This window comes from Mytilus trossulus, chromosome 10 (assembly GCF_036588685.1).
Source record: "Mytilus trossulus isolate FHL-02 chromosome 10, PNRI_Mtr1.1.1.hap1, whole genome shotgun sequence".
Lineage (NCBI taxonomy): Eukaryota > Metazoa > Mollusca > Bivalvia > Mytilida > Mytilidae > Mytilus > Mytilus trossulus.
Window position 1 is genome coordinate 33544290 of NC_086382.1, and position 72089 is coordinate 33616378.

General features: G+C 31.2%; 1 protein-coding gene across 2 annotated transcripts; it reads left to right on the forward strand.

Annotated features, from left to right (window-relative positions):
* Window positions 1–1070: 1070 nt before the first annotated feature.
* LOC134686183 (uncharacterized) lies at window positions 1071–57125 on the forward strand. Of its 2 annotated transcripts, none has more exons than XM_063545856.1 (2): window positions 1071–1409; window positions 54915–57125. In XM_063545856.1, exon 2 carries the CDS (start codon window positions 54977–54979, stop codon window positions 56042–56044), a length of 1068 nt encoding a protein of 355 aa, XP_063401926.1. In that variant the 5' UTR covers window positions 1071–1409; window positions 54915–54976; the 3' UTR covers window positions 56045–57125. The 2 variants fall into 2 exon arrangements, with proteins under 2 accessions (XP_063401926.1, XP_063401927.1); XM_063545857.1 differs by lacking the exon at window positions 1071–1409 and adding an exon at window positions 54669–54761.
* Window positions 57126–72089: the final 14964 nt, after the last annotated feature.

The window sequence follows — 72089 nt, forward strand, 5'->3', positions numbered from 1 at the left end:
TGGTATCATTGCCAATGAGACAACTGTTCACAAATGACCAAAATGACACTGAAATTAACATTTATAGATCACCGTACGGCCTGCAACAATGAGCAAAACCCATACTGCATAGTCAGCTATAAAAGGCCCCGATAAGACAATGTAAAACATTCTGAAGATGATTTATACAACATGCAAAATTGATGAATCTGAATCTGATGAGTTGAAAGTGAAATGTCAACTTTGCTAATAGCCATTATGTTGAAATAATAACCTAGGTAAAAATTTCTTAATATATCTAGAGATTACTGAAATCTTACATCACTAGTTTTAACCTCGACCAAAATCAATATTATTGTGTGTATAATACATTTTATTTATATGCCTTTCGACTGACCACTAGGGTCTTTGCTACTCACTGTAACCATGTCTTTTCTCTAAGAATACAAATAGATAAAACCTATTTTTTAGATATAAGTATTTATCATGTCAATTATAGAGACATATATTTAAAGTTGTCAATGATTCAAATGTCATGCAGGCAAAAGAATATAACTATGTGCAAGAAATACCTCTATCAATGGAGTTGATTCAAACAAATATTGAGTTGTGCTTTCATTGTTTTTCAGAGCTTTATTTTTGTTATTATTCTTACGTAAATCTATGACATTGTATTGTTGGAAATACTAAGGATTTACTACAGGATGAATAAACTTTTCGGATGTTGCAGCATTTCATGCTCTCCAATTGTATATTGTATTTAACCGTATAACTGTTTAGATCGTAACGTCACTGACTTGTCTTTTCAAGATGAAATGCGCGTCTGACGAACCCTATTCCAAGCTTTGTATCTATGATCAGTTTTTTTATACTAAGTTATACATTTCTGACATTTATGGCGCGTTGTTTCTATCATACAAGGAAGTCTGACATCATTTTACACAATTGATCATAAATTATAAAAAAAAATAATAACATGGCTTTAAAAATTACGTAACTTAACAAACAGAAGCTAATTTACATGACGAACGTCCAGACAGGCGAATAAAACTCATTCAAAATATTCAAAGCTTTCAACAGGAAGTCGGCTAATGACATTTCAGTAATGTGCAATGTTAATAGGTGCTTATATTTCTTATTTGCAAACCTTTAATTTACATATAAACAAGACGAAATGAATTGATTTACATTCAATTGCTGTGCTGCGGTGAATAAATGAGAAAGGAACACTTATAAATTAGCAGGGAGTTTATTCGGCAAATTCTATCTTTTTTTATAATCGCAGTTTACTAACACTGTTGAACTGTACACTATTTAAAAAAAAAGTTCAGAGTAAATGTTAACTATGTCTTCTCACTTTTAAATTTCAAAATGAAGGTACATACTCAATACCGTTTATATGGAATAATTCGCTTAGTGAAAATCGCAAGGTAAGATTCATTATTAATTAATTAAATGCGACTACATGTATATAGTCTAATTGTAGTGTTCATTTGTGAAAATGAAACGGTGTGCATGAATCATTTGTGTTTGTTCTAATGACAATAAGGCTCATGTTCATGCAGTTGTTTTTTTTCAAGTTGACAACGCGTGCTATGTTTCTCAAATGCTACTTAATTGTTACAAAAGGATGACGTTAAACTCTAATTTCCTGACACTTCTTAATGTGATTTGACGGAACATTTCAATTGCATGATACAATGTTACCTTGTTATGTTCATTTTCCAATGTATATCTGTTATAATTTCCATTGTTTTGTTGCTATTATTGTTTTTAGAATTCTGTCATTTTTTTTTATAGATTTGCCAATATCAGCGTTTTAAAATTGTTTTTTCTTTCTATTTTGTAAACCTTTGCAATGATTTTATCTTCTTTCCAATTTGGTCTTTCTTGCAGAAATTCAATTTATCTAAGCTTTCAAGTTCAGCTGTGCTGATGTCTTCTTGACATTATATATATATATGTGTGTGTATATTGCATTGTTGGAGTTAAATCCATAAATGAAACATCTCTATAAAACTTATCCACATAATTTCATAAATTGAATAGAAACTCTTTAAAACCAATATTTGTGTTTTGAAAGGAGCCATTTCTACAGATGTCTAAAGATCATTCATAATTACGTTATAGTTTTCATTTGTTGTACATGGCGGACAAGATATGTAAAATTAAGGTAAATGAGACAAAAACTAAGTAAAAAACTAATAAAGCTACACCTCAGGCATGTAAGAGGCCGCATGAAGATTCAAATAGACCGATATTGCAATATACCAGGCCATAAATTGTCCGCAGTCAATAAAATTTGCGTATGCGAGTACTAATATAGGATATGTCACTGATGTATGTAGGCGGAAACCGAGTTGAAATAGAACAAAAGAATCGAAGCTCTTTGTTAGAGAAGGCGATATATGCTTACTGTAATGTTTTGTATTGTAACACTAATTTTAAAAATTAATAGAAACAAATAAAACGATAAGTTCTTCTCAATTACGAAATGTTGTATTTTAAAAACACCATTTGCATAAGTTTCCAATTTGTCTATTACAAAGTAATGCAGAACAATTAGATATCAAATCAACTACATCTGTATCTATCAAGTTGAATGTACAAAATTGGTTAACCCAAATATAAAAAAAATACCAAGGACGGAAAACATATCAATCTATTAGTTCAGTTATTTTCGTGTCTGACCTTCCATTATGTGACTTAAGAAAAAAATCCCAAAAAGGGTAAGAATTGTATCGAAAAGAGAAAATCGATTGCACATTTTTATATTAGGGCATATTTGAGGTTTATGTTTGGTCTTTATAACGTACAAAGCAAGAGTATTTGATATATCATCTCACTCTAGATTCTCCCATTTTTATATATCATAGATACAGGTTGAACATAAACAACTCACAGTACGAAAAGATAAAATATATGGGTCAAGTGAACTACCTAAATGTATCTAATGAATCACAAAAAAAGAGAAGGTGTTTTCGAATAGCTATTGATTTTACTAAAAGTACTTGACGTCAGTCTTTTAAGTTGAATGATCAAAATGCATATCTTTGAAAAAATATATTACTTTGTGTGTGATTACTAGACTTTATAATCGTCAAGCACTGAACATTTTCAGTTTGCCCTTCCACGAAATATTTAATTAGAATTTTGTTTTAAGGTTTAGGAATTTCCGAAAATTCCACCCGACAACCGATCAGACAATAGTTTTAAGTTGAATCAATGCAGACAAGATTATCAACTGATGCTCATTAGCTAGTAGATACATTTGTCTTTTAGACTACAACTGACATATAGGATCGTTATGGTGCTATGTGGATAAATATATTGGTTTCAAGAGCAAAATTGGCAGCGCTTCATCCCTACAATAGCTCCCATTTCTACGATTGTGAAAATGAACTGCCGTAATGAGGAGGTAATTTAGACGAGGTAGAATCCTGACTGTATGCATTTTGATTTTCAACGGTCATTTTTAATTCGGACAATTGAATGTTTTAATGTTTCCTTCAGGCAGGTCAATAACTAATAGCTACTGGATAATCAGAAAAAAAGACAGAACATGTCTAACTAATTGACTACAAACAAAGAGTTCGTCCCCTAGGGTATCACCAGCCCAGTAGTCAGCACTTCGGTGTTGGCATGAATATCAATTATGTGGTCATTTTTATAAATTTACTGTTTACTAAACTTTGATTTTTTCGAAAAACTAAGGATGTTCTTATCCCAGGAATAGATTACCTTAGCCGTATTTGGCACAACTTTTTGGAATTTTGGATCCTCAATGCTCTTCAACTTCGTACTTGTTTGGCTTTATAAATATTTTGATATGAGCGTCACTGATGAGTCTTATGTAGACGGAACGCGCGTCTGGCGTACTTAATTATAATCCTGGTACCCATGATAACTATGATCAGACAAGTTTCCTGACTTTGAAAGGCATATGGAAATGTGGTACAATTGAACTGTGTGTTTTAACCTCATACTTATATTATTTTATATTGATCAGAGTTTTATTAAGATATAGAAATAAAACAGGATAAAACAAAACAAAACAAAACAGAAAAATACTTCACACATATAATAAACTAATGGTTATATTGATACCAAAATTACACAATGTCCTCTGAACAAAATTCTGAATAACTACAAAACTAATGGCAATAGTACTTGTTTTCTCATGACGAAAAGTCAGCAATTTATTACTATGAAATATATATAGGTAAAAAAATTTTTTTTTTAAAAATAACGAAATCGCAGACCCTCGAAAAGTAACACGACCGTTTGCGTCAGCACAAGTGAAGCTGATTTATGCCATCGTACAATCAATGCTGTTGCTGAACGATTTTAAATAGTCACTTATTAATAATTGTCTTTTTTAAATAAATGTTTTGCATGTCCAGCATGCGTACAAATGTATTTTGAAGGTTTAAAACCTTAAACGGAATTCTATCTACTGCAAGAGATATTATTATAATAACTAGTTACACTGTTATAAGATTGAGTTATAGTGTAGTATCAAGGGAAGATAATCTTATTTGAGAACGGAGGCAAACAAAACGTCAATTACTTGTAGCTTAATTATGTCTTTAAAATACTGTGTTACGTTCCAGAAATAGTCAATACCGCTATTGAATTAGACCCGATTCCTGTTCCTAAATTAGAAATTTCTGCGTAGTGTGTTATGTACTTTATTGGGCTTTCTCTGTAAACAATGTCCATGTCTTGTCTGTGCTTCGACTAGTAGCATGGTATTGATTTTATATGCACATGATAAAGAGTTAATGGCGCCTATCACATGTTTGTAGGTCATAAAGCAACATCTACAGGTCATAGGTTATTTTCATATTTGACTTGTTAGTTTAAGTTAATATTTTTACTCCGCTATCAATCTCTTTGTCATTATTATCTGTGCTTTTTACAGAGCAGCATGTTCGAAAAATTAATTCTTATTTTCGTGTTTGGCTTTCCTTTTTTTTTTGTATGAAATCAATTTCTGAAATGCAATTTATAAGAAAAAGTTTCATTACCACATAAAAACATGACACTGTCTTTCCATGAAATAAAAACAAGTAAAACATATCATCAATACATAATTTATGGTTTTCTGTCTGGTGTTACGACAGAAAATTATTACTTTTATCTTTATCATGGCTTTTACTTTGAAATAGATGGAACGGAAGTATAAGGAAATCAATCATGAAATTGGAAACATTTTCAATAGGGTTTCTTGGTTAATATATTCACAGAGACAGCATTACCGGTATCAATTTTACTGCAGCATAACATAACATTCAGCAACTTATACCTTTAGTGTTGCTGCAGACGGAAATATTTGGAAATGAAAAAATTCTAGTTAAAACGTTGAAGGCATGAAAAATCTCAAAAATGATTGTTCCCAACCCTGGATAAGCTAAAATATATGATTTACAGCAACGTTTCGAAATTTTTGGTCCGCAATGCTGTTCAACTTCGTACTTTATTTGGCCTTTTAACATCTTTTTAATTCGAGCGTCACTGATGAGTCTTTTGTAGACAAAACGTGCGTCTGGCGTACATATAAAATTTCAAACCTGGTATCTATGATGAGTTAATTAATAAGGTAGATTCACTTTATACTGCAATTTTGAAATGTTCAATAGTAGTCACAACCGGTTAAGTTCTTTGCCTAAATTTGCAAAATATGAGACAGTTTGCAATTTATGTGAAAGATAAAAATGATAAACAAGCTATGCATTGCATATTCCAAAATATTTAATCATGTTAAATAACTATCCAATGTTTGTGTTTTTAGGAATCAATTTTTAACATGTTTAAGCTTAGCAACTTGTGTATTATTGTTTGTATGTTTGTCTTGTTTTCATTTTTTGCCATGGCGTTGTCAGTTTATTTTCGATTTATGAGATTGACTTTCCCTCTGGTATCTTTTGTCCCCCTTCCGTTAAGTTTGTAATTTTGATAGTTAAATTTGTATACTCGAATGAAAGTCGAAGCTTTTTTGTATGACTTGTAGCTCTGAAAATAGAACAATGTGCAATTTTTTTATGATATTTTTCCAAAAACATGGTAACATCCTTTTTTTCGGCACAGTATAAGAAGTCTATATCAGAAAAAAATATATACCGACGATTCACCGTTACATCAAGCTGTGAAATCAATTCAGCATTATTTGGTGTCGGCGTTATACATTTTGTTATAGTGGTACAAAGTAAACTGGAATTTATCTTTATCTTTTGAATCATTTGATACAATTTTACCTATTTACAACGTACAGACTCCCTCATATTTGTAATGATAATTGACCTTTAAAAACTTCGTTCTTTATGTGTGTTGTACATGTCTTATTCTAAACGGTTTTTGGTTTATTAATTAATGAAACAACTGATAAAATATTTCGTTTTAAATGAATCTCTCTATACTGCTGTATACTGTTGTTGCCTTTATTTAACGGCAATAAAGACTTACAATCAGACTAGCAATCATAAAAGGTCATGATGTATTCCACTCAAACCTGAATTATGTAACAACGTCAAATATCCTTGCATCAAAATGCACAACTGATTGTATTAAACAAAATTCTAGTCACACCAAGTATTATCTTTCCTCCTATAAATTTATAGAGATATGATTGGTTAAAGGACAACACGTGGTGTCTATGTATGGTGTCCTACAAAATATAGGGTTAGTTACCATACATGGTTAGTTACCATATGGGGATAGTAAAGAATTTCTTCCCTTTCTAAATAAAAAAAATGACACAACTCTTCATAAAAACAAGACAGTGTGAAGGAAAATTCTGAAAGGATTCAACAGACGAAGAAACTGATGATGAATGGTTGAAATAACTTCATAAAACCATTAAAGCTAACTCATTGTTTATTTTTGGCAAAACGGAGTTTCTTCCCTTTAAAAAAAATATCTGTCAGGATTCAACTGACAAAGCTATTGATACATGTAATGAACGATTGAAAAAAATTCATAAAACAAATTTAAACTAAAAAGTTGCTATTGTTGGCATTTTTTATCTGTATAAACAAATGAAAGAAGGATATCTTACAACTAAGTATTGAAGACTTGATCAATTAAATATGCCGCTAGTCAAAATACCACATGTGAAGATAAATTCGTTACACCGTGTGCTTCGCTCTCACCCTATATCGAATTGACTGACCCCATATATATCGTATTACGTCACTAACACACCATGTAATTAATAATATGGCATATTCAGGGAAAACCAATGTGTGTTTTGAAGAATTTAAAAGAAAATAAACTAAATAATAAATTAATCAGATAACTAGAAAAATAATACTAAAAACAAAACGTAAGAATAAAATTGATTTTTTGTTTGTTTAACTTTACAATTTTAGTATAGCTACATAGTTAACTATACTAACTTTATATGTCCCATCTTGTACATGTACGATGTGCTATAGTTATTTTCAGATGACACTTTGACAATCGTTCATACTCATATGCAGGTGATTGCTCTCGGTATGATTCCAATAACGCAAAGTATGCTTGGTTTTTAATATCATGTATTGGTATCAATTTCGTGATGATATTTTTAAATAATTAAAGTGGTATTCGTCTCAGCAGCTAAAAGATTAATTTAACTCGTTTGTTTTATTAAGTATAGTGTCAGCTGGGAGACGTTGATTTTAAATGAATTTATTTGGATACAAATAGTTTTTTCTTAAAGGTTGTTAACATTTGATTCTTAATTACAATTCTATGTTTAGAAACTTAAACATGGAAATTATTTTGTGAATAGCTGCTAATTTCACGACGCAATTGAGGAGAACAGTGAAGTACAAATGGATTTTTCAATTCCAATTGGTTTCGTTTCCAGACAACGATTTACCATAGTTTTGTCTGCAGCGCTCTATAACTCAACTCATTTTACAAACACATGAGCTCGAATTAAAAAAATATAATAGCCTAACGTCCAGATAATGTACATAATAAATAAAATAAATTCTTAACACTAATCAGACAAAAGGGTACCAACCAGACGGTGTTAATAAGTAAAAAATCAATGTTAAAAAATGCAAGGCAGAAACGACACAAACATAATAAAGTTATTATTAGGAGCAAATTAGTTCATATAAAAATGTCATATGAAAAAAACCCAGAAAACAACTAAATATAAATATACTTAAAGTGAGAAAATAAAATTCCTTGAAAGGTCACCAATTGTGCTCAAATTCCAAGAAATTATGAGAAAATCTCAACATCGTTAAAATAGTATTTGTTATTGCTATTATAATGAAATTTTAGTATTTCCACTGTAGGTGTAATCCCACCGCATCATAGTACGCCACATCCTGTTGCATACGAAAGAGGGTCGAAAAAAGATTGCCTTGAATTTTACAGCTGAAGATAATAAACATTGCATTTTATTGCATTAAAAAAAACCTGGGTGATAAACATATCAGTTGGGAGGTCTAACCCCGAATTATGTTTTTGAAGTCGTTTCTATATCGGAAATTAATGTTAAATGGTTTAAAAATGTTCATGCCAAAAATATACTGTACATTTATGATTCTTTAAAAGTAGAATAATTATGTATTTTTCATTCATCACATGTTTTTCAAAGTTTTGCAAAATGTTTTCTGCCGGCATCAAATATGAACCTTATTTATTTTAACTTTCATTGTTTTTCCTCTTTACGTGGTTTTACTAAGGCTTTTCTACCTCAGGCATAGGTTACCTTAGCTGTATTTGGCAAAACTTTTAGGAATTCTAGTCCTCAATGCTCTTTAATTTCGTAATTTATTTGGCCCTTTTAAACTTTTTTGGATTCGAATATCACTGATGAGTCTTTTGTAGACGAAACGCGCGTCTGGCGTATATACTAAATCTAGTCCTGGTATCTATGATGAGTTAATTTACACTTGTCAATTTAGGGGTCATTGATTGCTTGCTATTTGGTGTAAGCCAAGGTTCCATGTTGGGTACGTACCCATAATGGTTTACTGTTTACAAATTGTGACTTTTTGGTTGAGAGCTGTTTTATTGGCACTTATACTTCATCTTCTTATATCTTTGCAATTGACATTTTCGTCTCGTTACATGCATGATCAGATGTTTCCTTAAAAAATGACCCTTCGAACTTTACAATAAAAATCTGTAGGAAGAACTAAATTTTGTTCACATTTCGCATATCCTTATAATTTCATAATGGCAGCCGATTCTCATTTAGTCAGATTTTCGGTACAGAAAATGCTTTCATTACTTAAACGAAAATAACGATATCATTACGAAAGGAACAATGAAAAAAGATAAGCATTTCCACAAAACAGAAATAAAATACAAACTAAAACTGGATGTGCACTCAGATGGTTCGAAAAGTAAGCAGTTCCTGTTAAGTAACAACTACTATAACTTATATACACATGTAAAAAAGTATTGCAACATCTTGATTTTTTTATAAATTGAAAAGTCAGCCTACTATTTGGATGGAATATGATAAAATATTTATAACATAGTAATGAAAAGTAGTTTATGAGAACATGGGCATTTTAACGAAGAAAAAAAGTATGAAAACAAAGTTTTATCTAACCACAATTTTGATAACAAAATGAAGTGTTTTTTACACAAATTATTTTTTACATCTGTTACTGTAGTCGAACTTTACAATGTCAGACAGTTCAAAATTAATCTTAAGATGATTGTTAAAATCATGGTTGAACGTTAAACGCCAAAGAATAAGTACTTGGTGCGCAGCCTTCATTTAAACACAACATCCTCGTAACGTCTTCTGATACCTGCCATAAATCGACTACATTGTTGTTAGGGCAGCAGCAACCATTTATGATGAAGGCATTATTTATTTCATGTCGTGTTTGAACTGTGGTGTCTTTTTTGTGCACAGTCTGACCAACCTTCATTATGCTTGATTGTCCCAGGCAAATGGTATAGGGGGTCTTCTTGAACTCTGAAGGTCTTTAACATCGTTTGTTGCCAGATTTTTATTCTCAAAACAACATATAATGGTGATGACCAACAATACGTGCAAGTGTCATAGCGACATACCTGCTTTTTTCATGCTGATAATATGCCGTCTTACTGCAGTAAAGAGTTGTTGAGAACCATTACAAAGTTTCAATCACATAACTTTATAAAGTTGGTTTTTAAAGTGTTGAAAACAATGAGGATAAAAACGTCTGTTTTGTTGTTTATAGATCTGTTGTGCAGATAAGAAATTATCGAGTCGATATTTATTGATTAAAATCAGGTGATATATATATAAATATGTTTAACTAGTTCTATTTCATTAAATTATATCACAAAATTTTTTTAATTTCAATTTCAATTTGGTGTTGCGATACTTTTTTTCAGGTGTATATATGATCTTTAACTAACTATATATCTGCAATTTAATCAATCATTTAGTTTTACATCATATTAAGATTGCCTAATATTATTTGGTGTTATTTCGTTTTATTAAAGTGTTCGATTATTAGCATGATTAGTGATTGAGTGGGTCAAGTTTTGCTCAGCAGATTTGAACTTTAATCTTTTCTTAGAATTCTCTGGAAATTAAACTTCCTTGGTATACATGAGTGTATTCCCATACGTTTAGTATCTTATAAATCGTATCAATGCTAGAAATGAAAATCGTTATCCTTCTATTATATAATACTTGGCAATAATATCATCACAATGCATACACAGTAACAAAATCATCAATCACTTTCACACTGGGGTTTTTTAACATGAAAAGAACAGTTAGAAGATTTATACGCGAGACAATAACAGATCTGAACGTGACTTGACAATTTTTCAGACGGGGAAAACCCTCACACATTCTTAAAGTGCATAATATAAATATCCCTTTACCTAATCGAAGAGTTAGTTGCTAGTTTAACTGCCGATGGCATATGTCGTAAAACACAGGCAGATACTGATACTGATCAACATACTACAAACACAATATGTATAAACAGAATAATTTGTTAAAAATGTATGGCTTAATGTTCATACTAGTAGTTATATTAGCTAAAACGATAGAAAATAAAATGTAACTTTTTTTTTTCTATTAAAATTTGTATCTAACATACAACTGCAATTATTTGTGAACTGTTCACATGTACATTAGCATGTTATGGGTGAATTAATGGTACCTAGAATAACATGTCACATGTACAAGTACTTTTAAACATTCATAATTTAGAACGATAATAATCTTTTACTTGTAAACTAATGGAAAAGGTGGAAAATAAAGAGTATATAAAGGAAAGATGGTTGCAAGAGTGAATTTTTTTTTTTAATGGATTTTTTTTATTGAGAAAACATATAAATTATGGTAAATGTAGATGAATGTGTGTTTTTGTTTTACTGAAATAAATGCTACATTCGACAGTAGAATTAGAGTTAAGTCACATTTTTACATGGAAATCAATGTTAGACTCTAACATAAAAATATATAAATAATAAAGCCTGTAAAAGGTTGTCAAAACTTAATTCATAAAACGTAAAATCGCAAGAAACTGAACTCCGAAGAACATTCAGAACGGGAAGTCCCTAAGCAAAAAGCAAAAGCTCAAACACATCAAATGAACGGATAACAACTGTCATATTCTAGACTTGGTACACGTATTTTCTAATGTAGGAAATGGTGCATTAAACCTGTTTTTGTAGCTTGTTAGACATCTCACTCGTATGATAGTCCATAAAATTCCATTATATTGACAATGATTTGTGCACATCACAAACAAACAAAATTACTAAAAATGTTTTATTATCTCAATCATCATCAATGCAGACAGATTGAACGCACAGTTACCATGACACAATGACGGTACAAAGTACAGAGGCACGTTACCTGAAAGAAAGAAATACAAAAAGACACACGGACATAGGACATTTATAAGTTAAAACGATAAACAAGATCAAAGGAATTATCATAGAACTATTGCACAATGACGGGGTGAATAAGTACAGATCTTTGTCATAAGTAACACAAAAAGGCATACAGTCAAATGATACTAGCTAAAATGAAGGACAAGAATGCAAAAATTTCAATTGTACAATAACACAATGGCGGGATGTATAAGTACACAGCCATGACAAAAGAATACCACAAAGAAAGACAGTAAAAATATTATTCATATTGACAAATAAAAGAATAACATAACATGTTATCAAGATGATAAACACAGTCAGCACCTATAACCTATACGTCAAGACCATTGTGTATTATTGTAAGTCATCGTCGCGCTATTTTTGATCACGTATTGTGTTACTAAGAAATTGTTATTCTGAGATATCGGCTGTTACTTTATTGAAATTTGTTGTTATGTAATTAGGGAAATAATTCAAAATTACATAATGCATCTTCCTTATGCTAAGCATTAAATCCTAATTCGGTTTGAGTTATTCTTTTTATTTTTTTTTTATTTTAATTCCACAATGATTTTCTTTTCCTGTTTTTGTTTTCAAATAATGTGGTTCCGATCCCAAATTGAGAGCAAAAATACGCATCAGGTGTAGTTTTAGTGGTACCGATAAGACTCTAACTAGCCTGTTGCTTCTTATAATTTCAGAAGATATATAAATATTAACGAAATCTAATTTAACATAACCTGTTTAAGAAGTTTACATGTTTAATTTGTTATTAATAGTAAGGCTTTTCTACCTCAGGTATAGATTACCTAGCTGTATTTGGCAAAACTTTTAGGATTGGTTGGTCCTCAATGCTCTTCAACTTCGTACTTCAAGCGTCACTGATGAGTCTTTTGAAGACGAAACGTGCGTCTGGCATTAATATAAAATTGTAATCCTGGTATGCATGATGACTTTATTGTTTATATAACAAAGATAAATCGCTTATCGTCTTCGTATAACTAATGTTATTTCAACTGATCGGGCGGAGCTTGTGTTCTAATTTGCATAATGACAGTCTATTTAAAGCTGTATGTGATTAGAATGATTGCCGTTTTAATTATTATTGAATTCTAATCAGTGTCACCAAACGTATATACAAAAGAACTGATTGTATGATATGTGACTAATAGCTGGACACGTCGATGATGAGTTTATCCCAAAAGTCCTTACTAAAGATCGACTGGTCTTAAATAAGCAAACTTTCTAAACCCCGCCCATTCAAATGAAATGAATCTGGTATTAACAACAATAAAGACAAATTGTGTTCTATGTACAAAGTATGATCATGGGTCATCCTGTTGGATGTCATTATACTTTGTATGGACAAAACATTATGGTTCTACAAACTTTACGTTTTTTTTTTCACCAGTTCCAAACATCTGAAAAGTAAATTACATATACTGTAGAAATTTAATAAAAGATCACAGACGTGTTGCATCATTTTACATTTGAATCAGCAATTTAAATTGAAGATCCCTTGGCTGTATACAGCAACGAATGTTTGGGTATAACTAACGTTGAAAACTAAAGCAACTCAGTTCACATATGAACGTCTGTAATTGGCAAATTATGAAAAGTTCCATGCTTTACTACATGATTCTAACATGACGTCCTTCAAACGCTTTGAGTACACACCCGTGGTAAAATATGAATATATTGCATTGGCTGTTCCGATCGTACTCCCACGTCATATGTTTTTTTATGAATGAAGTACCCGACGTCATAGAATGATGACGTTATAGTTTAAGCATTTTACGGGAAAATACACGCTTTTGATACCGAAAAACATCACAACAAGGAAACGTTAACAAACGATGCTAGAATGTGGTATAAACCCTTTTTTTTTATATGCATAGAACAAATATATAAGTTATCATTAAAATTCATCCAAATGTATATAAATAAGTTTTGTGAATAGTTTGAGCATGTCACTTATTCTGTTTGCTCTGTTCTTTTACGCCAATCTAAAAGTGCGTTAATTTATGGGAACGGCAAAAAATGGCCTCCACCTAGAGCGCTTCGATTCAAAAAAATTGCCGTATTTGTCCTATTAGAATCGAAATAATTCATGGGGGCTTGAATATATCTAGATTTTACCACGGGTTGTCCCTTTATGCCGATATTTTACCCCTCGCTATCGCTCAGGGTAAAATATTTGTCATAAAGGGCCAACCCGTGGTAAAATAACGATATATTCAAGCCCCCATGAATTATTTCTTAAATATAAAGAAGTTATATTTTATACGTATTAATAAATATATTCAATAAATATTTCTATAATATCATAAAATGAAATTTGCACGTATGCACTATGAAAACAATCTTTCAAAGAAACAAGATACATCTTATCATCGTTAGTTTGTCTTTTAAAGAAGTCTCCCCTAAGAAAAAAAAAACAAAATAAGCGAGCAATACTAATTGCAATGTAGAATGAATGAAAAACACTAATTAAAGTCCTTGTTACATTTTGTAAGATGATGCTTATGATGCAAACTATGGACTGAAATGACTATTACTATGTACTTTCCGTTCAGTGTAAAAGAAAAGTTAATACATGTATACATGGTCTTATTTAAAGGTTGGCATTTGTTAGGCGGAAACATTACATGCACATCAAATGAGAATAGCTGGTACATGTCTAAATGGTCTCATTTAACTATGAATGATGTTAAACATTATCTAGTCGCTAATGGAATGTCAATTCAAATTAAAGATGAAATTACTTAACGTGATCATCCTTGTACTTTACATAGCAATTCAAAATGTTAAAATAGATGTACTTGACTTTTATTATATTTATAAGATAAATGTTAAATATGCCTAAGTAATCATTTTCAAATCACTTGAATGCTTATCGTTTATCTAAATACACGTATTTTATTGTTTTATAATGTATCATTTTTATATGTTTTGAATTTGAAGATAGGGCTATATATTGAATTCTAATTTAAAAGTCAGCTTACAGTGTAGTAAGTACGATATCATTTGTAAAGTAAATATTTTGCGGCTGACAAAAAAATGTCGAGGATTTAATTTGTGTTTAATAAAATTCCACTTTGCCTTATGAAAATAAATTAGAAACTGTTTTAAAAACTACTCAGAAGAAACTAAACAAATTGAATAACGAATCTCAACAGAATCCGCTGATTGAATTTCAATGTTCTAGAAGGTAAGTTGTTTGCATAGTTTCTAGTTTTTAGTTTTCGAACCATGGCGTTGTCAGTCTATTTGTATCTATTAGTTTGAATGCCCCTCTGGGATCTTTCGCCCCTCTTTTCTAGAAGGATAAGCAGTTCCTGCTCTAGTCTTGTTGATAATGACACGTAGGAGCACAACCACGCAATAGTTAGCGATGGCAGAAAAGAAAAGAAACAAATTCTCGCTACCACAATCGGAATGTATTCATGATACAAATATCTAATAATGTAATCTAAATTTTGATTTCTTCCGAAAATAACTGATTTGCGCCCAAACTCTTAAAACACGTAACGATCAAAACTTTACCAACAAAGTGTAAATTTGTACGTTATATAATTAATAATTATTTAGAAAAATATAATATCGAAGATACCGAACTCCAATGAAAATTCAAAACTAAAATTCCCTTATCAAATAGAAAAATCAAAAATAATCAATCACATCGTAAATGTATATTCCTTAATTGGTACATACATTTGTAGAAAAAAATATTGATTAAAACCTTTTATTGTATAACAGTCGAATTGACTATCATAATATCAACACTAAATTATAAATATGAAAACTAAATACAATTATCTTGACGCTGCTCTATAAGTTTTGTTAGATAGTCCTTACATTAAATGTTATCCTTCGACACTTGCATGACAATATGAACATTATTATTTTTGAAATGTGTGGCTTCTTTTTTTTTTTTTTTTTTTTTTTAGAGTTATAAGGAATTTTGCTCACTCGTTTATAGGTGTAATACCACCATTGATTTTCCCCAATTAGTCTTTGTTAAATTTGCACTTTTCAAAAAATTTTGCAGAATTTGTCTTTGTTTCAAATAAAGAAATACTTGGCATGAGTAAAGTTTTATCCTGTCCAGTCCTATAGAAAAATTTTCACATAAGATTTCATTGCATATAAGAAAATAACCATCATTGGAAGTTAACCAATCAAATTTCTCCCCTTATTCTATCTGTGCACAAGGTTTAGTCACCATGTAACTTCAAAATTACAAAATTTTCTAAAGAAATCACAAATAAAAAAATTCTGGTGTTTTGAAATACCCAAGACATATGTTTATGACACAGAAATAGTTTTACTGCAATAAAATGTAGGATTAATTACCTACAACGGTCAAATTCAAGGGAATATTTTTTTCGACCTACTTTCGTATACAACCGGATGTAACATACCATGATTTGGTGGTATTACACCTAAATTATACTTGTTAATACTTGCTCTGTATTTAACATTACTAAGGGGTCTTTCTTGTTTGATCCGCTTGTCCACGTTTGTACAGGTTTTGATTTGATGCAGTTTTTGAACCATTTTGACATGCTATTGTTTTTAAAATAGTGTTAGATGTAAGATGACCTAGACAGTAGAATCAAATTCAAAATGCGCACAAAGTATGAAATGAGATTGGATAACAAAGAAAACATATTGACTGTAAGTGTAAGTGCAACTGGGACGGAGCCCAAGTATTTTCTACAAGAATCTGGAGGTTGTGGATGCTTTATCCTCTTTGCATGACAAATATGTCGTTGTTCCGGCAGATAAAGCCTCCAATAATATTGTCTTCATATGTAAAAAACATTATTTGCAATGTCTCACTACAGAGCTTGGAATTGATAAAACTACTGGTAATCCTACATATTCTTTAACATCATTTACCAAGGATGAAATTTTACAAAATCATAAATCTGTCCTTCTTTCTTTTGGTATCAACATCAAAGAAAACGAAGAAAACTTGCCCTCATTATACTGGATACCTAAATTACACAAAACTCCATATAAAGAACGATACATAGCTGGGTCTTCAAAATGTTCGACTAAACATCTTTCTAAAGTATTGACTACTTTTCTTTCTACAGTTAAAGATGGGCCGCAAAAATATTGTGAGGAGATATATTCTACCAGTGGTGTTAACCAGATGTGGATTCTCAAAAATTCGAAAGATCTACTGCTTAACCTTCGATCACAATCTTTGCAATTTTGCAGCAACATAAAAACTTTTGATTTTTCAACGCTATACACTACTATTCCCCATGCTCAGTTGAAAGATCGACTTCACCATCTCATAAAACAGAGCTTTTTCTATAAAAATGGGAATCGTAGATACAAATTTCTTGTTTTGGGATACAATAATTAATATTTTGTAAAGAATCACACTGAATCTTCCAGAAAATATACTGAAGATGATATTATTAAAATGCTGGACTTTTTGATCGACAATATATTTGTTGAGTTTGGAGGATTTATATTTCAACAGACAGTCGGTATTCCAATGGGTACTAATTGTGCACCCCTGCTGGCTGATTTGTTTTTGTATTCGTATGAAGCAGAATTTATTCAGAACCTTCTAAAAGACAAAAAGAAAAAGCACCTTGCGAAATTCTTTAATTTTACTTTCCGATATATTGATGATGTTTTATCATTGAACAACCCATACTTCAGCCAATACTTACATCTCATATATCCTAGTGAACTTGAAATTAAGGATACTACTGATACTAGAAAGACTGCTTCATACCTTGATCTTTTCCTAAATATTGACGTAGATGGACGACTTCACACGAAAATCTATGATAAACGGGACGATTTCAACTTCCCAATTATCAATTTCCCATTTCTTAGCAGTAACATACCCTCTGCCCCTACGTATGGTGTTTACATATCACAATTGATACGTTATTCACGTGCTTGTTCACACTATACGGACTTCATATACAGGAGTGTGCTCCTTACGCAGAAACTGCTCCAACAAAGTTATGAGGAGGACAGATTAAAATTGACACTTCGTGAATTTTATGGACACCATCACGAATTGGTGGATCCATATGATGTCTCTTTAACCAAACTAGCTAAGGACATTTTTACCACATGGTAGATTGTGGTTGCATTATGTCGTCTTATCTTTTGATTACCAAACGTGACTTATTCCCGATTGTGACTGTTTTGCTGTATGTGAATTCCTATTACTATAAGACGTGTTTCTGTACTTGTTTATCCCAAATTCATGTATTTAGTTTATATGTTTAATGTTATATTTGTAATTCTCATCTTCTCATTTTGTCAAATGTGTTGACGTCTTTTTATTATATTTAGGTGTTACGGATAGAAAAATTAATCACCGCCTTTATTAATTATATTTAATTTTGTACGATTAATTACGTTTGAAGTTGGATTCATAACAAACTGGACATATATATATTACAGTTAATTGCTATTAATAAGTATTGCAATATGCATTTTGTTTTAATGAATTATCAGTATTTAGTTTTAATATAATCTTAAAGCAATCCTAATTCTAGCTCACTTTTAAATTATAGTTTTTCATAGTTATCAAAAGTACCAGGATTCATGTGTGACGTCATGCTGTTTCTAAATTTGATAAATTCAAATGTAGCATAACGTTTGCCTTTTCGCCATCGTATGTGACGTCATTTTTTTAATTGCGTTAACGCCTGGACTGATTTTGGTGTGTCTATGCTGTATTGAACTTGGCATCATGTATTCGGGTTTAGTTTTCTGTAATAAGTTAATACTTTAGTTTCATTATGAATATATCTTTCACATTCATTTGTTAAAATTTGCTGTTTGCAATAGCATGAATCGTTCTATATAATAGTGTTCTTATCCCGGGCATAATACAATGCCGTATTTAGCAAAACCTTTTCAACTTTTGATCTTCAGTGCTGTACAACTTTGTACTTTTTTCACTTTCGATCTTGTATATCTGGGCGTTATGTATTCGGGTTTAGTTTTCTGTAATTAGTTTTTACCTCAGTTTCATTATGTATATCTCTTTCATATTCATTTGTTAAAATTTACTGTTTGCAATAGTGTGAATTGTTTTATATAATATGAATGTTCTTATCCTGGGCATACAAACAATGCCGTATTTGGCAAAACTTTTTCAACTTTTGATCTTCAGTGCTGTACAATTTTGTATTTTTTTCGTCACTGGTGAGTCTCGTGTGGACTAGACGCGTTTTTGGCGTATTGAATTTTAAACCTGATGCTTTTTGTTATCTATTAATCATGCTTTTCTTTGTCTAATATGTTCTGCTTTTTATTTGTATTGTAGTCCTGTAATATTTTGTTTTCATTTCAATGTTATATTTAACTGTGCCATTAAAGTGCGAGGTTTGGCATGCCTTAAAACCAGGTTCAACCCACCACTTTTATTCCCCTTTAAAAGTGTCCTGTACCAAGTCAGGGAGATGGCCATTGTTATAATATTGTTCGTTTCTGTGTGTGTGTTGCATTTTAACGTTGAGTCGTTTCTGTTTTCTCTTATTTTTGAGATAAGACGTGGCACGGTACTTGTCTATCCCATATTCATGTATTTGGTTTTGATGTTATATTTGTTATTCTCGTGGTGTATTGTCTGTTGCTTGGTCCGTTTATGTGTGCTGTTGCGTTTCGGTGTTGTGTCGTTGTTCTCCTCTTATATTTAATGCGTTTCCCTCGGTTTTGGTTTGTTGCCCCGATTTTTTGTTATTTCTCCATGGATTTATGAGTTTTGAACAGCGGTATACTACTGTTGCCTTTATCTACAACAATTTCAATACAATTAGAAACCAATTATAATGCACAATGGTTCATTTTGATTTTAAACGATACCAATTATCACAATTCTCACAAAATATGAAAATGTTTGCGTAAGCGCCGACGATCTATTAAAAACTGTAAATTGTGATTTGACGTTGTTTTCTATCAGTTTCCTAAATATAGAGAAAACAATATTGTATATTAAGCACCGACGGCATCAATTGGTGATGTGAGGGTCGCAAATACCCGTTTACTGGCTCCGCTAACGCGTCGGCGGTCAACATAATTCTGTGACCATTAAATCACCAAATGATGCCATCGGATCTAAAATACAATACAGTTATATCCTACTTTGCGGACAGATGTTTTTATTTCTTATATTTAAATGATAGAACTATTGCTTTCTCAATTTTTTAAGCCCTTCGTGGTTTCAAGGGGATTCCAAGAAGGGTCTGACCGAAAAAAAGAAATGTTCAATAATCATTTTATATACAACTTGGTTTAAAACGCAAATGAATGGACCATTGATCCAGATCATCGCACTCCATATGTATCTCGAAACCACAAAAAAAGATAAAAAGGTTGAAAGTTTTCTTTTGGTTATTGAGCACTTCAATTGTTTCGGTTCTAATATAAGAAATCCGTAGTTTTCAAATACTTGACTTTTAGAGTTCATGATGAAGTTCACAAAAAATTTAAGTACGTGTTGTTTGTTTCCTTCTCTTCTAAAACATGATAATCAATATTTAAATATACTACAAAACAAAGCACCTATACATAACTTGGACAGTACAATCTTTCATATAAATGACGAGACGTTAATGATTGGCACTGGACTAGTATATTAAGCCAAAATTAATTCCATACATGCAATTGTTTGCACCTGTCCGAAGTCGGTAATCTGATGTTCAGTGGTTGTCGTTAGTTTATCAGGTTCATAAGTGTTTCTTTTTTCTATTTTTTTTTATATAGATTGGACCGTAGGTTTTCCCGTTCGAATGGTTTGACAGCTTATTGTTCGGTGTGAGCCGAGAATAGGCCCCGTGTTGAAGACCGTACCTTGACTTATAATGGTTTACTTTTATAAATTTTGTCTTGGATAGAGAGTTGTATCATTGCCACTTATACCACATCTTCCTTTATCCATGTAGTTATTATTAAACTATTAATTATAAAAACAGTTGCATCAGAGAGTTTGTTCTTTAAATATAATGATTTCCGTTAAGACTTCATTTCAAATACATAATTAAAAGACCTTAACTCCGTCGTGATGATTAAATGAAATCTTGTTCATCATTATCTTTAATAATTCTATATCAAAATTACTATTAAATTGGTTGAAGATAGTTCTTAAAGAAGATAGTTATCAATTCAATGAGAGAAAAAATCTGATTTTCAGGATAATTTTATCAATACCTAGTCATCGCATATACTCCACTATACGATCGAAGATTCTTCATTACAGATCTTAATTTCCAAAAGCGAACACGTCGGAATTCTTCAGTCACCCACACATTTATAAAAAGAAATAACTTTTTTTCAAAAGAAAGCTTCGAGCAGCTCACTTCAGAAACGGATTCTATATAGATCTCAAGGTAGGACCACCTTATTTGTTTATTTATATATTTGGTTTTTTTTATTCGTTTATTTTTTTTCATTTAATAATCATTGAGATTAAATTATAGATCCGTTTTGATTCTATTAAAAAGTATGGAGGTTTTTTTTCTACTAAATACATCCATGTAAAATTGGCACTGAATCAAATGCTGAAAGACAAAATATTTACTCCCAGATTAAAGCATGGTTTTCTTGTCAAAAATATCTATTACAAATTTAGTTTATGACTGTTTCAACTTGTACATACTATTGTATGATATTATAGTTATTTTCAGTATAGCTATGTAGGTTACATCGCATTTTTATCTTATTTTTTAGATAAGAAAATTGATGCTTATTCAAATGGTATTTTTGGAAAGAAAAAACAATTGTAATACCAAAGCTTTTTGACCTTAGAAATATATCACATTTGCTATATTTGGCAAAACTTTTATGAACGTTTGGTCATCAATGCTCTTCAACTTCAGCGTTAATCACGAGTCGTTTGTAGACGAAACGTAAACACAAAATATCAATCTGGTATCTATGAAAGTTTATTAATATCATGTACCACTCTGTGGACTCATTATTCGTTGGAAACAAATATGTTCTGATTTTGTGGTTAAACGTACAAGAAAACCATGCATTTCAATATACAATGAATAACAACTTTCCTATAGGAATGTGTGCAGACTTTAGCAAATTTACGAAATCAAATATCCATGAAAATGCAAGTTTTCTTCAATTCACTAAAATAAATGAATCCACAGTAATTCGTTTTTTTTTTAAAAGTCTGAACATTCACAAACATCCCGATAAAGAAGAATCTGACTTTTCATTGACAAAAACCTGGGATTTGTTTTGCCATACAAAAGTTCCTCCTGATCGTAATTATTAATTGATAAAGGAATGAAAAAAACACAATTTAGATATTGTATACATGCATACAATATTAACCGGTTTGGGAATATTCGATACTCATATTTGCACATTTTTAAATTATTTTGTGAACACTTTGGCTCTTCCCTCGTCATTACGAAAACAAGGAATCCCTTTATTAGAACAGCCTAAACAGAATACACAAATGCCTCAACAACACGTCTGCCGCATGTGGAACAAGATCTTCTTATCCTTCCAGACAACTTATGCTCCGAGAGTACCCCAGGTTTTTGATGGCATTTTTGATGCTCAGTTTGGTGTTTAGTAACAGATATGTCGTTGGTCTTTTTTCGTTAATAATCTAGTCGTCTTCAGTTTGTAATCGAATCATTAGTGTGAAATTTCGTCGTTATTTTCCGTCTCCTTTTCCCTACAAAATAGCATTAAACTTTTGATACTTTTACTTCACATTTGATATTTAACAAATGATTTTTCTTCTTCAAAAAGATTTACATAAAATAATATTTTTTCAAATTTAGTGATGTTTAAACGTTTGTTTTTCTTTCTATCTACACTTATAAAAATAACATGAATTTCTAGCCAAATAAAAAATGTACCTTTTTCCTTTTTGCAACATTTGAGTATTTTGGGATTTTTGATTTGCAGTGTATCATTTGTTTTTAAAATTACATATTATTTGAAACAAAAAAAATCATCATTGCGCTAGCAAATGTATCAACTGCAGTAAAAAGAAAACATACTGTTTTATTACATAATGCTGAAGAAAACGTAATAAAGCAGTAATCTTGTTTGATAAATGACATTTAAAACAACAACTGAAACGTGCGAAAGTTCATGATCTTATCACCAATCAGCTGATGTATTTTACGGTACTTTTTCCCACGCAAGATTGAACGAGTTTATATTGTGTTGATGATAAATGTGTTCTTACTGGTAGATATCCAGAATCAGAAGATTTATATTTATAAAAATATAGATTCATAACAAAACAATAGATCTGGTTTGTCGATATTTAATTATTTTTAAAAAATGTCATTTTCAAATGCTAAACCATTTTGTAAACAGTGAAACGCTTACTTCGTTATGGTAACTGTTTCAATTTGAGCTGATGGTGTAAATGTTTGAAAAAAATGACCTCATGTCCTTTACATGTAGAAGAATGCTGCTATATTTAATAAGTTTTTACAGATAGTAAAAGATCATTTAGCAAATATGTCTGATCAAAAAGTATGAGAAGGTGAAATGTTTTATTCGCTCGGATTTTGTGTCAATGTTTTACTCATTGTCGCTTAATATATTGATAAATTTGATTATTCTTATGCAACTTGATTTCTTATATAAATTTAAAGATTCCTAATAAAAATCATATTAAAGTTCACCCACAAAAGTGTATTGCATTTGATTGATTGTCCAGAGATGGACGACATGATGAATACATATAATCAAAATAAGTAGGGAAAGAGGAATACAGCTGATTTAAAATTAATTCTGCGCTGCTTTTTAAAAACTATCCGAAAGAAACGATATACTTTCATTTAATGCACTGCCTGCGGTGGTTTAAGATTAGTTCTCTTGGTTCTAAAGACTCTTCGTTTTGGGTCAAGCAAACATTGTTTTTTTTCATGAAAATCAACATTATGAAAGCCATTACCCAATTTAAGTGTTTACTAACGAATATTACTTAAATAAGTTTTTAAATACTTTACAAGAGTGAAGGTCTGTTGGATTACCTTTGTGAGAAACTGGGAATTTTGATATTTAAGGATTTTTTTTAATATTCATAATACGAATATGTTCAATGCAAAGAGATGTGTTTGAAATTTTGAATTTGCCATTTGATTAGGACGTACCGTATGAAATTGTGATTTTCAGTTAGATGGCGAATACATCTAAAAGATTTTAACTATTTCAATTACACATGCATTGAGTTATATTGGAAATATATTTCCTTTTGTAGTATTAAGTGAGATGTAAATCATAGTCAGCTGTTTAGATTTTCCAACTTACACAGTAAAATCCGATACAGATATACAATTATGACATCAATTAGAAATCAAAACCAACAATGCTGTTTAAATATTCCATTAAATTGAAACAATTGTGAGCAAAGCATAAAATGTTCTTATTTTTTAGTAAATGGGTAAATTAATGAGTTGATTGTATGTAGCTCTCCAACAGAACAAGTAGAAATGAATCAGTACAAATGAGATAGTTTATGATTTGTTGTTGAGATTCAGATTGAGATTAAATCACTATTTATTATATAATTGGCTATTAGCACAATAAACCAGTTACAATAATATAAAAAATCAGAAAACAATGTGTTAACGGTTGCAAAACTTCGCACATAAAAAGTTAATTTAAGCTTAAAGAATCATTAAAACAGGAGTATGTAATTTGTTAGTATTTTGATACGTGAGGTTATTAAAAATTAAGTCCCGTGCGTCAAGCATTGTAAAAATTCGAATATTGTCACCTTGAAAATACAATTACATGTAGTGTAATTGTCAAAATATGAATATGCTTTTGTACCACTTATCAAAATCATATGTCTGCCTAGAATTGTAAAATTCGCATGATTACAAAATTATCAGCATGGCGTCAGTTTTTGCTTTGATAATAAATCCTCACGTCACGATGACTTTGTTTTTAAAATTATAACTTGTCTTGGCTTGTATTAAGTCATGATAAACATTAACATTTTAAAAATCAGCTTGCACTAGCAAAGCGTTTTTTTAATGATTCAAGAATATGAAATATATATTATATATATTTATAAAAAAAAAGATCCACTCCTAATAAAATGTGTCATTGATTATGAAACATAAAGGGTTTTTTTCAGTTTTCTGGAAGGAAGCATTTTGCATATTACAGTTTTCGTTGACATTATATGTCTCGGTCTCTTCCTTGCTTAATTACAATGATTGTTAATTTATCCACTGTGCTTGAAATTGAAAGCTATTTTTGTGTCGTTGATAGGGAAAATGTTGCATCTGGCAGTTTTCCCTGGCATTTATATTTCCATTTTCTTCCTTGTTCGGTAATTGCAAGAATTAAATTTCTCTGCTTCCTCTCCATTACTTTATTATAGAACTTTGTGTTACAGTCATTTAAGTGTTTAAAAAAGCTTTATTGCAAAGAAAATAACATGAGCGTAAACACTTAATATAATTAAAATCATGTTTTTGGAATTTGTTTTAGACGCATTGACCATGGGGAAATTTCAAGAGTAATTAGTTTTTGTTTTGGCTAGAGGCAAAACCAGCATTTCTGTTTCGGTTCTCTACGTGTGTATCCACAAGACAACATATAAAGATCAAACGTCATAATATATAAATATACTGTAGACAGCAAACAAAGTCATTACTTTAAGCATGTTAAGAGAGGTATTGGTTCTCTGTTTTCTTCAGTTTATTAATACAGTTAGGTGCAGACCAAGCATTACATAAAGTAAACGCAAGTTAACGCCGCGTGCACATATTTCGTTAGTTAACTTCAAATTTCGCGTTTACTAGTAAACGCCCGTTTACTATAATTACGTTAACGCGGTCGAAATGGAAATTTCTAATGTCTACCCGAGTAAACGGGCGTTTACTTTGTGTCCGTTTAGTCAGTACTAAACGGGCGTTTACTTCAGAATTCGTTAAATTCATTTTCACGTGCACTTAAAAAGTAAACGGGCGTTTACTACAGATTTTAAAAGTGTATTTTTACGTGCACTTGAAAGTAAACGCGCGTTTACTTTTCGCGTGAACTGATTGGCTAAATTTAGAAATAAACCTCCAGCTCATTTGTTTATTTATTTTATAAAAACGACCTTTAGTCTTTGTATTTTACGTATATGTGTTTTAAACCAGAACAATTAAAAAACTCTTTTAATTCGAATATTAATTTTATTCAATCACACACACTCAGTTCCATTAAGTCCATTATTTTTACTTATTAGCAGATTTTCTATATTTTCTTTTCAAAAGGTACATGTACAAATATCGATACGGAAAGAAAGGTTATCCGAGACATCGGAAACATATTTTTATATGATGGGATATAAACATCATGGTTTACGTTGTTTCTTTCCCCATTTTTTATTGTCTCTTCGAATTCCTAACTATAACTCGGTGCATTTAATACATAATTTTTAATCGAAATTCCCCTCCTTTGTCTTGGATTAAAATGATTTAAGCTTCAGTTTTGACAAATTATCAAACATAAATTGTACAGGGGTAATAATAACGTGTAACATAAGTATGTACGTCATTTGTACCAATCCGTCAATTTAAATGTTCAAATATGGCGATCCTTTGCATGGATTTATAACTGATTTACTATTCAGCTATATAGAGTGTTAATATGGTCTGTGCTGGTTGTTCCCGACAAATAATTTCATAATACGAGTCAGTCGTAGCTAATCAAAAATTGCTACCTTTCAGTTTTATATAATACAATCAATCATTAAATTAAAATATAACTCATTTACTATGCAGCTATATAGATTTACATAAAAAAAGTGCTAATATGGTCAGTTATGGTTGTTGGGGACAAATAATTTTATTATATGAATCAGTCTGAGGTATGAAAAATACTGAATTTTGTTTACAATTGAATTCAATATTTTTAATAAAAAAAATACATTGTGGCACTCTAAATTGATGCGAACCATTTTTTTTTATTCATAATGTTCCAATATTTCTACCGTTAATTTATACAATCAATCTTTACATGAAAATACAACTCTTTTACTATGCCACTATATAGATTTACTTTATAAAGTGCTTATATGGTCAGTTTTGGTTGATGCGAACAACTAATTTTATAATACGAGTCAGTCTGAGGTATGAAAACTACTTAAATTGGTTTACGATTCAATAATTTGTATAAAAAAGTACATGCTGGCACTCTAAATTGATGCGAACCAATTTTTTTTAATTAGTATTCAAATATTGCTACCTTTTATATAATACCATCAATCCTTACATGAAAATACAACTCATTTACTATGTGACTATATAGATTTACATAATAAAATGCTAATATGGTAAATTTTGGTTGTTGCGGACAAATAATTTTATTATATGAGTCTGTCTGAGGTATGAAAACTACTGAATTTTGTTTACAATTCAATATTTTGAATAAAAAAAGGACATCCTGGAACTCTAAATTGATGCGAACCAATTTTTTTTAATTAGTATTCAAATATTGCTACCTTTTATATAATACAGTGAATCCTTACATGAAAATATAACTCATTTACTATGTGACTATATGTTTTTACATAATAAAGTCCTTTTATGGTAAATTTTGGTTGTTGCGGACAAATAATTTTATTATATGAGTCTGTCTGAGGTATGAAAACTACTGAATTTTGTTTACAATTCAATATTTTGAATAAAAAAAGGACATCCTGGAACTCTAAATTGATGAGAATAAAACTTTTTAGTCATAATATTCAAATATTCCTATCTTTTGAATTATACAATCAATTCTTATAACTCAATTACTATGTGACTATATAGATTAACATAAAAAAATGCTAATATGGTCAGTTTTGATTGTTGCAAAACAAATAATTTTTAATGAGAGTCAGTCTTAGGTATGAAAACTACTTAAATTGGTTAACGATTCAATAATTTGTATAAAAAAGTACATGCTGGCACTCTAAATTGATGCGAACCAATTTTTTGTAGTCATAATATTCAAATATTGCTACCTTTTATATAATACAATCAATCCTTACATGATAATATAACTCATTTACCATATGGCTATAAAGATTTACTTAATAGAATGTTTATATGGTCAGTTTTGGTTGTTGCTGACAAATAATTTTATATATATGAGTCAGTCTGAGGTATGAAAACTACTGAATTTTGTTTACGATTCAATATTTTGAATAAAAAAGGGACATGCTGGCACTCAAAATTGATGCGAACAAAATTTTTTAGTCATAATATTCAAATATTGCTACCTATTTTATTATACAATCAATCGTTACATGAAAATATAACTCATTTACTATGCGGCTATATAGATTTACATAATAAAATGCTTATTTGGTCCATTTTGGTTGTTGCGACAAATAATTTTATTATATGAGTCAGTCTGAGGTGTGAAAACTACTGAATTTTGTTCACTATTCAATATTTTGTATAAAAAAAGGACATGCTGGCCCTCTTAATTGATGCGAACAAAATTTTTTAGTCATTATATTCAAATATTGCTACCTATTTTATTATACAATCAATCATTACATGAAAATATAACTCATTTACTATGCTGCTATATAGATTTACATAAAAAAATGTTTATATGGTCTGTTATGGTTGTTGCTGACAAATAATTTTATATATATGAGTCAGTCTGAGGTATGAAAACTACTGAATTTTGTTTACGATTCAATATTTTGAATAAAAAAAGGACATGCTGGCACTCTAAATTGATGCGAACAAAATTTTTTAGTCATAATATTCAAATATTGCTACCTATTTCATTATACAATCAATCCTTACATGAAAATATAACTCATTTACTATGCGGTTATATAGATTTACATAATACAATGCTTATATGGTCAGTTTTTGTTGTTGCTGACAAATAATTTCATTATATGAGTCAGTCTGAGATATGAAAACTATTGAATTTTGTTAACGATTCAATATTTTGAATAAAAAAGGACATGCTGGCACTCTTAGTTGATGCGAAAAAAAAATTTTAGTCATATTATTCAAATATTGCTACCTATTTTATTATACGATCAATTGCTATATCAAAATATAACTCATTTACTATGCTGCCTATATAGTTTTACATAATAAATTACTTATATGGTCAGTTTTTGTTGTTGCGAACAAATAATTATATATTACGAGTTAGTCTGATGTATGAAAACTACTGAATTTTGTTTACTATTCAATATTTTAAATAAAAAGAAGTCATGGCCTTTAGACTGGTATAAAAATTGCTGTCAATTGTATTATATGGTCAATTATCGCATAAAAATATAACTTAATTACTTCTATATAGAATAAGATAATTTGTTAAAGTGTAAATATTGTCAGTTTTTGTTAATGATATCAAATAATTTTGTTTTTCGAGTCAGTCTGTCTAAGATGAGAAAACTGTTTGATTTTGGTGAGGATTAAATTACATGTATTTGAAGAAATATACTTAAACTATTATTTGCGAAGAACAAGAAATTTACTATAATTATTGTTCAATTAAATACAAATGTGTGACATTTTTAAATAACCGTAATCGTCAATATGTCAAGCGGAAATGATAAGTTGGTCAATTAATTTTGATGTTCCTTATCATTTCATATTTTAGGTCAGTGTATCCAGGTTACGATGACAATCTGCGTTAACGGGCGTTTACTACAAAAAGTAAACGCGCGTTTACTTATTACAAAAATAGAGGACGCGCAGTTTTCCACGTTAACGCGGAGGTAAACGGGAAAGTAAACGCCCGTTTACTCTTTAAAAAATTAGAAGACGCGCCGTTTTTGCGTTAACGCGGAGGTAAACGCGAAAGTAAACGCCCGTTTACTTTTAATGTCTACTGCAATTTCGGAGTTAACGCACAGTTAACGCGGCGTTTACATGAAGTGCACGCGAGTAAACGCCGCGTTAACTTTTTCGGCCCGTCTACATGTAATGCTTGGTCTGCACCCAACTGTAGTTGTAACAATGAATTGTTAAACAGCAAAGAAGGAAAATAAAAAAAGGAAAATTCTAAATGAGGAGGCCCTAATAGAAAGCCAAATTCAAAAGCTAAAAAATATCAAACGAATTGATAACTACTGTTTTGTTCCTGATTTGGTATAGGTACCAGAAAATGAGAATAAAACTTTAAACGAAACAAGGAAACTTTATACTCTTTTGAATATGTTAGCATTTATTATGCAATATCTAATAAACACAATCAATTTACAGTTAAAGGAAAGTAAGCAACATTCAAAAATGTATGAGTGTGGAGTATATAACTATCAGATGATACATTCGAAGGTCTATGGTATCCTTTTTTTTCTCCTAGCAGCAATAAAAAAAATAATGATTCTGAAAGAAAGGGTGAAGTCATCTAGTCAAAATCTTAAAAACCCCGTCATAATTAATTTGTTAATATTCATGTCACAATTGAACAATGGCAAGGAATCGTTTTGGTTGTATTACAAATACAGCAAACTCCATATGTTTACTTATCGTGACGTTCAAACGGTGGATGTTTAAGGAGGCTCGGGTGTCTTCCTCAATCTTGGATTTTGAATAAGCAGATATCTTTGGTCAATATATTTGATGAAATGTGCAAATTTTGAGAGTTGTATGTAATTTTTGTACAAGACTTTTGATATGAATATAGAAAATTGTGTGTTTAAACATAATTGCGGCTGTAATTTTGCAAAAACACCTTGTTTCTGTTTCATTAGAGATTTTCACAATTTTGCCAAATAAGGAAGATAACTCCGATAAAGTAGTTTTTACAATAGAAAGTGTTATGAATTTACCTTTTTCAATATGTAGCAAGAAAACAAGTTAGGTGACCCAATGTTTTCTTTTGCTTATTTGAAAGCATGTTATAAGAGATATATTCTCACATTTTATCTTAAAGTTCTTATAGAACGTTTTCTTTTTATTACGCAAAATTTGATTTTCCATGAATAATCTATACAAAATCTGACAATTTTGAGCAAACTGTAGCGTGAAAAAAAATCCGGTGACCCATACTTTTTAATACAGTTTTGAAAAAAGCATGATAAAAGCTTTACTTTGACAAGCAAGTTATCAAAAAATTATGTCAGTTTTAATTAAGACGCCTAGCCACCTTAAGGTCTTTCAAAATGTTGTTAACTCAACATGAAATAACCATGAAATCATGACTAATGTCAGATTCATAGATTTTCAAAATCACCAGCTAATTAAATAAACGAATTTGTTTATCCAGACAATGTGTCGACCCTGACAACATTTGGTTTAATTGTATCATTCATATATGTTTATGTAGAACAATGCAATATTAATTGGCTTATTATGTGTTGTAATTTGACAAGTTATTTATTAAACATGATTTAGGTACAACCAAATTTCCGCGACATTACCGGTTTTGTAATGTAAATAAGGTTTATACAATATCAGTCATCATGTTGAACATATTCATTATGAGCAATGTAAGGGATAATACCAACTATAAGAAAGCGTTAATTAATGCGAACATTGCATTTAATGTCACGTTTTTTGTGTCTATCTGTGTCTTCAGAATCTTGCATTATCTTTATAAAATTATGCATTTTATTTATAAAGAATATGTCAATTTTAAGGCAGATTAACGGAGGCATTTTGAAAATACAATAAATATAAAAAAAAAACATGTGTTAGTAACATGTCTGGTATGTAATTTATATATTCCCGTGACAGCGACGAGAAAAATAAGCATTTCATAATCTTTTCAATGCGCATGACACGTATTTGTGAAAAGAAACACACTTTGAAATGTATATTCTAGACCAAGGTCCGTTGGACTTCCCTTTGATAGTACAACAATAGAGATATTGGCATTTGGACTTCCAATTGTTAGACCAACCTTGCGAAGAGGTTCAGAGGTTTAGCTGTGCGGGATACGTAGCTTGATCGATCGAAATATGTTTGTTTAAGGTGGATTTGCTGTTTATAGCCAGCTTGGATGATAAAACAGCAGTACAAGAGTTGTCTAGTTTGTTACTAAAATTTGCAAATTTGGAAGAGAATTTATAGAAAATAAAACTTTTTCAGTTATTGTTTTCTACAGTAAGTTTTTTTTTCTATTTCAATTTTACATTTTATCTTCATGAGAGGAGATAACGCTTGTTATCATTTTTTAATGGGAAGTAAAATGAAACTTTGATATGTTTTCTCGTTGCAAGAAAAAATAATTGAAAGCCACAATTTCTATCTTATAAAAGCATATCATAAACCATATCCTTCATATTTTATTTTAAAACTCCATTTGATAGATCTGTTTATTTCACAAAAAGTGAGTTGTTATAATAGGCTATGGCAATGTTGCTATTGCAAAAGAAAAATTAGCACGGTGATCCATCCTTATTAAAAAAAAATCACAGCATGGTTATCTCTACATATACAGCTTGGCAAAATGTAAAAAAAATGATTTCAAACGAAATAAGACTTTAGTAAGCCTCAAAGAAGAAAATATATACTTTTTTGTGGTTGGTGGTTCCAGTGGTAACCGAAGTTTTTCGATGTACTTTTCATTCATTACTCAACAGCGTCATTGTAATTGTGTGGTCGTCCTTAATATGCTTTAAATATTACTCCTAGACGTTTAGCAAAAATTAAAATAACAAAAATACTGAATAATTCAAAACGGAAAGTCCTTTTAATTAAACGGCAAAATCAAAATATAAAACACACCAAACAAAAGGATAACAACTGTCATATTCCTGACTTGGTACAGGAATTTTCTTATGTAGAAAATGATTGCTTGGACCTGGTTTTGTAGCCTGCTAACGACCGTTTTTTAATCAATCAATTTTTTGAAGTATTTTTTTTTTTATTTTGAAACGTTTGGAGCCAAACGACACACCAACATTCTAAGGCATCCATGTTTGATTATAATGTAAAGTGCTTAGATAAAGTGCAAAAACATTATAACGAAATGGCACAACCGTTAATCTGCTGCACCCTGAATAACCGTAGCTATTTTGAAAATAATTCTGAACAACAATAAAAACATACGTCAGTTTTAAAAATTCTGAACTAGCGAATAAATAGTAAAGTACAGAAAATTCGAGATGAAAGTCTGAAAATAGATTTAGAGTTTATGAAAAACAGGATCTGAGTGGTATACTTCACAGAAATACGATTTACGGACAATAAGAAATCTATGAAGTACTTGGACTTGACATACCAATACGTGTCAATTTATCCCATTCTATTATTGTTTTTCTTCAATTATGATGCCTTGATATCTAACTGACAAATTCAATATTTGACACCTGCCATATATCTTTATTTAGTAAATACAATCAATGAAGAACTTAACCACCTTGTTACTGATTATTCGAATATTGTATGTTTGCCCATAGCCAAGAAAACCAGACAATGCCCTAACGGAAACTGAGTCTCCAAAGTTGATCTTATAGCAACATTTGAAATGTTATATAAAAAGTTATCGATAAATTCATGTGAATCAGAATTAGTTGGGTGTTTTATGTTCATGGATGATCAAAATGAGGAATGAACAATAAAGTACTATATGTTAAATCACTTTTGTAATAGATTAAGGAATAACTCAATAACTTTCCTGGTGACTTTACTGGTTCGATGTCATTACTGGTTGACGTTTTGTCCTCGCGGGTATCACCAGCCAGTATTCAGCACATGAATATCAATCATATGGTCTTTCTTGATAAATTTACACTTTGCAAAAATGTAAATTTTCGAAATATTAAAGTTTTTCTGTTCCCAGCCATAGATAACATTAGCCGTATTTGGCGCAACTATTTGGAGTTTAGAGTCCTGATTGCTCTTTAACTTTTACTTGTTTTGCTTTCTAACTATTTTGATATGAGCGTCACTGATGAGTTTTATGAATACGAAACAAGCGTATGACGTATCAGAGATACAGGCTTTAATAACTATTCACTCTTAAGACTGTTTCCCTCCTTTCACGTAAACTCAACACGATAATCGCCGCAATACGTTGAAGTACTTTATTGTGTCACATATCAACAAATTATAGTCTGGATGCATCTCAAATAACTGTTTTGCTTCAGACAATAATTGCTTACTCTGCATTATCTTATCGAAGTGACGATTTGCGATTCTGATAAATAATATATATTCGTAGTCTCAAAACGGAAAAGTAAAATTTACAATCCACTAAGCAAATCAATTTATAACAGTACCACACATAAACTATTGATATTTTGTGTTTGAATACTAAAACAAATCGCCGTGTTTGAGTAAAAAAAATGAGACCCCTCGTGACCAAAAACTGCTTTGATTGCCACTCGTGCTACGCAATTTACATCGTCTATAGATGTCTTTTTAGAATTGTTTTGACATTTGGCCTGCTTTTGTGTTGTGAAACTAGGTGCAATTGACCAAAATCAGGTTTGCTGATATTCTCGTTCGCCATTTTCATGGTTGCTTAGAAGCACTACATCAGAACAAACTGTAATAATCAGTACGAAAGATAAGCGGATCGGTTCTTCACAAAGTTGTTTTGAGAAAAGCACTAACAGTTATCGAAATCGAGTTTGCAGACAATTACAGCTTATAAATTAAACATATTTCCCAGTCCATAGATATTATTCAGGAACGCATCTAAATTTTTGGTGGGGTTCGTGTTGCTTATTCCTTAGTTTGCTATGTTGTGTCATGTGTTCTATTGTTTGTCCATTTGTCTTCTTTCATTTGTAGCCAGGCGTTGTCAGTTTATTTTCGATTTATGAGTTTGATTGTCCCTTTGGTATCTTTCGTCCCTCTTTTAAGATGCCATAAGCTGCTTGAAAAAAGGTTTAATGTCAAAATATGTATATCGACACGACCGTTATTGTTCATTACTATAAAGTTTACGACAAAGCTAACTCTTACATTAATGATAAACATTTTCACTATATAGAGTATTTGCCTTATTATCAGAATACAACCGATTCCCTGCGTTATATACTAGATCTTGTTAAAAAGACACCAAAACACAAAACATAAATCTGATGATACCTTGATTTTAATTTATTTTTATTTTGGAATTTATTTAAGATAGTGAAAAATGTTTTCTATTTATTTTTACTTTCCATGTCTCAAACAATCAATAAATTATGTAATATGTTACCATTTAGGGGCAACCATCCTCTAAATAGCTATACGACAGGCAATCATATCGTAAATTAATTTGCAACACAGTTTAAACCAAGCTATATCAGTCTAATAGACGTATTAACAGGAAGTAACATTAACAGCCAACGATAAAGTATGGTCAGGCTAATGTTCGGCGATAAAATATGGTCATGATAGTGTTCTACTGTCACATGAATGAAAACTACAACTCTTTGAACAGTATTTAGTAGGGTATATCCATACTGTCGTGTTAAAACAGGAATTATAATACGAGACTTCGAAATAGTAAAACTTCAGATTACGCAATAAGAGACGCATATAATATTTTGCTTATTTATTCGTTGGATATTCATGAATTATAAATCTGAGTAGGAATATGACCTCGCAAACATTGTAAAATATTTTTTTATTTCCAATCAACCTTGTGATCTCAATCAATTTTTTTAAGGAACTACTAGTTTTCAATGTAAACTGTTACACCAAATAAATTTTAAACATCAAAACGGTTGATCTTATGACCTGCATAGTTAACACTTAATACATCACAGCTAGCATTTTGAGGAAGATTCTCCTAATTTTATACCTTTAAAGTGTACATACAAATGGGAAGCTATTTCTAAAAACAAATTAATCGACACTATTAGTGATTGTGATGTATTACATAAGATAGTCTCTTTTGAAAATAATATTTTTGATGAAAACAGCAATGGCATCAATAAAGCCTCAGAACAACTAACAAATATTTTTGATAATTTGGCAAAAACGTCCTGTAAAATAATAAGACACAAAAAAGTAAAAATAAAAAAGAAGAAATCATGGTCAGACAATGAAGTTAACGATTTGAAAAAAACAGTGGTTGATTTAGGCAATAAAATGCGTTCTAAACCATTTAATTTGCAGCTACGTCATAATTTTTTTTATCAATGTAAGAATCTTAAAAAGATGATAAAAAGGAAGAAATATCTATTTAAGAAAAATATTTATGATAAACTTTTAAATTGGAAAGAAACTGATCCAAAACAGTACTGGCAGCATTTAAATTCACTTAAAAATGATGATAGTAGTTCTTCAAACTTAAGTAAACTTATTAATATGGGAAATATAAGTCAACATTTTCAGTCCCAGGGGAAACCTGAACATATAAATGTACCTTTTATGGATAAAATAGATGCATATGTTAAAGATTATAAAAATATTTTAAAGGAAAATGTATTGACACATGCACCTTTCACTATAACAGAAGTTAAAAAGTGTATAAACAAATTAAAAATGGGGAAAAGTGCAGGACCAGATAGAATTGCAAATGAAGTCATTAAATATAGCAGTTATGTTACATGTAAATCCATAACTAAACTTTTTAATCTAATTTTAGAAACAGGTAAATATTCGATTCAATGGAGAAAGTCATACACAATATTAATTTTTAAATCAGGAGACTGTACTGATCTTAATAATTATAGGGGTATATCTCTCCAAAATTGTATTGCTAAACTCTTTAGCTCTGCATTAAATAATAGACTAACATTACATTATGAAAACATTTTTGCAAATCAACAGTTTGGATTTAGAGTCAATCATAGAAGCACAGATAGTTTGTTTATATTAAAATCTTTAATTTCAAAATATGTTAATAAAAAGAAAGAAAAGATATTTGCCTGCTTTGTTGATTTACGCAGAGCATTTGACACTTTGTGGCATAATGGGTTACGATACAAACTCATAAAAAATGGGCTAGGGAAAAAATTTTATGAGGTAATTAGTGATATGTATAACTTAACAGAATCTTCTATTAAAATTGATAATAAAATTTCTAAATCCTTCATATTGGAAAGAGGTGTTAAGCAAGGGGATATATTAAGCCCTACTATTTTTAATTGTTTTATTAATGATATACATCAGATTTTTGACAATACTTGTAAACCTTTAGTCCTTCAAAAATCTGAATTGTCCAGCTTGAGTTTTGCAGACGATTTGGTAATAATGTCAAGTTCACATATAGGACTGCAGAATGCAATAAATAAACTAGAGAAGTACTGCTATGACTGGCAATTAACAGTTAATACTAAAAAAAACTAAAGTTATGACGTTTCAGAATAAATTTTCTCCCACCCCTGTGGTATGCTATAAAAACATCCAATTAAATGAGACTAAAGAATACAATTTTTTAGGAAACATTATTAACTATAAGGGTAATTTTAAAAATGCTATCCAAGAGTTATCAAAAAAGGGATTGAAGGTCCTATTTGCTTTAAAAAGTAGATTTTCTAACTTTCAATCCATCCCTGTTAATTTATCATGCAAACTTTTTGATGTCTTAATAAGACCTGTTTTATTATATAATAGTGAGGTATGGTTTATGGAAGATTATTTATCCATGTTTAAATCTTTGAAACGTTCAGAACAACATGGTTCTGTTTGTGATACTTTGTCCTTAGAAGATAAATTTTGCTATGAGATGATTCATAATAAATACTGTAAATCTGTCCTAGGACTTAGAAAAACTGCATGTAATATTTCAGCCAAAACAAAACTGGGCAGATTTTCTATGGCTTCATTTATTAAACCACAAGTTATGCTATATTTCTGTAGATTTCATACCAATGATATTAATCCTCTGTTAAAAGAAGCCTATGAATTAAATAAGTCCCTGCATAATGATGGTTTTCATAGTTGGTATACATGTGCTCTAAATATTTTTAAAGAGACTGGATTAAATGCTAAAGATTTTGAAACTTGTGATAAACCATACAATAAAATTAAATATTCCTTAAAGATGAAGTTTAAACAGGTATCACATGAATTTTATACAAAAAAAGTCTTGAATAAACTTTCTTCTATAACAGACAGTTCGAAATTATTTCTATATAGTCAATTAAAAACTGAGATAAAAATTGAAAATTATTTATTAAAAGAATCAAATTTTAAAACCAGACAATTAATTTCTAAATTAAGGGTTAGTGACCATAACCTAGAAGTTGAAATGGGAAGATATAAAAATGTACCCAGAGATCAAAGGTTATGTAAACTTTGTAATAAAATTGATGATGAATACCATTTTTTACTATACTGCAAACTAAACTCAACTTTTAAGAGATTGCTTATTTTTAAAGATTAATAATTTAAATCCTGATTTTACAAATTATCAACCACTTTTAAAGCTAAAACAACTTTTAAATCCTAAATCTGAGCTTTTGACAGAAATTGGTGACTTTATAAAGCAATCATTAGAATTGCGAAAATGAGGTCCATGTCCATCAAAGGCTACATTAATTACCATTCATAACTATGTTTTTTTTTTTTTTTTAAGTTTATATTTGTAATTCTTCACTGTCTGTATTAAATGTTGTATTTGTGTTTGCTTGACCCATATGGGTGTATTTTTGCAAATAAAATTATTATTGTTCTTATCGATCTGTCTTGTAGCTATGATATCTTTTAACTTTTTATTAATGCGCAATGTTTTACTTATCAACTACTCTTTTACAATTTTTTTAAAGATGGCCGTTTTATTTGTAAACATGTGTTTACATTTTATCACATTTCATATTTAACAGGAAATCGAGAATATTGTATCGAACATTTCAAAATTGTTTGTTTGATTGATAATTAAATGATATTGCCACAATATAGTCTGTTTTCTGATAAACCTTCAAGAAACAGGCTGTTGGTTCTATTTCTTGCTGTTAGAAATTAAATAAACAAGGAAAAAAAACTATGTCGGCTTTGCTCATTCTTGAAGGCCAGTCCGTGACTTGTTTTTGATTACGTGTTTGACGGTTAATCTTTGTTTTGATATATTTCTTATTGGCAATCGTACCACATTCCTTTATTCTCTATACAGAGATTAACAAGTATAATGAAACTATTGTTAAGTCAACATTCGATTAAATATTTGCTAATATAATCAATAACTGTCATATTGAATGGTTTTCCCGAAACCTCTGTTATCAGTCATTGACAGCTAGCGGTTTTATTGAATCACGTGACTGATGTTTTCAACAACAAAGTCAAAAGCTACTTGCGAAAAATTACGGACATTCGGGAACTGTTTATGATTGTGTTGATGGATGTAAACTTCTAAAATTGGCAACTGGATGAAAATAGCATGAAATTATAATTAGAGTCTATCAAAACGGATAAATTGTTTATGGATAATCTTTTTAATGGATATTATACGAATAAGCTTGGCCAATTTACAATATATTGTTATGCATACAGAATATCATAATCTTTAAATATTAATTGGACTCTAGTTAACAACTAATTCAAGTTAAATATACAAAGAAACGAGTCCGTCGATAATGTTAATTCAAACGCACAACTATATTACTAAAATGTAAATGTTTTCTTTCAGCGTAACTCACAAGTTAAATTATAACTAATTAGTAATACTTAAAAATAAACACTATATAACATAACACATTTTTGCAGTTTTATAAGTGATTACTTAAATTAACGATTTGTTACTAAACCTAATTGAACAGACTTATCCTTCTATTTGCATAAGTGGGAAACTAGTTCTGTCATTTTGTTTAAGATGAGTGATTTGTAATTCAAGTCAAAAGCAGGAAACAATATTAAAATTTTGAAAAGGTAAAGTGAACATTTATGTTACAGTCCTTGGATGGTGTAAACTTCCCACTAACACCATACACCATTACACCATGCACCATTCCATCATACACCATTCACCATTACACCATACACTTTGTACCATTACACCAAACACGTTACAACTTTGCACCATACACCTTACACATTACACCATGCACCATTCCCCATTATATCTTCACGATCCGAAATTAACCATAATGCAATTAAATTTCAAAAATTAAGATTATTATTATTGTTTATGTTTACAATTCGAAAAAATTAAATAAAAATAACTTCGTTTTCAACCAATGAAATGTCGTACACCATCATTCACACCATTCCCGATCGCACGTTATACAATCACACCATAACACCATTCCCCTAACACCATACACTATAGCACCATACACCTTACACCATTACACCATACGTCATACACCATTACACCATACACGTTTTTTTTTGAAGTTTACACCATCCAAGGGCTGTTACTAGTACCAATAAATGAAAATCTAAACAAGTGCAAGACTGTTTAAATAATAATTGCATGCGATAATTCACTTTGGTAAAACAGAGAAAGAAAGATAGTATATGTATGTTTATCTTTGAAAGTTTACAAAAAAAGACTACTCAGTTTTAATGTTTTTCTACTTGATCGTTTTATTTGCATTAGAAGTATAAAGTCAACGCAAATACGACAACAGTAATTATTCAACACATAATAATAACACTAAGGGTATGGTTGAGCATGCAAACGTAACAAGCTGAGGTTCAGCAATCGGCAACCAATCGATTGAATAATATGTTGTTCAACTAAATCTTAAGATTGATACAGTTATGTAAACAAGCAGTTTTGACATATACTATCTTGTTTTTCATTAATTTTATCACAGAATTGATTGGTCACAACCTATTCAATAAAAGTCTTTTGAAATGATTTTATCCAAGGCTGGTTGCCGCTTTTGTCTTCTGATTAAGTTTGTAATAAGTCCTCTTTATTATTGAAAGTTATTGCAATAACAATTATTCCTTTGCACATCAATCAAATTTATAGATAATAAAAACCGGCTAATAATAAACTCTCGAAACAAACTGGAAGTCAGACAATTAATTATTATATGGAATTTCCTAAGCGGAGGGTTAAAAGAACTTAGCATCATTTCTTGAAATACATCCATCACATTTGAAAGATTGATAGTTGCTTGCTTAGCGCCTAGAGCAAGTACACACCACAGTTGATGGTATTGGGAAGTTTCAGTAAACTGCTAAGTAAAGACTTTTTTTTTAATCAACAAAGATGCTGTTGTTTGGTAACTCATAATCTGGTGTATATTACAGGTATATATGAAACAGACAATTTTCAAATATTTTTTAAGAATAAGATTAAAATAAAAATGTTAAATTGAAATATGATATTTTTATACTGAACACGTATTACGTTATAAGTTTAAGCTCTTTTTTTCAAATCAAACCTCATTAGTATTTCAGCTACTATGCGACTCCTGGTCGAAAACGTTTATTTTGATCTGAACCAAATATTTTCAGTAATTCTGTCACACTACATCCGTAACAAATTGTGTGACTAAATTAATTTGCATTCAATTTCGGCAAGTGGCACAACTTTTATCTCAGCAAAAAACTTCTTATAACAGTATGAATAAATGTTTTTTTTAATCCATCATTCTTACTGAATAACCGAAATGAGGGTTTGGTCTTCATTTCCTCTTAAGTTTAGAACAATCATGAAAAAAACCCTCAATATTTGATGTTGTCATCAATTAAAAATGTAAGTTATTACTACCGCGGATAATTCAAAAGGGAATAACAATCTACCAGCAGTTTGATCAAATCAAGTGGCATTTAAATCCAATTCAGAGTATGTCCCTATATTTTAAGTGAAAAAATTTTACTTAATTCTCTATCGCATAAATATCTTAACACATTCTAGAAACTTGACTATCACAGTGGCGTTACTGATCACTTTTGCAGTTGTCTAATTGGCAATCATACCACATCTATTTTCTGATTCAATCGACATTGATGAAACATTAATAGGGTATTCTTCACATATGATTTTAAATACATGTAATAAACAAAGTGTATTATTTTTATAATTGATGATATGATGATTTAAGGAGTTTTCACCCTCCTCGGAGTGTGCACTAAAATAGCTGATTCAAAAGAAAACACTAGGTAAACAACCTCTAAGGACGAAAGACTCTGGTTATTATTTAAGGAACTAAATTCCGTTTTACTATGTCGCAAATTACTATATTTATCTCACATTAACAAGCTTAAATTGTACGTTAGTGGTTTTTTCTCCCCGCTTAACAGGATAAATGTGATGTATTGGTTTTTCCGCCTAATAGTAGTTTTTCAGGAATTGAACGGTATACGGTAAATTCTTCTTTACTTTTAAATATTTGTTTACCATATTTTGCTGGTGTCTTCTAATCAGTCGTACGCTTGATATATAAACAATCTAACGTAGATTCATTTATTTTCGTGGGTATCAATTTTCGTGGATTAAGCAAAGCTTACATTTTCGTGGAATTTTGGTTTTGTGGTTTTGCCAAAGACAGCAAACTAGCCAATAGGAAATTTTGTGATGCGTTGAACATCAAATTTCGTGGTTCACCTTTAACCACGAATTCCAATAAAGTGGGTATCCAACGAATAATAATGAATCCACATTTCAAATATTATAACACCTCTGCTCCCAAGAGACAAACCAGGTGAAACATTCAGGGCTTATCGATGGGGAACTGTCAGAAAATTTGTTTTCAGATATATCTTTCAGCCTTTGGAATCAAAAACCCGTAATTCGAAAATTTTGCATAACTTGAAGAAACACCAGTGATATAAACCACAAGGAGTTTTTTTTTATTTATATATTTATGTAAATTTATTTGTATTTACATCAGGGACTTTATCAAACATCAAAATATATTTAACAGAGCATGACCTCAACACAGGAAAATACAGGAAGGAAAACAGCAATATATTTATCAACTAATTAAACGTAGTAATATTCCCTCTCAGATGATGTCGTACATGGCTTCATAGAATTCCGGTGATAGTTCAAGAGGGACTTTTGATGTACCAGCATCAAAACAAGTTGTAGTTCAATCCCATTTAAAGGAAGGCGTACATGTGTCCGTTCATTCTATTAAACTGCATCTATCTGATAGTTGGTATCAATCTTTTCCGAACGCGTGTGATGTGTTTTCAAGTCAATCGATCGCCAACTTCCTGTTACGACTACGTAAAGAGGGGGTATTATCTCTGAACAATGAATTTGTGTTCATTTTGTTACTACATGTAATTGGTTCTAGAAACATATGATAACTTATGTATTGGATGGCTCTGTTTAAATGTTAAGACATTTTAAATTTTGCAAAGCCTTGTCCTACAAAAAATCTAATTAATTAATAGGTTCTTAAAGCCAATTATATATTTTTTTATATGTAATACAGATAAAAAGCTATCTATTTGTAGTTTTTATTTAGAACAAAGGTCAGTGTTAAGTTTCACTGTCCTTCCAACTATAAGAATGATTTAATAAAATTTAGATTTAGAGAACAAATCAAATGTTGACAGTCATACAAGCTTGATGTAGCTGTACTATGCATATGGAAATATAACATATCATATACATTTATTCGGGTCTTATTCATAGCCGATATTGTAAGTGTTATAAGGGAATAAAGATAACCTTACGCAAAAAGATAACTTTGATTGAGAGCCGAACAGTTCTTATAATTAAAAAAAAATACGCACAAACTATAGTTCAGAAGTTTTTGTTTTGACTCATCCAAAATAACATGTAAATATTTGTAAAATCAAGGTAAATATCTTACGTGTTGGAGTAGAAGCACATAGCATAGAACATTGTATTGTTATCATATTTATTATAAGATGATGACGAAAATTTAACATCAATTTAAAAATATAATTGGCAACTTGCTTTGATTGAGAGCCGAACATTCCTTGTTTTACTCGCAGTTCAGTATTTTAGTAATTTAATTTTTTGCTAAAAAGAGTGATAACGTTTCTGTATTTAACAAGTATAAATTACATACCAAAAACATAATACAGCATTAAGATATGAATAAAATCCCTGATTTGAACTAGACCGATTTGCACGCTGAGACGAATTTTTGACGTTCTAGTGTACAACGTTTTTTTGGTCATCCTGTTCGTATAATTACGGTGATAACGTGGTTATTTATATACTACATATACGTTTTTTTGCTTTTGTAGATATATATAGTTTGGCATAGTTTTGGAGTGTATATACATGTAGGAATTACTTTGTTGTTCCGTTCGTTTATCCTTGTGTATTCTTAGCTAAACACCGCATCAACAGCAATACAGTGAAACTCTACACAGTTTAAAACACTATTCAATTATAAGAATAAATAAAATATCATCAAATAACGATAGGGTAGATTATCATAGTTTACATTGCGGGATGTCCTATGTAAAGCCCCGGTAACACCTAAACGGATAGCTCGAACAGATGCCTAACGGATTACTTTTTTTCAATCCGTTTATGTCGGTTTGACGTCCGTTCTTATCCGTTAGACGTCCGTTCATATTCGTAGCCTGTCCGTTTGGCGTACGTTTTATCCGTCGCCGTCCGTTCTGCCGGTGGTAAATTTTGAGCATGTTCAAAACTTTGAACAGACGTCCAACGAATGAAACATCCGTTGAACGCCCGGTAAGCGTCCGTTTTGTACGGTACTCGTCCGTTTCGTTTCCTTTTTGTATCCGTTACTTGTCTTTTATACATTGGAGGTCTTGCAGATACATTCACCAACGGACTTCTAACGGATAAACCGGATGTTGAACGAATTTGAAATGGAATTCTAACGGACGTATAACTGATAAAGGGATGATGAACGGATCTGAAACGGATAAATGCCAATTGAAAATGTCGCGTCGGAAATACCAATTAGATTTCTTAAGGTTCATGAATTCTTATTATTCATAATCGATCTTAGAGTAAGGGCACTTCTTCACAATCAATCAGCTCTTATTCAGGCCAGACACTGCCCTTCGGCGTCATTTTGTAGAACTAACCAAAACCAGTTACACAGAAAAAGTACACTTTCGTTTGGTGTCCGTTATATGCGGTACTCATCCGTTGGATGAACGTTTGACATCCGGTACAGTTCCGTTTCTCGTAAGTTGCATATCCGGTGTGTGACCGTTATGCATTCGTTACGCGTCCGTTATATTTGGTCAGTACACCAACGGACTCCGAACGGATAACAATTTTGTCAATGGACAACTTTTATTTTCATCCGTTAGTCGTCCGTTGGTGCTATCCGGTAAGTTGTGACTGACGCTTAAATTACTTAGGTCTGGTTTATGTCAAACATCTAATTGAAATTAAACAATAGGCTTTTATATGTATAACTGTCATTATTTTAGGAAAACTGACAAATCCAGAAATGAATGTATTATTACGTCTGCCTGAAATAGCAAAAGATTGGACCTGTCATTCTAGAACTCAATAACCTAGCATAACTAAAGAAACCAAAGATGTTACATGGAATGTTCATGATAAAAAAATACTAGGAAACCCATTTACATTATATTCCACTGAGATGACTCAGACGTTTAAATGAACACAAGGAAGTGATCGTTCTTATAATGGTCAAGGTCTCATATGAATACATGATTTCAGGTTATTGTCATAGGACATTTTTTGGAGAAAAAAATCTAAATGGAGGCTTAACTTACAATTAAAAAGCACTATTGCTAAAAGGATAGTCTGTCAAAAGATGCTATCAATATTAATAAATTGACGCAAGCTGTCTGAGACTTTAAAACCTCACCACAGCTCGTAAATTATTAATGTTAAAGCGTTGTATAATTTCATCGAAGGGTTTGAAATATAAATACTTAGATATATAAACAAACCAAAATTAGAATGTATAATAGAAATTAAAAAAAGGTGTTTAAATGTTGATTATGAAAGGTGATGACATCTTTGCAACTAGAGAACATTCTTTCTCCAATGTTTGTGTTATTGTCACATTTCCTGACCGGTGTGAAAATTTCTTGTTTTCTTCTAAAATTTCTTATTGTGACGTCATGAAAAAAGGCGGTCAAGCCTGATGACTTCACATCCAAAGTACACAACTTTTCTCAAATCTTTGAAAGGGAAGGATAAAAATCTTAAGAGAAACAGATCTCACCACTATGACTCCTGTATTACGATATTTCTCCACTCTCAAATTACATTTTTTTTTAAAAGCTCGGCAAGCCTCTGGAGATATATCGTAATTCACTTGTTGCAGTTGTGGAATATATATTTCTCAAATGCATTTTAGTCTTTATGTGCACATGCTTATAAAAGTGATACTTAAGGAATCAACCACATAGTACTTTCATTTCTGTTTTTAAAAAAAACGACGAAATAGTTTACCCAATTCTATTCTTGTAGTTCCATTTAAGTACAAGTACAATACACTTACAGTCCTCAGACATATCCTTGTAGTGCTAACGCCGTTATAACGCTTATTATTTTTTTATTTATTGATCTCTATAACCGGTTTAAAGTACTTAATTAACGAGTTGACAGCATACAACTGGTCTCCTGTAGATGTAAAGTACACTCTTGAAGCGTAAAAATAATATACTTGAAAAATCACATTTTGATAAGAACCAACGTGCTGTCAACTTGCTAAACAGTATTGCCCACTTCCGAATGTATATACAAGAAACTTTTAAGGTCTATGAAGAATAATGAGGTTACGAAACATCTGTTTACACACATTTATCACAATTAGGAAATTTCTGAAGCCCTTTGATAAAATTTTTAACGAAGTCGAGAAATAGCGATTATGATGCGATGGATAAATGTTTTAGACAAACATCCCAAATATTTTATTCCTTCACTCAATACACATACCATGTGACTTTTTCGTGCGATGGATTTCCAAAGTAAGAATGGTGTGTCATATATTTATGTTACCAGATGGATAATAACATGAGCGACGGGTGCCACATGAGGAGCAGCATATGCTTACCTTTCCGGTTTGTCTTTTTAAATTTTTGTAGGCACGTCGTTGTCAGTTTGAATGCGATCAATGAGTTTGAAAGTCCCTCGGAAATCTTTCGCCCCCTCTTAAAAGTTACAGATTGAGTTCGAGTTCAATTTCAGTTGTGCAATTTTTTAATAAGTTGTGGATTTAGACATAAAAAATGCAAAGTCCATGTCCTTAAATGAATGTGCTGAGCAAATTTATAATTAGTTATAAATTTCTCTTTTAAATCTGTAGATGAAGCTGAGTCGTTGTTTCCTTTATGTGTACAAATGTTGTTTTTTATATATCATTCCGTTGGTTGATACCGTTAAGAGTTTGATCTTGTCAATTTTAAGGGAATTCCCAAAATAAACCTTGGAACTCTGTATTTTTGGTAATACTTTTTGTTACTGCAACACACGTAATTGTTTGTTTTATATGTGTGGTAATGTCGTGACTGAAATTCTGCTGCATCTTTCAGATAAGGAACCAACAAAACTAATTATTGATCTAATTTATTCTTGTTATATTAAAAATGTGATTTAGTAGAATCTTTATAAAGGCGAAGAGACCAGGACTGACAGGTTGATTACAGATGTGGACTGATTGATTTGAAATGATACATAATCCAAAGGTCACCAAGCAATTTATTATCTAGCGATTGATTAAATAGATACTTTCTTCCAATTATCTATGTAATGGTTTATGTCTGTATGACAAAAATAGAAAAATGGCTTGGTTAACTCAATAAAGAAGAAGGTATTTTTTCTTAAATATCTATTTAATTCTATATAAAAACAAGATGTCCATTTACCTTTTTTCTTTCAAGTATACGGGTACGGTTAGTTGGAAATGAGACCAAATGCCAAGAAGAGGGCAACCCCTCTACACAATAAACCAGTAAACATAATATGATTGTATAACATTTAAAACCTCGTACGCCTGTAAGATTGAATTTTTTTAGCTTGTTCAATCGATTCTCATAATTTACTATATCAAAAAATATGTCTTGTCCAATAACTAGAGTAAACAAACTACCCCTAATTATAATTCACGTAGCTCTGAGATCTGGGATGTTTTTTTTCTCCCGATTATTTTTCTGTGTTATGCTGTTTGACTCTTTTGTTTTTTCCATATCTTTTTGGTGTATGATTTTTGCTTGACCCTTAGGTATATTTATGTTCATGGTTATCTTGGCTTGTTCCCTTAAGCTTTCAATGTAATTTACCGCACAATGTATTATCACTCGAGATCTTTCTTCATAACTTATCTTTCAGCTTTCCGTTGAATTTCTACACTGTATTCTATATCTGAATGTTTCAAAATTATCTTATTATCTTGAGGCTCAATTATCTATTTTTGTACAGTTGTTTCTTTGATAATATTTATCTGACGTGTAGTGAGCCTGGTCATTAGCTACATGATCATTTCCCGTTTATGTTTATAAATAAATTTGTCAACAGCGTTTATCCAATTGAAAGTATAGGGCACTGTATCCGCAAAAATAACTATACTTGTAATCGTTGATTGTTTAATCATGTTCAACACCACTGTCAAAGTATTGAAATATGTCGTGCTCGTCATTTTTATTTTTGTTTTCGAAAAGGGGGAGATAGACGGAGAGTTGGAGAGAACTTATCATCGGTAGTCCTAGTCAATAAAGATTGGACATATCGCACCTGGAAACGTGCGGGATTCAAACTCACAACCTTAGTATTGACCGGCTTACAATAATAATGTTCGACTTCTCAGACCACTCAGATATTGAGGTCCATACTTATGTTCATATATTTGTATTTATATGGTAAAGTATGGAAAACTGTCATGTTTATCCAAGCTTGCTGTAGTATGGCTTATATCATCAAGAACTGAACATCAATCCGTCCGTTCTATGTCTGGATAAAGGAAGTGTTTTGTTGGCATACATTTTTCTAGACATGTTAATAATGGACATTTTTAAAATATAAACGACAAGGATTTGGAACCCACGTAAATGTTATCAGTTTGTGTTGTCATCGGAACACATACTCCGGTGGTTTGTTATTGTACTATATGAAAAGTGTTATATTGAATCTTTTTTTTTTAATTCATAAAACCATCATTAACAAGAATGCTCAACGTGTTATGCATATCAAAGTATCATATAAAAAAAAAATGTAAATGATAATAGAACAACCAGTTAACACAATTTTCTTTGTTCCTTTGGATTTTTTTTTTAATTTGGTAGATTGTTACCTGTGATAGAAAATAGATACTGTATATACAATTTGTTTTTAGCATATCAGTAAAACGTTATTTGTTCATGCAATGGACATTCAGATTCCACGAGACAGCTGGTAATAATTTACTGGTCTTATTAACGTACTGTGTGATGACTTATAATAGTTTTCTCTACCGAAGTTATTGACATGTTCTAGTCTTATGAATCTAGAACTGAATTACGAGGTTTACAAACTTTAAGAACCAAACATTGATTCAAACAAGGTGAGGGGTACACACGTACTTACATACGATATTATTAGGAGACATCATGCAAAGTTATGCGTAGGCAGTAGTACAATAGTTGAGTACTAGTTCTTTCTTTTTTGTTCTACCATCATTGATGAGTCTTTGTTGACGTCAAAACGCGCGTCTGGCGCAATAACCAAATTTCAATAAATACTGGTATATACATGTACGTTGAGTAAATCCACTGATGTTCAAAAAGAACAAAAACAAATCAAGGTAAAACAATAAATGAGGAAATCGCATAAAATCTAAATGGAGCGAGTTGAGGTATATTGACAGGGTTTACGTCTTTTCTATTCACTCAACAGCCACCAGGAGAACCCAAACTCCGTAAAATTGACAAGATAGTCAATAGAAAAGGTGAAAATTAATCTTACAACAGCTATAAAAAAAAAATAGAGCGTATTACAAGACTGGTAACAAACCAACATTCTCTAAAAATATGACTATAGGAATTGTTCGTCAAAAGTTGGAAAGTCACTCATCAGTAATTAACGAAATAAAGAAATTTCTTTAAACATTTTGAGACCATATAAGATATAATGGATATATAAGCGAGAGTGGAAAGCCTGATAAGATCGGTTTTCCAAATGATTTTAAATTTTACTTTAAGATTAAAAACATTTCCGCCGGGTGCATTACTAAGCTAGAAATTGATTAAGGTTACAAGATCTGTTTCTTTAAGATAAATATTGGAAGTGCATTCATTTTAAAGCAATATCGACATAATTATAGAAAAGCTAAAAATTACACTTTGTGTAATTCTTAGATAATTTTGAATGGTGAAAACAAATTGAAATTATTTATCGGAAACCTTTCGAGCTAGGTCCTCTAACTCAGTTTTAAATTAATATAAGTTGAAAAGTTGTTGTACTTTTACTAGTGTTAGTATGGAAAACGATAAATTTTGGAATCAAATTTGATTATTTGGCAACACGATTTGATTGAGTTAAACAAATTTGCACTTCAACCTTATTTGTTTATGTCTACGAATCCTAATTAGTTAAATAGAAAATATATAATCCATCTCCGTGCGTTCATGGAAAGGGTTAAGAGTACAAGAACATTAATAAGCAATGAGGCTATTTGATTATATAAAGTTCTCCGTTGAAAATGACATATTTGAATTGATTTGAATGTTCCATCTGCATTTTTGGAATATTTTGAATATTTGGAATACTTTATATGGTTTGGTACAATGTCGTTTTAATTATTTCGAATAATTACAATTTCAATGCATTTTAAGTATAATCGTTTTCATAAGAAAAAACCTAGCATGCACTATACGTATCAAAATAAGGGGATATGGTCAAATGATGGTATTAAACATGTTAAAAATTAACGATATTTGATTCGAATGCAATAAATATATAAAGTATTTTATTGTTTTTCAGTTTCTTGTTAAACTGGTTTCAATCCAAAGTATTATTGAACACTATATTAAATTATATTTTTGCTGTCCATAAAATAGATCATACATGTATCGATAAAAATACCTATCTTTTGCACGAACAGAATCATACAGAGAAAAAAAATCGTTCATTTTATAACGAACATAATATAAGTACAGGGGCTTCTTGGATACATTGATCAAGCATATTTCATGAGAAAATGTTCAGAGAACAAAAAAAATCCCAACTTTATAATTTCTTTTCATCGTTATACCATTTAAAATTTGTTTTTTTATTCGAACGTCGCTGATGAGTCTTTTATAGACGAAACGCACGTGTTGCGCTATTACAAAATTTTAATCCTGGTATTTAATTTGTTTGTAATCTCTTTTCTTTATTTCAAGTTGACTGTTTATGTCATATATTGCCTATGGGGTATGTTGCCGGTTGCAAATAAATCCTCATTATTTATTGGGTTTTTATCTTTCTCAATATATCATATAGAAACAAAGACAATTTTGTTTTAATGTTAAGCACCATTTTTTTGCAGAACAATGACAATCAAAAAAATTAAAAAGGATCCGTAAAAGACTGATTACACATTTACAAACTTTCGTAATGGGAGAAAATTTGTGACATCATAGTTAAATAGCACATTAATAGCCAAACAGAATATATATTGAGCAGACTGAAATATCAATATAAGCCACAAACAGCCAACTCCTGCAACAACATTGGTGTAGCAATCAGATGTTCACAGACAGCGCTAAATACGCACTAATTTAGAAAAGAGTGAAAGACAGAGCTGACTTCTATCGATTGTACGTTTGATAATTGTATAAAAATATAGGAAACCTTTGAAATGATAATGGGAACAAAAAGTTATAAGATAATCGGCATTAACATACATTTGTATGAATTCATATCTGTAATGCGCAGATTGTGACTTCAACTATATTCAATAATTTAAAAGTACATTTGAAAATGATTTATTCAACATGAAGACGAAATAATGCACCAAAATATCTCCTCTATTTATAACAATTTGAAACATCACACTAACACCCGAAAAATTAACGTGAATGATCATTCAGAATAATTAAAACACTAAAAATTGGCAAATTCATAGGATAATGTCCAATAGTAACAAGCAAAACATCAACGTTACGAAATAGAGGCGATCTATTATAACAAAGGGGCATTCAAACAGGAAATAGAGGCGATCTATAACAAAGGGGCATTCAAACAGGAAATAGAGGCGATCTATAACAAAGGGGCATTCAAACAGGAAATAGAGGCGATCTATAGCAAAGGGGCATTCAAACAGGAAATAGAGGCGATCTATAGCAAAGGGGCATTCAAACAGGAAATAGAGGCGATCTATAGCAAAGGGGCATTCAAACAGGAAATAGAGGCGATCTATAGCAAAGGGGCATTCAAACAGGAAATAGAGGCGATCTATAGCAAAGGGGCATTCAAACAGTTTACGCAACAAAATTTAAAAAATCTAAAATTAGGCAACACGAACTCAAGCAAAAAAGCAAAACAAAGAGCTCCAAACTTCATTATTTTTGTTACAACATTTGAACCAGCAAACTATTCAGTGATTGTATGCGCTTACAGTTTTCAAATGATTACGAATATTTTGCACGTTTTAATAAATAAAAAAGGACAAAAGATACCAGAGGAACATTTAAACTCATAGATCAAAAATAAACTGACAACTCCATAGAAAAAGACAGAAAACAGATTGTTGTTTCCTTGCCGTTGAGTGGCACTATTTCTATACGAATCAAACACAAGAACAAATTGAAATATAAAACAATCATATATGTACAACAAACATGATGTAATGCAGAGTAGATTTATCAGGATTATCAGCTAAACCAAGACGTTGTGCTGAGATAAGGCGAAACATTATCTGTTATTGGTAACCAAAAGTTGTTTCTTTGACCTAGTTGCAAATGATCAGGAAACACAAATTTAATCTTATTACGGTACATTATTGTGCATTCTGATTATTCTATTTACAAGATAATTTTGTATAAGAAGTAATAGAACTACATTAATATCTATATCCCCCGAGGTTAAGATTTCATTATCCATTCATATACAGTATTGATAGTATGCACGAACAGCTTTGACAGATCTTGTTTGGCTCTATAGATGAAATTACACATACTCCTTAACTATTATGACACCATAACGGCGCCGTTCCTCGGATGATATTGGTATTTTTTTTTGGTTTTTTTTTGTGTTGAAATAAATAAATTGTCACTTAGTCAACTTACCTTAAAAAGTGACATTGACGTAGTTTAATTTGTATTAAGGTCATGTTTAATGATGTATATATTCGCTGGAAGAATCTTTGATCATAAACAGACATTATGTATGAAGAATTGAAGAACCTACTGTTTGTTATCATTGTTAACAATAAATAAAAAATGGTATGTTGTCTTAGACGATACGATTTTATAATAAACAGACGATGTCATTTAATCGCATTAAAATATCTTTAAGTGTATATAGCCGTTCCCGTGCAGATCTTGGTCTTTGAAATTAAACAATGAAACTGAGCTATTATAGCCTTTATCTATATATAGGGGTGTTTCTATGACTTATATGTAGGTGATAAAAGAAACGATAAGAACACTGTGTAAAAGTGATGTCTCCAAAGCTCTTTTCTAGATTATTTACATGTTCACCATGAAAGCTGAAACCAAAATATTTTGAGGCAAAATGTGTATAAAAACCAAAACACACAAAAATCTAAATAACCAAAATGACATTTAAAATATAGTAAAATACATTATTTATGGTAAATACATAAATTAAAGGTACACTCTGCTTCATGTTGTTGACTTCTGTTCCTTTACATCTTTGGCTTTCAAATATTCAGCTCTGAATGTTTCTGAATAAGGTCAATACCAATACACGCGCTTCGGACGTATGCAATTTATAAATTGTTGTTCTGATATCTAAAGAGTGGTTTGTTATAAATCATGTTAGTACCGAAGTTAACATCAATTTAATCTTATTACAATTTTTTTTTAATGTTTCACAGTTTATATTTCCTTTACCCAAAAAAAAAGTTGGGTTTGTAGTTATCAAGTGTCAATTTTCACTCGTATTACGAGTTTATAATTCATTCATAAATGTATTGTAGGTTTAAACGAACAGCAATCACCCAAATTATTCTGTTCTATAGAAGTAATTGACCTTATCTAATAAACTATAAAAAATACTTATTTAGTGCCATTCCCCTTATAATGTTGGTATTTTTCTCGTACATGCACTTAATAATAAATTATAGCCAAACAACCCTAAAGAAGGATAGTAATTGGTTATTTGTATCAAGGTCATGTTTTATGTTGCATATTTTCTCGACAGAATTTATGAATATATAACAAGTTGACTTATGAAACTACTTAATAGTAATTTTGAACGATGAACACTATCGCAGATGGCGTACAACAGGGTAAATTGATTGAATTATTGTTACTGTAAATTCAGAAATTATTGCGAGGTTTTTATTAATGCAAAAAAATGCGACTAAGTTGTAAACGCAATAATTCAACCTGGCATTTTGAAATATTTTATTTAAATTAAACAGGATTTTTCTCAAAATCGTAAAAATTAAAACCGCATTCAAGTCTTTTACGACAAAATCGCAATAATAAATGCACGCAATAATTTCTAAATTTCCAGTAACCTAAATGCTACCACAATAGCAATTTTACATGCAATATCAGGGTAGGTCTATCAAATAGAATAACGGGTGACATCTTGATTCATTACCTTGAAAAGAGGTGTTGTTTTGAATAGCGGGTAAAATGTAAAATAAAACCTAAAAACACTCATATATATATTGTCTTATCCCTACACGAGACATCAGAAAAAACACCACCGTTTGGGCAATGTATTATATATGTTGGGTTGTATCTTTAAACAGCATAGTCTATTTCTAAAGGGATGTTAGTGTCGGTATGTAGAGGAACTGTACGGTTTATCAGATTCTATACCAAAGGCCAAGTATGATCGAAATATCCATTCAATCTTTTACGATAATATAGTATACTATAGGATTATTCACTTCAACAAAAAAAATATATTCGCAGTAGTGAACACAAGAAGTGCCTATATTCCCTGCGTTTATGATTTACTTATCCATTCATGAATTATATTGACGGTTTGCGTGAACAGCCAGGATTAATGAGAAATTTTCCGCTCTAAAAATGTAATATGTCTCGTCTCATCGACTATAATACTACCACGTTAGCGTAATTCAGGTAATATTATTAGTATATGTTGTAAACAGTTCTACGACCATGTTGCATTTAAATACACTTAAAAAAATACTTCTAAAAGTATAACCAACTTACCAATTGAAACACAAACAATTGCATAAGTAAATGTGTAACAGTTTTTATTATCTGTTTTAGAAATGGAAAAAACTTGATTAACTACACAGAAGAAAACAGCAACGTTCATGTTGTAATTAACAATGACGCCGTTATGGGTTTCCTTAGCAGAACTACGAGAATATGAACGCAGAAGAATGAGCGGGAATTTCACATTAGCAGACGACAATGAAGCATATGACGATTCAATCCTACCATTGCTAACCATTGCACATGATTTATACATATATTATGTTCCAGTTATAATCTGCCTCGGGACGCTTTTAAACCTGTTCATTACTCTGGTTTTGTTGAAAACAAGATTACGAAAGAGATTTCACTCTCATATTGTTGCGGCCATTGCAATTTGCGACATTGGTTTTTTAGTGGCTTTACTATTTATTTGGATTAAGGATCAGGGTATTGAAATATACAGAGTTCCCGGATTATGTCAAATGGTCATATTTATGAGTCATTTTTTTCCATTTTTGTCATTTTGGCATATGATTGCTACATGTTTCATCATAATGATTTGTCCTAAAAATCATTGTTTGACGCATACTTGCAACAATGTAGGCAAAGCAAGGACATTGGTTATTTCTCTTTCGATATTTACGTTTACTATATACATCTACAAGACATGGACAAACGGAGTTGTAAGTGTAAATGGAGTAAAATTCTGCACGATTCTACCGGAAACGGAAGCAGCCATGAGCATCTTAAACATTTTGGACATGGTTGTTCTACTACTCTTGCCATTTTTCTTGTTAATATTCTTTCAAATTCTTACAGTAATCAATTTTATCCTAAAAACTGTTGTTACTAAGAGTATTGGAAGATCATATCTTTGCAGGGACTATTTCAAAGTGATCTTTGCATATTCCATTTGTTTTCATATATTTGTTGGTCCTGGATGTATCTCGAAGATACTTGTTTTATTCCGGATGACACATGATAAAACTCCAACTTACAATTTCAAGGATATAATCATCGAAAATTTCATCCAATATATATTTTACACTTACTTTGCCATCAAACCATTGGTCTATATGATTGTCTCCAGGTCGTTCAGATATCATTTTAAGGAGCTCATTACAAAAGCAAAGCAAACTATAAATATAACACGAACTTTGGTTACCACCAGTCAGTCTCAAGAACAAACTTTGTTGTAAATGCGTATCAATATAAACGTTTAAACCATTTGGAGATTAAGATTTCCGGTTGGGAACGAACACGAGGCGTTCGACTTCAATTTAACGAATTACACAGGAAATATAATGTCCGACGATAGTCTTGTTTTATTGTGTTGGAAAGGTCCTATGGATTCAAAGGATTACAGTATTTGTTGCTATATTAAAGATTAAGCCGACTTGTCATGTCAAGTCAAATTCAATTTCCTATGTGCGTGTGCGAAGCATGGTTTAGATGCTTTGGAAATATTACTTTTCTGATGACATTTACCCACTCAATGGAAAAGGGAAAAACATTCAAGAAAAATGCTGTAATATTATCTGTCATGCAAGAATTGCACAAAAACAAAACAACTTATATAATGTTCAAAGAACATTGCCTTAAGACACTCAGTTTCATGAATTAATGATCAGATTGTAATATCCATAACATAATTGTGATGATTTAGAGAGCATCACAATTCAGTTGTATGTTTGTTCGATTTTACAGATTGCAAAATTTATATTTGTAATCTTGTTTCAATATTTATTGTGCTCATAATGTTTAACATTTAAAATTTTCAATGCTATGTTTTCATTCAGACTGAATGGTCTCTAAACGCATTCAGTATTTTTTTTAAATAGTATAAACTAATAATCATACATAACAAAGTATTTTATTACTTGAAACCATATTAAAATGCACTTAAATTACACCAGCATCAAAAGTTTCACCAGCAAGTTCATAACTGCGATACCATGAAAAGGTTTTTACATTATATAAAAAAGATATAAGGTTTCATGACGCACTCCTAATGAAATAAACCATCATACAAATAATCTGCAATCTGAATTGATTGATTGATTAAAAAATAATTTTATCATTTGTTATATCTGTTTGTATTATCTTCTTATTATTTTCATCTGATCTATTTAATCTATGAAAGAATATTGACAATATGAAGAACTCTTTCCAATGGTTTATATTGTTTCGATAATTCCAAGTTCGTTCATAACAATGTATAAGAAAGACTGCATTTTTTTAATTTAACTATTTAAGTTGTGGTTGCTAAGATATGCCATATTTCATATTCAAACATGTTTTTATATATATGTCTGTGTTCATTATTCAAATTCTTGAAACAATATTAAAAAAAACTATAAAAAGAATATCTTGTTTTTGTGTTAGTTCAGGGTTTTACATTTTCCGCATTGCATTGAAAACCTGGGATAAACAAAAGACACAAGACAATCGTTGTGTGGTTAGAAATCCTACGACACAAAGTAAAATATACCTGCGTCATTAGAGGTCCACAAATGATTTCCAACAAGGAGACAAACGTCTGTGAAATATACCGACCTCGAATTCAGATCGTGTCAATAATAGTATGTCTAATAGAAACACAGTCATTGGCAAGATCACAGACCTGGACCAGTTGAGTCAAGATTTCAATAAATTATCACCAAACTTAATTTCATTCATACAAGTATGACCATTCACTGTCCTACACAAGACCATTTTTCACTGACTGTCAATTAAGTGCTTAGGTTAAATCCATTGAGGTGTGCTCTACTTGAGATTTTAATTTAAAATGATTGTATACTAGTATGTAATGGCTTTAAACTACTTTCAGTAATTGCACCCATGTCAGATCTGTTTGTCTTGATTGCTCTTGTCTTTATGCTTTATTTCTTCTAATACGTTAATATAAAAATGAAAAAGTGGTATGATTGCCAATGAGACAACTCACGGTGGGTATGGTTGTCCTGCGAGAGAACGTTCTGTGCTGGTGATTTGGTCCTGTCAGGTGCTGGTGGGTCCTGATTCTGTGCTGGTGGGTTTGTTTACATTGTATAAGAACGGCAATAACACGACTGTTCTGTTGCTTAATTTTTCTCTGATGCGTCAAAAGTACCATGCAAAGTATATTACAACAATATTATATTGCAAAAGTCGTGCAAGTTCGTTAAACGGAATTGTCCTGACGCTGTGCTGGTGATAAGAACTAGAGGCTCTAAAGAGCCTGTGTCGCTCACCTTGGTATATGTGAATTTAACAAAGGAAGCAGACAGTTCATGACAAAATTGTGTTAAGTGATTGTGATGTGTTTGTACATCTTACTTTACTGAACATTCTTGCTGCTTACAATTATCTCTATCTATAATGAACTTGTCCGTGTAGTTTCAGTGGAAAATGTTTTATGAAAATTGTTAAAAATTGATTATAAAGGACAATAACTTCTTAGGGGGTCAATTGACCATTTTGGTCATTTGACTTATTTTTGAGTCTTAAATTGCTGTACATTATTGCTGTTTACAGTTTATCTCTATCTATAATAATATTCAAGATAACCCAAAACAGCAAAATTTCCTTAAAATTACCAATTTAGGGGCAACATCCCAACAATGGGTTGTCTGATTCATCTAAAAATATCAGGGCAGATAGATTTTGACCTGATAAACAATTTTACCCAAGTCAGATTTGCTCGAAATGCGTTGGTTTTTGAGTAATAACCAAAAACTGCATTTAACCTCTATGTTCTATTTTTAGCCATGGTGGCCATCTTGGTTGGTTGGCCGGGTCAAAAAACACAATTTTTAAACTAGATACATCAATGATGATTGTGGCCAAGTTTGGATTAATTTGGCCCGGTAGTTTCAGAGGAGAAGATTTTTGTAAAAGATCATAGATATTTACGAAAAATGGTTAAAAATTGACTATAAAGGGCAATAACTCCTAAAGGGGTCAACTGACCATTTTTGTAACGTTGACTTATTTGTAAATCTTACTTTGCTGAACATTATTGCTGTTTACAGTTTATCTCCATCTATAATAATATTCAAGATAATAACCAAAAACAGTAACATTTCCTTAAAATTACCAATTTAGGGGCAGCATCCCAACAATGGGTTGTCTGATTTATCTGAAAATTTCAGGACAGATAGATCTTAACCTGATAAACAAATTTACCCCAGTCAAATTTGCTCTAAATGCTTTGGTTTTTGAGTTATAAGCCAAAAACTGCATTTTACCCCTATGTTCTATTTTTAGCCATGGCGGCCATCTTGGATGGTTGGCGGGGTAAAAAAACACAAACTTTAAACAAGATACACCAATGATTATTGTGGCCAAGTTTGGATTAATTTGGCTAGGTAGTTTCAGAGAAGAAGATTTTTGTAAAAGATCATGGATATTTATGAAAAATGGTTAAAAATTGACTATAAAGGGCAATAACTCCTAAAGGGGTCAACTGACCATTTTGGTCATGTTGACTTATTTGTAAATCTTACTTTGCTGAACATTTTTGCTGTTTACATTCTATCTCCATCTATATTAATATTCAAGATAATAACCAAAAACAGTAAAATTTTCTTAAAATTCCCAATTTAGGGGCAGCAACCCATCAATGGGTTATCTGATTCATCTGAAAATTTCAAGGCAGATAGATCTTGACCAGATAAACAATTTTACCCCATGTCAGATTTGCTCTAAATGCTTTGGTTTTTGAGTTATAAGCCAAAAACTGCATTTTACCCCTATGTTCTATTTTTAGCCATGGCGGCCATCTTGGATGGTTGGCGGGGTAAAAAAAACATAAACTTAAAACTAGATACATGAATGATGATTGTGGCCAATTTTGGATTTATTTGGCCCGGTAGTTTCAGAGGAGCAGATTTTTGTAAAAGTTAACGACGACAGACGACGGCCGACAGACGACGGACGCCAAGTGATGAGAAAAGCTCACTTGGCCTTTTAGGCCAGGTGAGCTAAAAACGGTCCTGGTTCTGTGCCTTTATATTTTAGTTAAAAGTGGCATATATGCAAGATCATTGATGCTGTACTGTTATTGACTAATTAACTGTTGTCTGCTTTCTTGAAATTGACATTGTTGTGAATCTTTTTACTATTATTATGAGAGAAAAAATACCCCTATTTGTTTTTTGTTTTTTTTTAAATTAACTGTTCATCGAACCCTTCTTGCCCCCTTTTAAGATTAGAAAATATGTTTACGATTTTCGGGATTACGATCATTTTGCAAGATCACCAAAATACCTTGTAATTTAAACAATACTTATATAAAGTAGATGATGTGGTATGTTTGTTGTCAATGGACAAATTTCCATAAGAAACCAAAGGAAGTATGTGTTAACAACCATACGTCATCGTACGACCTTCAACAATAACCCATAAAATAAAATGTAAAAGGTTTTGCATAAAAATGGAGAGCAAAAATATAGAACAATTACGAAATGTGCAAACTGCAATAGTATCAAAACAGCACACACAATGAATAATAGAGATATAATTTTGTACATAAATCAAGGGGAAACTTCTTGCAAAGCATTCTTATTTATAGTTCATTATTGTATTTAGTAGAAAAAGAGAATTTGGTGAAAATAAAATCACTATTTTTGAAGAAAATTCACAGACCTTTGTACAGAGATTTTTGTTATGTTTAGCATGGGATCAACACAAGGGTACATTATCCTTACAAATCTATTTAAAAGTATTTGAAACTAACGTTTGCTTTGTTAATTGTGCCTTTAATTTCAAAAATTTAAATATCTCGTAGCTTCATACTACCAATTGAGTATAAAACAAGTATATAAGTTTAAAAAAGAAATTCTTAGATTAAATACCTACATTTAACTTTGAAAGGTCATAACAATTTAAAACAATACAAATCTACACACACAAAAAACTGGCTTAATTTCAACTGATTATCAACCCGAATCGCTATAAGATCATATATAAGCTCAACTGTGTCGAGGGGTCGTGTGAGGTTCATTTATCGTCTTGGCGTCCGCAATTACAAAAACATCTTTTCTGAAATTACTTGACCAAATGTTACCAAATGATTTTTCAAGAGTGAATCTAGGAAAAACAATATTCTTCAATAAGGGACGACATCAAACGATCAATGTAAGATAAAAAAAAAACTTAATTCAAATAGTTTGGGGGTGGGGGTTGAAATGCTGCAAGATTTGGTTATCCGACATTGATTTTTACATACATTGTATATCCATATGGGTCAATCAATTTTTCCCAAATTAAGTTAATAGGGGGGTCAGTGAAAAAAACTATTTGAATTAGGTTTGTTATCCTTCATTGAACTTTTGATGTCGTCCCTAAACATGACCACTGTCTGTTGAAATGTATTCGAGTTTTTAGTTACAGTCGATTCCATTTGGTATGTAGGCAAATGTAATATCTTTGGTTAGCTTGCTTGTTAGCTAAACCATGAAGTCATTGTTAGGTAAGGTATACTACCCTCCTTTCGAAGTAGCCTGGTCCTACAGACAGAAAGATGTGTCATTTGTCGGACTTGTCTACTCTTAAAGTAGGATAGTTTACATAACCTAACAATGACTTTTCTGTTCAGTAAGCAAGATAACCAAAGATATTCCCTTTGTCTACACACTCATTGAAATCGGCTTTAGAATTGCCAAAGTTCACGCAATTAGGGCAAAACTTACCGAGTAAAAAAAATCAAAATGTCTATCTACCTTGCACATTTCAGAAAATTCAGATCAGATAACGAAACTGGGTCCAGCAACATTTATATTTAAGCAATTTAAGATTTTGACCCTCACAGTTTCCATTCACCACAAATATTCTCGTTACAACGAATCATTTTAAATACAAAAATACCAGTTGTAGTCTTTTATTTATCTATTAATATATGTATACGGATAAAGTTATGAAAGGCAGCAGGGTCACTAGGGTGAGGAGTCCATGTCATCTGAAATAAATGCTAAGCATAGATCTAGAAAGCGACAGAAAATCATGACATTATAAAAACTCTCTTCTTTTCGATTTTTTTCGAACAAATTGACACATAAAATGAATTATATAGTATTGTAGAATTTTTAAGTTGTGTTTTTTTTGAGGATTTAACCATCTACGACAACAAGATATGCTTTTTTTTTTTTAGAATTTACAGCTCTTCTATAAATATATGCAAAGCAAACCATTGATTAATTAACCATTCAATTCCTGTCAGTTTGTATGTTTCCAATCAAATCCCAGTATGTATTGAAACTCCGCCTACCTATTGTTTGAAAACATCCAAGCAAACATAGCAAGCAAGTCAATCAAATTTTTTTTTTGCATGCTTTTATAGAAGAGCTGTACTATATAATGCAAAAAAGCGTTTAAGTCTTTCGCCAAAAAATACTTTCATTTTTGTTTTGTTCTATGTAAACTTCCCTACCATTTCCTTCCATTCATGATCATTAAATTGAACAGTAAAATATTTCTGGGTACCTTCTTTTAATTCCTTTATAAGTCGTATGTAAACATAATTATGACAATAACTGTTGTGAGCACAAGATGCACTGCACACTTTTAAAGTTCTGATTCATCAAACATTAAAATATGAACTTAAGTTTTGAGACTTTTTTAATCGACACGATTGGGATTTTTGTATATAAGAACATGGTTTACCTATTAGTTGAAAATGCGGGTTTCAAGTTTGAACTAGCTTTCAGGACCTGCGAGCATTCGTTGTTCAATAATGTGTGTCTTTGTGTTTTTATCTTATGTGATAAATTGTTGTGTTGGTACACCACTGTAACAATGAAGGAGGAAATGAGGAGGGTTGATTGGGTGGAAGTGGGGAGGGGCATGCGGAGCGCTAACAAAAAAGTTTATGTGACATGCGCTTTGATCATTGTTGAAGCATTGATGTAAGGGGCATTTAATATCTTAATAAAACTATTCTTATTTTAGATACTATATATTGTTATCTGATATTGGACGACAGATGTTGCCCTTCTGTGTAATTATGTAATACAAGTTACGATCATTTGAAAACACATAATATATGAAAAAAGAAGATGTGGTATGATTGCCAATTAGACAACCATGACACAATCATTAACAACTATAGGTCACAGTACGGCCTTTAACAATGAGCAAAGCCCATACAGCATAGTCAGCTATAAAAGGCCCCGATAAGACAATATAAAACAATTCAAACGAGAAAACTAACGGCCTTCTTTATGTAAAAAAATGAACGTAAAACAAATATGTAACACATAAACAAACGACAACCACTGAATTACAGGCTCCTGACTTTGGACAGGCACATACATAAATAATGTGGCGGGGTTAAACATGTTAGCGGGATCCCAACCATCCACCTAACCTGGGACAGTAGTATAACAGTACAATATAAGAACGAACTATAAAAATCTTTTGAAAAAGGCTTAACTCATCAGATAGACAAAAAAATACAAGTGGACGTGGCCGGGTACTTATACATCCCGACACAATGAACAAATCTGACAGCTAGTTCAAAGCCACTAAAAACTTATAAAAAAATCATGCCTCTAAGACTGAACACTCAATCCGTACACATCCAACATACAATGGATTTAGTGTAAAGACGTCATAAACAGCCAAATGGATGCACAAAAGCTTAAATAGGAGTCATAGATCCTATTGACACCAATTATCTGCCCAATTTTATTGATTTTGTAACATTTGTTCCAAATATGACCAACTTCTTATCCAAATTCACCAGCACCTTATCAGGACCCACCTGCACAATGACAGGACCCACCAGCACAGTATCAGGACATGTTTAAATGTAGAAAATGATAAATTTTAATAAATTGCAATGTTTTTTTCACAAAATAGTTTTGTCGTGTGGATTGCGGTATAGAAAGCGGACTCTATGAGCATTTTTGGGTTTTTTTTCAGTTCGAGATTTTCTGAAAATGAGCATTTTTGTGTTACGATTACTGAAACAGTTTAGAGGGTCAACTTTTTAATGGTTTACATATGAACCCATAAGAAACAAAATTTAAAAAATCTCAACTGTTTTCTTCCATTTTTTATGAGTGAAAACGTCAAAAATCATCATGTTCGTCTTTGTTTTTATTGATCACCAGCACCCGTCAGGACCGAATCACACAGAAATTAACACCAATAGGTAACCGTATGGCCTGCAACAATAAACAAAACCAATACCGCATAGTCAGCTGTGAAAGGTCTCAATATGAGCCCTTTTCAACTAAATATGTGAAGTTAAAGTTAAAACCACTGTCTTAGGTTAGATCTTACCACATTGTGTATGTATACAAAATTAGGTGCCTGTAATTAAGTGTTCACGTTTATTTTGTCTATAAATCAATAAAACAGCCCCACCGTTTTCTTGTTTGAATTATTTGATATTTGTTGTATATCATTTTGTGGCTACACAATCTTAAAACGCTGTATGGGTTTTGTTCATCGTCAACAAAAACTTCTACGCTTTGAATAACAGTGATGGGTGTACAACGCAACGACTCAATCAAACCAAAATAAAACCAGACTGAACGGCAATAGACTGAATCGTGCAGATATCGAAAGCAATATCAAAACTGCTAATATCAGATCATAGTTCTTAACTAGCTTTTTACTTTATTGTATTTTTAAATCGATGTAACATCATCTCTCACGAAAGACAAAAACCAACTAGTCTGCAAAGCATAGTATTAACATGCAACTTTATGTTATAAAACTCCGAAAAGGAAAGGTATTGCGTAAAAAATGATAGATATAAGAAGATGTGGTGTGAGTGCCAATGAGACAACTCTCCATCCAAAAATGGCAATGATAGCCATGTTTTATAGCCACGTAAACCGCGTTGTCTGATGTGACGGACACTGCATATGGTTTAAAAGACTGCAAATGATCAATTAATTGGAAGGTAATCCGTCATGTTGCAATTTGGTTAAAGAGAGAGGTCAAAAATCCAATACAACAAGGCAAAACCATAAACAATACATTTAATAATGGCAAATTCGAAACAAAAATAACACAGAAAAAAAAACTTTATATAGAAAACTAAAAGACTGCAGTATGTCATGCAACAAAAACTAGGTTGAACTCGTGTGCTTTGGAACTATAAGGAGTTCCTGCTTCTAACGTCACACTCGTCGTGTTGATGTTTCGAAGTGTTTTTCTTATTCTTTTATCAGGGAGCTGTATTTAATTTAATTATAGAAAACACGTAATATATCTATACAATTTGCTAAAATAAACTTCATATTTCAAGTCTCTCTAATCATAATCTCTCAATTTTGACAGTATTGACAAACATAGGTCTTTAACAACATTCATTCAAATAGGGCTACTACATCGTGTGGTCTAGCTTAAAAAAAATGTTTCAAAAGAGTTGGTCCAGTAAGGGTCACGTTGGGCCTTAAACTTCAGGTTTATCTTAATATAGATGTTAGACACTTTTAAATCAGTTTCTAGTTTACTAGATTTAATTAGTTTGTTTAAAAGATATCAAATACTGAATTGAAATTGGCGTCTTCCGTGTTCATCATCAACCTTTATATATGCTATATAATATCATCAAATACAACTTACATTTAAATATTAAGAACATGAAGAATGAACAAAAAAGCGGACACTTTAATTTAAGACGGAAAACGTCTAAAAATTAACTCAAATGCTAAAATTGTGACGATTTCAATAATTTAGCATGCCTAAATGATAGTACCCGATACATGTGCAATGTATTGTCAAAAAACAGCTCATATGTATCATGTTTATGTAAAAGAAGTATACACATTCAATCAAATAGCTAAAAGTTTTCACTTTACAGTTTTGGCAAAATCAGAGCAGTTCTTTAACAAACAAATTAGAAATATAAAATATAACTGTTGTGATCCAACGTAAACCCTAAAAAATAAGATTGAACAAATGCGCTAAACGAGTTGAAATAAATAGAAAAAAATGATGTTTTACCAGAAAGCTGTCAAAAATCAAACCGTACATAATAATTAATCCTTTTAAATTTAGAGAAATAGTTTGTATTACAAACAACAAATGTTCTCTTAATATATAACTACTCAATACGTGTTAAATGCATAAAATATATATACAGTCAATTTATACTTTATATACTTAAGAAATATGAGACATCTTTACTATTTTAAAGAAATTTGGAAATTTTTTGTTGTTTTGCATTATTTCACTCAAGTAAATTGTTTTTGAGGTTCAGGGAATAAAATAAAAACGATATCTTGAGAATTATACGTTTTCAAATGACTATGATTCAATCAGTCACTTCAAAACCAAAGTATCTTTATGCTTTTTTCTGTTTAAAAAAGGCTAACGTAATAATTAGTTTATTTGTAGATATTTTCAGTCTATCCCCGAGCGAACAAGTTATTGACTCTACCATGATATTCAAATAACAACTTTTTTTACCAGACGTGGTATGGTTCTCAATTAAGCAATATAAGGGAGACCAAATGACGTAATTGTTAAGAACTGCTATAATTATAGCATATACGGTGCAGGATATGCTTACCTTTCCGGAGCATCTGCTTTCACTCCCGGCTTTTAAGGAGTTCGTGTTGTTTCTTATTTATTATTTAAACTGTTGATGTAAATGTACTTTGGTTTTGTGAGTCTTGGTTTACTGGTTTTGATTGTTATTGTTTTATAGGTCGTCGTACTCCCTTCACCAATGAGCCAAACCCAATTTTATACCACACAGCAAGCTATGAACAACATGATAGGCAGCTACACGTTGAAAGTCAGAAAACCAACAAAAAAAGATTTGTATGTACCAAACAACAATTGAAGAACATATACATCTAATATTATACTTATTGTCTGGCGATTGTTAATTCCAAAAGTTCCATAAACAAGTAAACAAACACAAACCTCCATGTCAGTTTGAAGATGACTATGCAGAGAAACTTACATTGATAGTAGACAATTGAAAACCAATCTTTCATGAGGTGTTATATCACGTCCCACACTGTTACGAAGAAGCCGGAACCTACAATATTCACCAAAGAAGCACAGAACGCAATATGTGAGGAGCCTAGATCCTCACGATGAAATTAGAATAAGCACAGTGCCCATGATATCCTCCAAACAATACAAATCACATTAAAAAAAGAGTTATAATTATGTTATAGTAGTCTCAGCTTTGACATATTCCCCATTTTCGTCCTCAATTTTATTCTCAATTTTGACTTTTTTTATAAAAAGTCATAAAAAAAACAAGGATTGAAATTTTAACGTCGAACGCCGGTGTCTACAAATGACTCACCAGTGACGTTCGAATCGACAACAGTTAAAAAGGCCACATAATGTACTAGTAAGTTGAAGTGCATAAGGAACAAACATTTATTTAAGTTTTTACAAAGACAGCTAAGGATATATATTCCTGAGATAGAAAAGATTAATCACGTTTTTAAACGTAAACCATTATATATCAAAGTAAGGTCTTCAACATGAAACATTGGCCCACAACGAGCAGAAAGCTTTAACCGGCTCCGAACATGACAAGTGTTAAACAATTCAAACAGGTATATCAACACCGGGCTGAAGTACGTCCATTATTCATAGTTCATTATTCATTATTCAATAATGAATAATGAAATAGTTCATTATTCACTATTCAATATTGAAAAATGAATAATGAATAATGAAATGGTTTATGTTTCATTATTCAAATTGAAGCGGTGAATAGTGAAAAAAATATAAAAAAAATTTGACCGTGACGCTATAGCTATAACTTGATTCGCAATGACCATAAGATGGTTTACGGACGACCTAAATGCCACAATATGCATAGAAATGAGGAAATATAAAAAAAGAAGATGTGGTATTATTGTCAATGAGACAAACATCCACAAAAGACAAAAATGACACAGACATCAACAACTATAGCTCACCGTACAGCCTACAACAATGAGCAAAGCCCATACCGCATAGTCAGCTACAAAAGGCCCCAATAAGACAATGTAAAACAATTTAAACAAGACAACTAACGGCATTATTTATTTTAAAAAATGAACGAAAAACAAATATGTAACACATAGACAAACGACAACCACTAAATTACAGACTCCTGACTTGGGACAGACACATTCATAAATAATTCAACGGGGTTAAATATGTTAGCCAATTTTGAATAATGGAATGGACTGCTGGTACCCTTTAGCCCCTAATTATAGACAAACCTTAAATCTAAATCGAAAGCTAATTACGAGAGGAACAAAAGTTATATAGTCAACATGTTCCGTAACGCATATTAGAAGACTTGAATTTCGAAATACGCGTGAAACTTAAGAAATAGCCAATTTTGAATAATGAAATGGATATTTTGAATAATGGAATGGACTGCTGTGACCCTTTAGCCCCTAATTATAGATACACTTTATACTTTATTCGAAAGCTTATTACGAGAGGAACAAAATGTATATAGTCAACATGTTCCGCAATGCATATTAGAGGACTTAAATGTCGCAATACGCGTGAAAGTTAAGAAATAGCCAATTTTGAATAATGAAATGGATATTTTGAATAATGGAATGGACTGCTGCGACCCTTTAGCCCCTAATTATAGATACACTTTATACCTCATTCAAAAGCTTATAACGAGAGGAACAAAATGTATATCGTCAACATGTTCAGCAACGCATATTACAGGACTTAAATGTTGAAATACGCGTGAAAGTTAAGAAATAGCCAATTTTGAATAATGAAATGGATATTTTGAATAATGGAATGGACTGCTGTGACCCTTTAGCCCCTAATTATAGATACACTTTATACTTTATTCGAAAGCTTATTACGAGAGGAACAAAATGTATATAGTCAACATGTTCCGCAATGCATATTAGAGGACTTATATGTCGAAATACGCGTGAAAGTTAAGAAATAGCCAATTTTGAATAATGAAATGGATATTTTGAATAATGGAATGGACTGCTGCGACCCTTTAGCCCCTAATTATAGATACACTTTATACCTCATTCAAAAGCTTATAACGAGAGGAACAAAATGTATATCGTCAACATGTTCAGCAACGCATATTACAGGACTTAAATGTTGAAATACGCGTGAAAGTTAAGAAATAGCCAATTTTGAATAATGAAATGGATATTTTGAATAATGGAATGGACTGCTGTGACCCTTTAGCCCCTAATTATAGATACACTTTATACTTTATTCGAAAGCTTATTACGAGAGGAACAAAATGTATATAGTCAACATGTTCCGCAATGCATATTAGAGGACTTAAATGTCGAAATACGCGTGAAAATTAAGAAATAGCCAATTTTGAATAATGAAATGGATATTTTGAATAATGGAATGGACTGCTGCGATCCTTTAACCCCTAATTATAGAAAAACCTTATACCTCATTTAAAAGCTTACTACGAGAGAAACAAAATGTATATAGTCAACATGTTCAGCAACGCATATTATAGGACCTAAATGTTGAAATACGCGTGAAAATTAAGAAATAGCCAAATTTGAATAATGAAATGGATATTTTGAATAATGGAATGGACTGCTGTGACCCTTTAGCCCCTAATTATAGATAAACTTTATACCTCATTCAAAAGCTTATAACGAGAGGAACAAAATGTTTATAGTCAACATGTTCAACAACGCATATTAGAGGACTTAAATCTCGAAATACGCGTGAAAGTTAAGAAATAACCAATTTCGAATAATGAAATGGATATTTTGAATAATGGAATGGACTGCTGTGACCCTTTAGCCCCTAATTATAGATACACTTTATACTTTATTCGAAAGCTTATTACGAGAGGAACAAAATGTATATAGTCAACATGTTCCGCAATGCATATTAGAGGACTTAAATGTCGAAATACGCGTGAAAGTTAAGAAATAGCCAATTTTGAATAATGAAATGGATATTTTGAATAATGGAATGGACTGCTGCGACCCTTTAGCCCCTAATTATAGATACACTTTATACCTCATTCAAAAGCTTATAAAGAGGGGAACAAAATGTATATCGTCAACATGTTCAGCAACGCATATTACAGGACTTAAATGTTGAATTACGCGTGAAAGTTAAGAAATAGCCAATTTTGAATAATGAAATGGATATTTTGAATAATGGAATGGACTGCTGTGACCCTTTAGCCCCTAATTATAGATACACTTTATACTTTATTCGAAAGCTTTTAACGAGAGGAACAAAATGTATATAGTCAACATGTTCCGCAATGCATATTAGAGGACTTAAATGTCGAAATACGCGTGAAAGTTAAGAAATAGCCAATTTTGAATAATGAAATGGATATTTTGAATAATGGAATGGACTGTTGCGACCCTTTAGCCCCTAATTATAGATACACTTTATACCTCATTCAAAAGCTTATAACGAGAGGAACAAAATGTATATCGTCAACATGTTCAGCAACGCATATTACAGGACTTAAATGTTGAAATACGCGTGAAAGTTAAGAAATAGCCAATTTTGAATAATGAAATGGATATTTTGAATAATGGAATGGACTGCTGTGACCCTTTAGCCCCTAATTATAGATACACTTTATACTTTATTCGAAAGCTTATTACGAGAGGAACAAAATGTATATAGTCAACATGTTCCGCAATGCATATTAGAGGACTTAAATGTCGAAATACGCGTGAAAGTTAAGAAATAGCCAATTTTGAATAATGAAATGGATATTTTGAATAATGGAATGGACTGCTGCGACCCTTTAGCCCCTAATTATAGATACACTTTATACATCATTCAAAAGCTTATAACGAGAGGAACAAAATGTATATCGTCAACATGTTCAGCAACGCATATTACAGGACTTAAATGTTGAAATACGCGTGAAAGTTAAGAAATAGCCAATTTTGAATAATGAAATGGATATTTTGAATAATGGAATGGACTGCTGCGACCCTTTAGCCCCTAATTATAGATACACTTTATACCTCATTCAAAAGCTTATAACGAGAGGAACAAAATGTTTATAGTCAACATGTTCAACAACGCATATTAGAGGACTTAAATGTCGAAATACGCGTGACAGTTAAGAAATAGCCAATTTTGAATAATGAAATGGATATTTTGAATAATGCAATGGACTGCTGTGACCCTTTAGCCCCTAATTATAGATACACTTTATACTTTATTCAAAAGCTTATAACGAGAGGAACAAAATGTTTATAGTCAACATGTTCCGCAATGCATATTAGAGGACTTAAATGTCGAAATACGCGTGAAAGTTAAGAAATAGCCAATTTTGAATAATGAAATGGATATTTTGAATAATGGAATGGACTGCTGCGACCCTTTAGCCCCTAATTATAGATACACTTTATACCTCATTCAAAAGCTTATAACGAGAGGAACAAAATGTATATAGTCAACAAGTTCTGCAATGCATATTAGAGGACTTGAATGTCGAAATACGCGTGAAAAATAAGAAATAGCCAATTTTGAATAATGAAATTGATATTTTGAATAATGGAATGGACTGCCGCGACCGTTTAGCCCCTAATTATAGATAAACTTTATACCTTATTCGAAAGCCTATAATAAGAAGAACAAAATGTATATAGTCAACATGTTCCGAAACGCATATTAGAGGACTTAAATGTCGAAATACGCGTGAAAGTTAAGAAAAAGCCAATTTTGAATAATGAAATGGATATTTTGAATAATGGAATGGACTGCTGCGACCCTTTAGCCCCTAATTATAGATTAACTTTACACCTCATTCGAAAGCTTATAACGGGAGGAACAAAATGTATATAGTCAACATGTTCCGCAACGCATATTAGAGGACTTAAATGTCGAAATACGCGTGAAAATTAGGAAATAGCCAATTTTTAAATAATGAAATGGATATTTTGAATAATGGAATAGACTGCTGCGACCCTTTAGCCCCTAATTATAGATAAACTTTATACCTCATTCGAAAGCTTATAACAAGAGGAACAAAATGTATATAGTCAACATGTTCCGCGACGCATATTAGAGGACTCAAATGTCGAAATACGCGTGAAAGTTAAGAAATAGCCAATTTTGAATAATGAAATGGATATTTTGAATAATGGAATGGACTGCTGCGATCCTTTAGCCTCTAATTATAGATAAACCTTATACCTCATTCTTAAGCTTATTACGAGAGAAACAAAATGTATATAGTCAACAAGTTCCACAATGCATATTAGAGAAGTAACGAACGACCTAAATATCGAAATACGTTTGAACAATAAGAAATAGCTTATGTTGAATAAT

Excerpts from the sequence above, each read along its gene's own strand:
- LOC134686183 (XM_063545856.1), top strand. The coding sequence starts at position 54,977 with ATGACGCCGTTATGGGTTTCCTTAGCAGAACTACGAGAATATGAACGC.